Consider the following 72,089-nt stretch of genomic DNA (forward strand, 5'->3'; position numbering starts at 1 on the left):
GAGGCAGTAGTACATCTGGCTTCTCCAGGGGGGCTTTTGAGCAAGAATTTGAAAGTGAAGAAGTTGAATCGCCGAAAAATAGAAGAAAAAAAAAAGAATGCAGAAAGGTAGAAGCTACAGCTTGTTCTAACTGGTTTTTAGGTTCAGGTGAGAAATATCTAGACGGAAATTTCAGGATGCCGAGTTCCTGCTACTGGGTGAGTTGGAACAGTCCAGGTGGCAAACACATGGACTCCAATAGTGGGAATGGAAATCAGTAATACCTTCACAGTTTGTCCCTTCTGCGTCATCCAAAATCCTAAATTCCGCTGATGTGCTGCCATTAAATGATTGTGATCTGCACAGTATTACTCGAGGCCTCTCACTTCGGAAATGACTGTGCCACAATTGCAAATATTCTTTTCGGGGTCTCCAACCAACCCCACCATTACTAACAATGTATCAACAGCCAAACTGTTACTACTCTTCCTAGCTAACAAAGCTTCGGAATCACCCTTTATAGTAGCAATATTGATGATGCATCACCCCGAATCCTCTACTTAAAAAATCTGAGTGGCTTTACTATGACAAATAATAAAGAGTAGGCTCCGTATACTAGAATCTCGGGCAACACATGATAGAGCCTTAGCATACTGTCACGTTCCTCCTCCACAATTTTCTCGTTTTCACTTGAAACTTTCTCACTCTATTAGTCCTCCAGAGAAGCAGAGCAGATATAGAAATAGATGCAGTTAGGGGGTGGGGAGGCGGGAGAGAAGGAGATGGTGGAGAGCGGGGGAGAGAGAGGGAGAGAGGAGATTTTTAGGAATTGGCTCATGCAGTTGTGGAGGCTGGTAAATACAGAATCTGCATGGTAGGATTGGAAGTGGAGAGTCAGAGAAGAGCTGATCTCACAGCTGGACTCTGAGGGCAGTCTAAAGGCAGAATTCCCTCTTCCTTAGGGGATCTCTGTTCTTCTTCCCTTAAGACCTCCAACTGATGGAATGAGCCCCACCCATATGATGAAGGGTAATCTGCTGGAATCAAAGCCTACTGATAACTGTTAATCTCATCTGAAATATGCCTTTATCAACATGGAATTGGAACAAAATCTGGGCACGGTGGATTAGTCAGGTTGACACATAAAATTCACCAGCATACCAACAGACACACCTGTAATGTCCTAACACTCAAAGTGCTTTTGCACACCTGAAACGTGCTGTCACCAATCTCAAATCGGGAATGCCTTCTTTCCAATCTTTGAAATCACTTAAGTCTATGGGTATAATTGAAAAGGTTCAATACCTTTTGTGGTCCCCCCCAGTTTTACAACATCAAGTGCTTCTCCACACTCCCATAGTATTTGCTTATATCTTACCTGTAGTGATTCTCAGCTCACATCTTGGAGTCTTCATTGATGTACATGTGTTTCTCCCAGTATGGGTTATCCTGCTAGAGCAGGGGGCATTTTACTTTGTTTCTTAGTGAACAAGTGCAAGAGGTAGTGTAGTGTCAGAAGTCATTAAATGCCAGGTAAAGGCACGAGTCCGATGATAGTCTGATCATCGAAACAAGTCATTTCTTACAATGTTGCATTTGGAACTGCATGTAAAGATCGTGAGGATATGTAATATCCCTTGGTTGGGTTTTGGAATGGAACCCTTTCTCCCAAGTTGATAAACTTCAACTCCAAGGTTACTTAGGGGTTGGTAGATTCAGATCCTGAAGACTTTACGCTGGTGGTAAGAAGAAGGAGATGGATACTAGGCAATGTCAAGTCTCCTCTTCATGTGAGTACAGCTGGTGGTGACTGCGCTCTACTCTCTATGGGCGACGTGTGTCCAGCTATTGTACAAGTGCAGACATTAAAGTGAGTATTCTTAGGATCTGAAGGTGATCTGGCTACAACATCTGTCACCCCATTGATGACCAGGGTTGATTCGGCTGATCTGGCTGAATAGCCAAGTGTCCCCTTCCTCCCTTACTGCTCCTTGTGCGTCCCTCCCGAAGCTGCACACCTGGTCACACAGGACGACTTTCCCCTAGAGGAGGACCATTCATTGGTCAAGGGTATACCAGGAGCTGCGCACCCCTGCTAGAACCTCCAAACAAGGTCTCAGGGTCCATTTGTAGGAGAACATAGGGTAGCGAAGCTTTCAAGACTCCAGACACCTCCAAATGCAGCACTGCATACGAAGGTCTGCCTTTCTTAAGACAAAAGAAGTGGACATTCCTAGGTCTCACTTCTGTCTTTCTCAAGAAGAGTCGTGTAATTGTCTCTAGGGCTGAGGATGAGTATTGGGAGCTGAAAACTAAAATGCAATCATAGAAACCAACCGAACAACCCAGCCTTCTTTTGTGGCTCGTGTTCTGCTTGCGTCTTCTCTCCTCCCAAATAAGTAGTAAGTTCGCTTATAATTTCATCTCGGCAAAATCCCCAGAGAATAACCTCTGTCATGTCGACATGTATTAAAGAAGCACACTTACTTACCACTTCCGATTGCTTCTTTTTATTTACCTGTAAAAATTCTTCAGCACAAATGTTGACAGAAGCAAAAGAGAAAGTAAACAGTGAGGATCAGAAGTACGTGAAGGATTTGGGATTTTTTTTTTTTCTGACTCAATTTTATCTTTATGTGGGAGCACCAAGCTCTCCCTGCTCTCCCTGAGCTGGGATTACAGATCAATAGCGTATGGATGACTCTGGAACCTTTTTTTTTTTTTTTTAACGTTTTTATTTATTTTTGAGACAGAGAGAGACAGAGCATGAAGGGGGGAGGGACAAAGAGAGAGGGAGACACAGAATCAGAAGCAGGCTCCAGGCTCTGAGCCATCAGCCCAGAGCCCGACGCGGGGCTCGAACTCACGGACCGTGAGATCGTGACCTGAGCGAAGTCGGACGCTCAACCGACTGAGCCACCCAGGCGCCCCGACTCTGGAACTTTTATCATGAGGTGGGAGGGGGCAAGAACCCCACCTGCAATTACACAATCCATTGAATGCTTATGGCAAAGGCCAGCATATCTCTTTCCTGCCCATTAAAAAATAAATACATGTCTTTTAAAAATGAAAACACAATAAGCCAACATGTTCATTGTGTTTTTAACATCAGTAAGAGTTACAATTATTTATCTGTTTATCTGGCATTGTCTTGCCTCTTCTCAAACCTGACTGCTGCTGACACTTTTGGGGAGATTGTCTGGCTTCTACAGAAATAGGGAAGGACAGAGAGAGTATTGGTGTGGCCATCCAGACCTGGGCCAGCTGTCACTAGGTATTATTTCTGTTTTCAGTGCAGACTTCCCTCTGACCTCATGGAATGATCTGGGGCTTTAAGACAATGTCAAGATAGTACTTGAGATTTAGTAGAGACTGGATAAAAAGTTCACTCAAATGAGTTGACCGCTGTCCTGATCGGACCTTGGTACTTGTCTTCATTTCAAAAAGAGTTTGGAAAGACTGGGGTGAAGGGGAGTAAGAAAGTTCTCTGGGATTTCTAAATACCATGTTGGCAGCAGTTGATGGTTTCAAAAGGTGATTGCACAGTTGGAACTCACAGATCTGTGGGAATCTGCTCAGTCCTTATCTTTCAGCCATCAAAGCCATCACAGCCACTCACTGTTAAATCAGAAACCTAAACTCATTTTGCCTTTTCTCTACCTCCCTTACGTGTACCATTGACCTTTGCTATACCTTAAATATGGTTAGTATTTGTGACACTAAAAATAACAGCAATGAGACCAAAACTACTCAATTCACCTAAATCAGATTAATCAATCTGTTTTCAACGTTTATGAGGCTCCTTTCTTGGTAACTCCCATTTGTTGGGTGAGCGATTTCAAGGAAACATACATAACAGAAGATACTCTTTATTGTAAAATAAATGATGTTGGCAAATCAACATACTTCGGTTATAGGCAGAGTGGTGGGTGGTCTTTGTTCTTGACCAGTTTGCCCTTTGAGATAGTAGAATAGGTCAAAAAAAGACCCTTTAAAACTGAGGCACTGGATAGGCAGGACTCCAAAAACTTCCTCGTGAAATTTCGACTCTCTAGTTATTCACTTAGACATGAATCTAATCCTTTTGAAGGGATTTTGCAGATGGAATTAAGGTTATCACATAAAGCTTCTTAATAGAGAGAGTACTGGGGATTATCAAGGTGTACCCAACCTACTCACGTAAGATCTTAAAGCAGGGAACATTCTCTAGTTGGTTACCAAAGAGGGTATCGGAAGAGGTAAGCAGAGAAGAGATGAAGCCAAAGGAGATGTCAAAGAGATTGAAAGGATGAGAAGGACTCATGGCCGGCTTTTGACTACAGAGGACAGGCACACAAACTAAGCCACACGAGCTGTCTCTAGAAGTGGAGAGTGGCTTCGGGCTGTTTACCCAGCTAGGAAACAGAGTGCAAGCCTATGACCCCACAGACTGAGTTCTGCCAACAACCTGAATGGACATAATCCTTGGAAACATATTCATCCCCAGAAAGACTTCGACTCTGCCAAAACCTCGATTTAGCCTCATGATACCCAGCGAAGAGATCCAGCTGAGCCAGGACATGCCTGGTACAGGAACTTAACATGAAAAAAACATAGCCAAGAAGAAAAGGAGATCAGGCAAAACAAGCCCAATTCAGGCAGAAACGACAGTGAGCAGGAGGGGTGGAGTTGACTTTGGATTACTGGTTATAATTCAGGTTTGTCAGTACAAGAAAGCACATAAAACATCGATGTTGAACCTGATAAAGGGACAGTAACAGCAAAAATAGAGATTTGTCCACCACATATAGGCAACAGAATATTCTGTAACCTCGACACCTGGAGTGCATAGGTGCCCGGCAGGGTTAGCAGTAGCCACTGGGAATATTAAATCACAGCGAAGGTGGGGCAAGAAGTGCAAATGCACAATCCCCTCATAGCTCCAGATGCTCTGACCACTCAGTATTGCCGTTTGAATGCCTAATACGCGCACCATACTTCTCTCATTGGAGCTCACGCAAAGTGTGCGCCCTTTTAATAAATGGTGCCATTACCTACCGTGTTTCTCAGGCCAGAAGTCTTGAAATCATGCTTAATTCCATTATTTCCCTCATACCCTGCATGATGCAGGGCCCATCCAGTTCAGCCATGAGATCTCTGATTCTATTTATATTGCCAACCTATCACTATGCTGCGTGCCCCTACTGCCGTCGTGGTCCTCGCAAACTCTTTGCTTGTTTGGCATGCCACAAAAGCATCTTATCTGTTGGCTGCCCCCACTCTTTCTCAACATGTCTCTCCAATGACCATCACCGATTCCGAGCGTTCAATCTGCTACCCAGTAGCCAGGCATCTTTCCCAAGCAAAGTTGGATCCTGTAATTCTTCTACTTGAAAAACTCTCACACAACAAGAATAAAATCTCAGTGCCATTTGGAGTCCTATGAGGTCTTCAGGATCTTGCACAATCTTCCTCTCCTCCTTTGTTCCTCTCCTCTCCCTCATTTCATTCCACCCCACTCATCCTGACCCATTTATGTCCATCGAGCAACTCAATCTGGTTACTCTTCCAAGGTTAGACACTAGCTCTGCTTGGAATTTTCAGGTCTGTGGTCAAATATCACCTCCTCTGACAGTATGCCCTTGACACTTACCTAAAGTGCCCCCCCCCCGATGCATCAACTTAATTTTTTTAATAACACATTCTTTTGAAATTGTTCTTCTGTTTAAGTATGTTTATTCATTTTTTAATCTGATCATTGATGGCCTATCGCCCTTTACAGGGCAAATACAAATTAAACATAAGAAACTTACTTCTCTCTGTTGAAAATAAGGGAGGACCCTTCCTCTCTTCTTAAAGCACTTTAGAAAAGTTGTAAGCTCTTTCCCTGCCTCTTTGAAATGTATGTAAAATTTTTAAATGTTCTATTTTTTTTTATTTGTGGGGGGGGGGAGAGAGAGGGATGGTCAGAGAGAGAGATTGGACAGAGGATCTGAAGTGGGCTCTTCACTGACAGCAGCAAGCCTGATATGGGGCTCAAACTCACGAATGGCGAGATCATGATGTGAGCTGAAGTCAGGTGCTCAACTGACTGAGCCACCCAGGTACCCTATAAATCTTTTTAAAACCTAAATAAGTATCCTGCCAATTTAAGACTTAGGAAGGTTTTCTTAAGGACCTGGGAGTCATCTCTTTGAAATGCAATCGTCAAGGAAGACAGTGCCCTTTTCCCCTAGTTTTCTGGAAGGATAGGACCCTTACCTTCAGCTGGTGCCTGGAGTTGCAAACTACTTCAGGTCATAGAAATATGAGAATGCTATTTTTTTTAAACTATTTTTGAAAAATACTTATTTATTTCTTTTGAGAAAGAGAAAGAGAGCAAGCAGGGGAGGGACACAGAGAGAAGGAGAGAGAGAATCTCAAGCAGGCTCCATGTTGCCAGCACAGAGCCCAACACGGGGCTCAGTCTCATGAATCATGAGATCAAACCCTGAGTGGAGATGAAGACCTGAGCCTACATCAAGAGTTGGATGCGTAACTGACTGGGCCACCCAGGGGCCCCTAGAACGTTATTTTTTAAAAAGCATTAGCAAACACAGGTGACTATCCCAATTACCAAATAAATTTAGGGTAAACGATAAAACAAATGATGCTTTCATTGCGTCTTACTTGAGGACTGGTTATTATTTTTCTTGTGAACAGGTACGTCACGGGTTGTATCTGCTTTTGTGGCATAAGAGGATGGGATTTCTGTCATTGTCCTGACTTTGGTGGATTGACCGTGGTGGACATCACATTATAGTTTCTTGGTTATTCGGTAACAAAAGTGCTTTCTTTCTCTTTTACTTTTGTGGAGCGATCTTCTGGAGTGATAAAGAGGGTTTGCTTTAAATATTTTCCAGGACCCGTCACTGAAATGTAAGACCCAGAAGGGAGAGAGATTTTCTTTCTTTCATCTCTGACATGTACACGGGTGCTGGGCACTCAGTCGGCACTCCATTAATGTTTGCGATGCGACCGATCAGCAAAAAGAGTACTATTTCAAGGAGAGGTGGGGCTGCTCCACAACTGGCAAGCTCCTGGAGGCCACAGCACGACTCCACAGAAGATAATCCAACTGGAAATGTGGACAAAGGGAGGGGAGCAAGGGATGGGAAGGGGTAGTGAGGCAGATTGTCTACTGGTCTCTTTTCAGAGCACGCGGGAGACTTCTGGAAACGTCAGACAGCTCTTTGAAAAGTCCTGCAGGTACATTAGCAAGTGACTGCAAGAGGTACCTACACTTGTGGTGAAACATAGCACAATGCACGCGCTTAAAATCACTATGTCGTGCACCTGCAACTAATGTAACATTGTATGTCGACCAGAAGAAAATGACTTGGACCAAATGGTTCCTGCCCCAGTGAAAGGAAGCTCAATCCGCTTCCCAATCAGTGACTATAAGTATTACAGAAAATATAAAAGGAAACAAAACCAGAAGCAGTAGAAAGAATTGGAAGGCTCTCCTTAACAGAGAGTTAAGGAACAGAAAAGAAGGGCTACTGAAAATTGTCAAGATGATTGTCTTCGACACAAGGTCTGAAAGTTTCATTAAATGGAATTAAGTAAATTAGAAAAACAAATTGTTCTTTCTTTGTAACATACATTCATCAACATGCATTTGTTTATAATACTGGTTGATTTATAGGCAGGGGCAAAATTAACTGTCCTAAGTTAAAAATAAATAGATAATAAGATGGACAGTGACCAAGCAACCTTCAGCTGTGGATTCAACTCAGTATTGAGACACCCAGACTTCATTAAGTTTAGCAGTGAACGTGAGCTTTAAAATACCTCTGGCACTAAGCTTGTACAGTATAAAGGAAATCATTATAGAACTACCCGTGTCTGCTATACCAACTTGGCGTTGGGGTTGAATTCAGAGAGGTGGGTGAAAAGGGGACAGAAAGGTGGTCTAATCATTATCTAAAAGTTCATGGAAGATAAATAGCTCATTAAGATGAAAGCCACGGGCACCTGGGGGGCTCAGTCGGTTAAGCACCAACTTCAGCTCAGGTCATGATCTCATGGTTCCTGAGTTCAAGCCCCACATCGGGCTCTGTGCTGATGGCTCAGGGCCTGGAACCTGATGCAGATTCTATGTCTCCCTCTCCCTCTCTGGTCCTCCCCAACTCATGCTCTGTCCCCGTCTCTCTGTCAAAAATAAATAAATATTAACAAAAATTACAAAAAAGAAGATGAAATCCAGGAGTGGACTGTAATCAAAGTCAGACGTATTTTGAGCTCCACAAAGTTTAGTATTTGCTTTTATTAGTAGAAAAGAGCAATAGTTCTCTTTCTGTGAAATACCTTTCAGCATTGGTTTCCCCACTAATACTTACAATTGTCCTTCAAGCGTTCTGCCAGGATTTGGGGGAAGGTTTTGGCAGTGGAAGATGCCCCGGGGGTGTGAATTTAGCCAACTTTGAATGCCCCTACACAGGTGCTCATTTTCCAATCTTATCAGCAGAGCGCAGGGAGTTCTGGGTCTAATTAAAAAGTCTTTCTCTCCCCTCGGTTTCAGCAAAGAGGAGATTTTGAAGAGATGAGTCATGTAGCTCCAGGGAGAGAATTTAAAAGGACAATACCCAGAAGGTTCGGGAGTTACAGGATTGAAAAGATGTTAATTATTTTTGTCAACAAAAACTGTAAATGTTAGGGAGAGCACTGACTTGTTAGGAGGTCAAGAAACATCTGTATTATTTCTTGAGGATAATCAATTAGACCTCGGCTAGGTTTTGCACTGATGTCTAAGATGAGGGGTTTGAGAGTCACAAAAATCTGGTTATAATTACAACTTTACCACTTGCTGAATGTGTGACTTTGGGAAAATTACTTAATTTCCCTGGACCTTAGTGTGTTGCCGTGAAATGGAGTTAAGAGTACCCAAATTCCATAAAATTTATGAGGATTTGACGTGATTACATACGTAGAGGATTTAGCAAAGTATCTGTCAGATAGTAAGCATTCTGAAATAATTGCTATTAACAACGGTTGTATCAATAGCTATGGATTTCACAAGCCACATACTCAGAGGTATAAAAAAAAAAAAAATAAATAACTCTTGCCCCGTTGAATTGAACATCCTTCATGAGTTCTGATTGTCCAAGATGGTGGAAAGGTTAAACTGGTCATTTCCAAATAAAGTCAGGCGTTTCCGGATTTTCTAACGCATTGCCATGATATTTTACTCATTCTTCTCCTGAAATGGTACTCAAGGTTCTGTGTGTCAGGAGATTGAGCCAAGGCATCTGTCTGGGCTCTCATTCACCTCTTCTTGTATTTGAGTCGAACTTTAGTTTTGTAGATGATGCTAAGTTCAGAGTCACATTTCCTCAGGATTTTCAAACTGCCCTTCCATTTGGTGTTTTCTGATGAGAAGTGTGAACCGAGCCTGACTCCCGTTCTTTTGAAGGTGACAGCACCTTTTTCTCTCTGGACCCATTTTCGATTTTATTTTTATCCGTGAAGCTGTGAATATTCATGGCATAAGTAGCTGTGTGCATTCGGTATTCGTCCTGCTTGGCATGCCTTTCAGTTTGACCATTGGCGTTTACTTTCAGCCCTGGGAAATTCTCTTGCATTATTTCTTTGAAATTTCTCATCCGTTTTCTCAAGGCATAAACAATTCTGTACATAAATCTTGGTCTAAACATCTAATTGTTTTCTTAGGAGAAATTCCCAGAAGTTAAACTAGTGAGTTGAAGTTTGTACCTATTTTATACAAGATGTAAATATTGTCAAATTATTCTCTTGAATGACCGGACTAATTCCAGTTTCCATTTTAAGAATAAGTATGTGAATAACTTAGGTATTAAATAGGTCTTCCAACATGGATGGTTATTTTAAAGATGTATTTTAAAGAACATCCAATAGCTGTAAAATCAAACCACTCATTTTCTCTCCTTAGATCAACTGCACATTAAAATAAGTGTATAGATTTAATTTATAAATCTTGTGCAAGAATATTATTGATTTTAGGTCACCTTCTGTAAAAGTAAGCTGAAAGTCATGTTAAATGTTCACGTTTTTATGTTGTGTATGTTTTGGCTTAGATAATAAATACATTAGATATAATTTTCAGTCTCAGCAAGATCTGGTTACCACTATGCTTAATATTTGAATATGTCTCCAAGACCAAATAAGTCAGTAAAACCAATAATTGGTCTCAGATTGCCCAGATATTACGTTATAAAAAAGGAAATAAAAAGATCTAGTTTTCAGTAATAATGACCTTCAGGGAGTATGACCAGTTGGGTCTTGCTTCCCATTCTCTGACAGTGTGACTTCCTTCTGTCCCTTTGTGCACCATTCACCCAGTAAGTAAGATTTTTTTTAAAAAGTGGCTGGGGTTGAGTGTTTATTTAATCAGATAGTCTTAATGCTTTTCTAGATATCCAAGGACCGTTTGATACATATTCATACTTTTAAAATAACATTTCCGGAGACCTAGCAAATCCTCACTGTTGATCTATGCATCGGTGCAAAGTCATTGGCGAAGAAGGGTATCTGTGAGACTTTTTAAAAGGATAAAAATGCTTGCAATTACGTGAGAGATTTAGGCCCTGGATAGCTTTGATCTCCTAGCTACATACTCACGTAGTGTGCATCCTGCTGACTTTTATAGTTTTGTAGAAATGTCTTCTCTCTAGCTTCTCGTCAGGTTTGGCCGATCAAAGACACTAGCAGGTGTTTATAGCATGGTGAAGAGGGAGGTTGGGGGCACCCAGGTTCCAGGTTCTTCTCCTGTTGAAGGTTGGCTCTCTTTTTCCACAGAAGACACAGATCCTGGTCAGGTGGTCCTCTGGAACCCTGCAACGGGGAGCTGTTTCCCTCCTCCTGCCCATTCAGGTGTAGCTGTGATAACAGCTTCTCTCTGATTCATCATCCCATGCTTTGCCCTCCCTTATCAGTTCTCTTAACATGTCACTCTGTGCCCTTGACAGTGGCCTTTTATTGAAGGATAGAAATACAGGAAAAAAAATTACAGACCTATAAAATACGTCCGCTTGCTATTATCAATAAGACAGATGACCACTCCAGGGAGCGACTTGGTAAACTTTGGTACAACTGCACATACATATGCTCCACAAGCCAGCCATCCCGCTCCTCGGAATTTACTCATGAGAACATTCTTACGCATGTGCAGAAGATAACTTCTATGAGAGAGCATACGCATTGCAGTGCAGTTTGCAATAGCAAAATAAAAGCGGTCCCTCCGCAAGGTCAGAAATAAAGGTGGTATTAATACAATGGGGTTCTATTTGCAATTTAAAATAAAGGAACCAGGGGCGCCTGGGTGGCGCAGTCGGTTAGGCGTCCGACTTCAGCCAGGTCATGATCTTGCGGTCTGTGAGTTCGAGCCCCGCGTCGGGCTCTGGGCTGATGGCTCGGAGCCTGGAGCCTGTTTCTGATTCTGTGTCTCCCTCTCTCTCTGCCCTTCCCCCATTCATGCTCTGTCTCTCTCTGTCCCAAAAATAAAATAAACGTTGAAAAAAAATTTTTTTTAAATAAAGGAACCAGGCCTGAATATATCAAGTTGAATAAATCTCAAAAAAATCTCATCTTGACTGTAAACAATGTTTGCAAAAGGTTATCTATAGAGTGATATCTTTTATGCAAATGTTTAAAACACATGAAAAAAAAGCATATGGAACTTTTTTAAACACTTTGGGAAAAATAGAACTGAATGATAACATTATGACTTGGGAAATATTCTTTTTTCCTTCTTGAAGTTTCTGTGCTTTCCTTTTTTCTCTATAATTAACGTAAATTACTATTTCTACTCATTTCTACTGTTAACATTTTCTCCTGTCTTCACTATTATTTTTACATGCACATAATGCCCCAGGATCACATTTCACTTCTGCTGCACAATTGCGTCTGATTTTCAAGACAATCAGATGAATTGGCTCCATTTTCAGCCGAGGGGTTGGCCATCATCGCTGAGAGAGAGATTGACATGCCCAAGGTCACAGACCCAGTAAGTGATAATTGCAGAGTGAAACACAGGTCTCTAATGACAAAATAGTGAGTTTTTTTTTAAACTTGCTGTTTCTGCATGTCAGAGTGATATATGCATGAGAATCCAGTAAATATTTTAATTAGTAGACAGAATCATCATACCCATACCCGAACGATCATCGATCGTTCTAGCATGGTTCAAAGTATATCGCGCGTATTCACCGCTTGGTCTTCTCAACAACTCTGCAATGAATCTATTGTCATTATCCGAATTTGAGCCACGAGGAAACAGGTATGGATCATGGGAGAAATTGTTCCCAGTCCTACAGACAGAAGTGGCGGGGCTGGTGTCCCAGGCTGTCCTATCGCAGAGACCACCCTTCCAACCATTACTACAGCCTGCCTCATAAAAGTGTTGGCTTCACATTCCCCTAGTAGAACTGGCAAGTGCAGAGTTACTTGAGGAAGCTTGCAAATTCCGATGCGATTTTCATGCAAGCGCTCTCTGAGGGCATCTTGACACTTTTCATTTAGTTTCATTGTGCTGAGCTTCTCAGCGGGCTAAAGAATTTTGCTTGGCAGTCCCAGCAAATGGCCCCCAAATGGAGCCGCTCTGATAACGATTTCAAAATTTTCTTTCCAGTTTTGTTTTCCTCGTTGCCGGGCATTTTCTTGCCATTTTACCTAATTGCCTTCCTTCTGGAGATGTCAGGGTAACTATGCCACACACCGCGATTGAATTGCTGACCTAAACTGAGGGTGAAACTAGTTTTTAAAAAGAAGAAGAAGGGAAAGAATGTTTTAAGAGCAGCCAGAGCCCTATTGATGAATATCTTTTGATAGGCTCGTAAGAAAATATAACAATTCAGTGCCCAGATTACCTTTATAGAAAAGCCATGCTGCTGGCTTGGCCACGTTAGTTGATTATGAATTAGTAGTTATGGCTTCAATCATGACGGGCAATAGAAATTTCCTCAGCACGTGGGCCTCCTGCACAAAGTAAAAATCCAAAATCAACATAAGGATACACAATGTTCCTCAAATTCCACATATGAGCGAAATCATATGGTATTTGTCTTTCTCCGACTTATTTCACTTAGCCTTATACTATGTAGTTGCACCCACGTTGTTACACATGGCAAGATTTCATTCTTTTTGACAGATAAGTAATATTACTATATATATATATATCACATCTATATTACTATATATATATATATATATATATCTCACATTTTTTTTATGTATTCATCAGTCGAGGGACATTTGGGCTCTTTCCATAGTTTAGCTGTTGTTGATAGCGTTGTTATAAACATTAAGGTGCATGGCCCTCTTTGAATCAGTATTTTTGTATCCTTTGGGTAAATACCTAGTAGTGCAATTGCTGGGCCATAGGATAGTTCTATTTTTTAACTTTTTGAGGAACCCCCACTGTTTTCCAGAGTGGCTGCACAAGTTTGCATTCCCACCAACAGTATAAGAGGGTTCCCCTTTCTCCACACCCTCACCAACAGCTGTTGTTTCATGTGTTGTGAATTTTAGCTATTCGGACGGGTGTGAGGTGGTATCTCGTGGTTTTAATCTGTATTTCCCTGATTATGAATGATGTTGAAGAAACAAAACAGGCAAACATAAGGGGGGAAAGAGAGGAAAATCAAGAAACAGACTCTTAACTATAGAGAACAAACAGAGGTTTACTGGAGGGGAGGTGGCCAAGGGGATGAATTAAATGGGTGATGGGGATTAAGGAGGGCACTCCTTGTGATGAGCATCAGGTGTTGTATGTAAGTGTTGAATCACTAAATTCTACACCTAAAACTAATATACACTGTATGTTAACAAACTGGAATTTAAATAAAAACTTGCAAGAAAAAACAGAAGGATATACAATGAAATAAAGTACACTCTGGTCTTGATTCGTACACAGAGGAAAGTATTATTACTGATTTGTAGCGGTATATTTTTTTAGATAAAATAAATGCCTTTATTTAGCTAGTCTTATTTGTAATGTAATGTTCCACGTTTTTTCTTTAAAATTTTTTAAAAAGACATCTTGGTGTTTATATATATATATATATATATATATATATATATATATATATATTTCACTAGTATCCATTGGTGGACATGTAGCTCATTTAAAGTATTTTACTACTACCAACAAAGTGGCAATTAATTCCATACTTGCAAGCTTATCTGTGGGGTGAATTTACCGCGAAATTTCTGCATTAATTTCTGGGTAAATAAGGAAATGAATTTTACATTTATTTTTATAATTAATTTTTGCTCATGGCTTTCACTACATGTGACCATTCAATCATTCTCAATTACTCGTTCTTTTGCCTACCCTTCATTAAAAGATTCTTTGAAGGGTAATAAACTGATAAGTTAATAAATTAGTAATATAAGATATCTAGGAATAAACCTAACCAGAGAGGTGAAATATCTGTACTCTGAAGAACTATAGAATACTTTTGAAAGAAATCAAAGATGACACAAAGAAATGAAAAAAAAAAAAAAGAAAACCATTCCATGCTCGTGGACTGGAAGAACAAATATTGTTAAAATGTCTATACTACCCCGAGCAACTACACATTTAATGCAGTCCTTATCAAAATACCACCAGCATTTTTCACAGAGCTGGAACAAACAATTCTAAATTTTGGATGGAACCGCAGAAGACTACAAGTAGCCAAAGCAGTCTTGAAAAACAAAGCTGGAGGTATGACAATTGCAGACTTCAAGTTATATTACAAAGCTGTAGTCATCAAGACAGAGTGCTTCTGGCACAAATGCAGACACATAGATCATCTTGTGATCTATGGTCAACTCATCTTCAACAAAGCAGGAAAGAACATCCAGTGGAAAAAAGACAGTCTCTTCAACAAATGATGTTGGAAAACTGGGCAGCAATATGCAAAAGAATGAAATTGGACCGATTTCTTACTCCATACACAAAAATAAACTCAAAATGGATGAAAGACCTAAATGTGAAATGGGAAACCATCAAAATCTTAGAAGAGAATACAGGCAGCAACCTCTTTGACCTTGGCCACGGCAACTTCTTACTAGACATGCCATTCAAGGCAAGGGAAACAAAAAGCAAACGTGAGCTCCTGGGACATCTTCAAGGTAAAAAGCTTCTGCTCAGGGAAATAAATAATCAACAAAACTAAAAGTCACCCTATGGAATGGGAGAAGATATTTGGGACATGGTGAATGGGAGAAGATGGCATATCTGATAAAAGGTTAGTATCCAAAATCTATAAAGAACCTATCAAACTCAACACCCAAAACTCAAACAACCCAGTTAAGAAATGGGCAGAAGACATGAATGGGCATTTTTCCAAGGAAGACATTCAGATGGCCAACAGACACATGAAAAGATGCTCAACATCACTCGTCATCAGGGAAATACAAATCAAAACCACAATGAGACACCACCTCACACCTGTCAGAATGGCTAAAATTAATAGCAAAGGAAACAATAGCTGTTGGCAAGGATATGGAGAGTGGGGAATGCTTTTGCACTGCTTGTGGGAATGCACCTGGTGCAGCCATTCTGGAAAATAGTAGGATGGTTCCTCAATAAATTAAAAAATAGAATGACCCTAGAACCCAGCAATTGTATGTAATACTAGGTATTTACCCAAAGAATACAAAATGCTGATTCGAAGGGGCATGCACCTTCAAATGCACCTCAAAGTTTATAGCGCCACTATCAACAATAGTCAAATTATGGAAAGAGTCCAAATGTCCGTTGACAGATGAATGGATTAAGATATGGTAAATATATACAATGGAAGATTACTCAGCCATCAACAAGAATGAAGTCTTGCCATGTGCAAAGACATGGATGGAGCTAGAGTGTATTAAGATCAGAACAAGTCTGTCAGAGAAAGGCAAATACCGCATGATTTCACTCATATGTGGAATTTAAGAAACAAAAGAGATGAATATACAGGAAGGGGAAAAACAGAGAGAGAAGCAAACCATAAGAGATACTTAACTGTAGAGAACAAACTGAGGGTTGATGAAGGAAGGTGGGTGGGGGAAGAGCTAAATGGGTAATGGGTATTAAGAAGGGCACTTGTGTTGAGCATTGGGTGTTACACGTATGTGAAGAATCACCAAATTCTATGAATCACTAAATTCTGATGAATCACTAAATCCCGAAACCATTATTACATTATGTTAACTAAGTAGACTTGAAATAAAAATTAAAAAACACACACATTTGTAACATCAAAATAAATAATTATTCTGTCAGCATCTTCATCACTGCATTAAACCGGGTTTCTTCCATGGATGAAATTGGGACCAGCATGGATGAGACAAGCATCCGGGGATCCAAATGAGCCTTGCCTATCCCTCCTGTTCTTATCACCAAGCGGTGAAAATCTTGGCTTGGGTGATGCTACAGTTTCTTTTTCTGGTGGCTTCTGTAAATTGCTGTGGGCTATTAGGGGATTTGTGACAATCCTCTGCCTCCACTGACATCTCCCTAACTGGGTAGGATAGGGAGCTAATGGTTCCTTATCATCAGCTTTTCTCTTTAGACGCAACGTTGTTCTCCAGTAATCCAGATCATCACGAGTACAGATCACTATTCCTGATATTTATTTCACACGATAATACAATAATTGCCATTTCATATTTTTTTCTATGCCCTTAAAGACCATCTGTGTTAAGGTGCCTTGGCGGCTCAGTCGGTGGAGTGTTTAATTCTTGATTCCAGTTCAGGTCATGATCTCACAGTCGTGGGACTGAGCCCCGTGTCGGACTCCAGGTTGGCCACGGCGCCTGCTTGAGATTCTCTCTCTCTCTCCCTCTGCCCTTCTCTCTCTTTCTCTCTAAAAATAATACAATTAAATAAAATTTAAAAAAAAATTTGTGTTGTTCTTGAGACATCTGTGGCTAGGCTAGAGAAGTAGAAAGTGGCTTTAAAATGTTTTGCCAATCACATTTTGGTTACGTTTTTACCGGAGATCTGGGGGCAAAGGGTGCTTTGCCAAGGGTCGGTGGTGAGCCTTGAGAGACTGCAAAAGTACAATCCAAATACCAACTTCCTCCCACCCCCAGCTCTGTGTCATGATCTTTTTAAAGTTTTCTTCCACCTGTTAAGTGGTAAAAATATAAAAATTTGAAGTGTTTAATTACTCTCAGTGCAGGCATTTTCTATGGCAAATTACGAGGCAAAAATGCTTTACATGGTACAAAAGTATTTATGACAAGTGTAACCAATGCTCAAAAATAAACGTTAACATTAGTAACTCTATCTACCTTATTGGATACCATATTCTAAATAATTTATAAAATGTTAACTCTCATTTGAACAACAAATGTTAAATATAATGTTCCTTTTGTTGCCACATGTCTGTGGAGTGAACGGGATGAATATTGCCACGTAATATGATTACAGGGATCGACTTCTTACTTATGACACAAGTTAAATGTAAAAAACAGGGTGATTATCTATTTCAGAAAGGGAATCTCATGCCATGTTTGACCTTGAAATGTGTAAAAGAGCAGTTGAACATCAAGAAGGGGATATTTAAAATGTAAATATTTAATATATAAATATTACATCTTTTCGTAAAATATTTCCGTTGATAATTTCGTCACTTGGGGCCTTCTTTATAAATTAGGTTTTCCTACGGCAGTTTGTTGTTTAAGCGGGCATGATTATATGCAAATATGTGAACTTATACATATAATTACAAGTATAATTATAGTTGTATATCTTATATAAGAATGCCATCTATTCCAATGTTTTTCTTTATTAATTTCATAAGGTGTCAGTACATACACTGTTAAGCAATTCCGGGTGAATAAAGATAAAGAAAAGAAACATTTATCCATTTCTTCTGTTTGCCTCATTGCTGTGAGGTGGTTTCTACTTTTATTCTCTCTTAATCCCAACCCAGTACTGAAACAGAGTCATCAGCCTGTCATTTACTGATAAGGAAAGGGAGGCTTAGAAAAAATAACTAATTTTCACAAAACCATGAACTTCATGAGAGTTGGAGAAGAATTGGGACCCAGTATGTCTAATTCCATATTCCTTGGTTTTGTCCCTTTTCCATGTGTGTAAAAAAAAAAAATGTCATCAGTCGTGATCACCATTAATATTTGCATACCACTTATAAAGTACCGGGCTTTATATTCAGTGCTATATAGGCCCTGTCTCTAATAATCTTCACATTAAATACGACTGTTCTCCTTTTATAAAAGGAGGCGTGTGGCCAGGGAAATAAGGCTGATTTCGCAGATCCATGCAGGTAGAGAGGGGAAGATGAGGAGATCACGCTGTGTGTACCTGCAATTCTGTTGTGGTGGCTGAGGTTAAGCTTCACAGAAGACAGAAGCAAGATCGGAGGCAACTTCTCATTTTGAACATGATGGGTTATGTTTCCGCGACATTAATTTTACACTTACATCTTACTTTTGTTTACTATAGTATATAATATGTTTTAAAATACTATCTTTTTGTACCATTTATTTTTCGAATCCTTTTGATTCGATGTCTTGCTATTATGCAAATAGCCCCATGAAAGAAAGCATTAGGGCTGCACCCACAGCATCAGTGGTGTTACCACTGCCATCACTGCTCTGCTTTTAAACCATCTCTGCTGCCAAAGCATAAGAGACTCTTAAAAACTGAGAACAAACTGGGGTTGATGGGGGGTGGGACGGAGGGGACGGTGGGTGATGGGTATTGAGGAGGGCGCCTTTCGGGATGAGCACTGGGTGTTGAATGGAAACCAATTTGACAATAAACTTCATATATTGAAAAAAAATACACCATCTCTGCTATAATTTCAGGTTCTCTTTTCTCTTTAAGGTTGTAAGTGGCTGAAATAATCCATATAAACACTCTGCACAGTGTTGCCTTAGGAGAGTGATTGAATTTCTACATGAGAATTGGAAGCTGTGTATGTGAAACAGTTAAACCTTTTGGAGACATTTCACTGCCTTTTTTTAAACTGTTAATGCATTCAAACAAAATATGTATATTATAAATTCAGGGAGACTTTTTCCACCAATGCAATGAGATAGAACCTTAAGTGCTCTCAGGTAAGGAATTTGCAAGTTAGATCAGTATGTTATAATACTCTTTAATCACTGTTCTTGGCAAATGAATAATTCATTTGCTTGTGAAGTTGTGGGACAAATGCATAGACAGACCTCAGAAAGTTGTATAAATTAATATTTAAATACCACAGTTGATGAAAACAGTTTACCATTCTATCCCATACCAAGTTACTAGACAGATGATAGATAAAATTGATAAAAACCATCTTATTTTTTCTCTTTATCCTTAAGAGTTCAATAATCATACTAGCATATGATTTTCTTATACTATTTTCAGAAACTTCATGTAATTTTCCAGTTTGTAGAAGTCAATCTCTTATCTCAGAGAAACGTCCTCCAGTCATTAATAGTTAGGTACTGTGTATTTCCCATCAGTTTTGTTTCTTTTCCTTCTGAAATTCTGAAGATTTGCATACAAAGTTTGTGAAATCTATTCTCTAGATCTCATATCTTTGCCTTCAAAAATTTCTCCTTTTTCATATTTTTGGTCTATACTTTGAATAATATTCCTGCCCTCACTCTTACAGGCCCCTAATCTCAGTCTTAGCAAATCATTCCATATTTTAACTCATCTTCTGAATTTTCTATTTCCAACAGTGAGTTTTTATTCTAGAAAGTCTTGCTTTGTGCTGAACTGGAATCTTCAGAGTTGTTCCTTACATGTCATTATTATATGTGGTGTTGTCTGAGTGCTCAACTGTTTTTTCCAGAGGCTCCTTTTGACCTGGTGTCCACTCTGGTTGATCTTCCTTTGCTGGCTGTTTGGACCCTTCAGATGGGTGATTATTTCCCTTGGGTTCTCTCCAGGTGCCATCTTTGGTTGCAGAAGCGTCCCAAGGGCATGGACTCTCAGAAACAATGGAAGGTGAATCACCATCTACCTCTGTAGGCTGAAGGTATGCTAATAGGCAGGGAGCAGGAAAAATCCTACCTGGTTTCTCATACTTGGCCAATCTCAGAAGTAGGGAGGACTCAGTTCACCTTTTCAGCTCTGCCTTTTTTTTTTTTTTTTTTTTTGAAGGCTGAGGACCAGGTCCATCCAGGTGCACACACACACACACACACACACAAACGTCCAGTGCTCTGCCCATCATATCCCTAGAGCTCTACAGATATCTGTAGGGCAAGTCCTTTCTGATAGTCCTCATGATTTTTCTCAGGGCTTCTCTTACTGGGATCTCACAAAGCCCAAGGCAGGAGAGCCCTTTGCAAATCTCTTCCTAGGGATTGCTCAGTCCCCAGAGCTAAAGATCTGTCTCATACCCCGGAATCTCTTGCTTCCCACAGCCATTTCAACAGGTGAGCCAGAGGTATTCTTGTTGATAGTGGAGAGAAAAATGATACATCCTCTGAACCCTTCCAGAATACCTGTATTTTCTCCACGTTCTTTCCTTAATATGTATTAAGATTTGTCAGCAGAATAGCTGACAATGGTATCTAATTCCTATTATCAACTCTTCATTGCTGGGGTAATCATAAATTCAGCACATACATTTTTTTCCTCTGTGGCTTTTATAAATGACCTGCTCTTGCCTACGGTCCATTTCTCTGTTATCTATGAAGCCAAAAAACAATGCAGTAGAATACATAATTAAACTCTAAGTGCGTTTGGTGCTAAAAGAAATTGTCTTAATACTCTCAATCTTCCTTGGAAAAAAACAGACTAGTGCCTGCTCTAATCTTACTTGAGACCATGTGCAGCTTGAGAATTTTTTTCTAGAAATGAGAAAAAGTGAGAGGGTGCCCTAAAGCCTCATGGGTCACTGTCAACACTACTCCTTTTGTTTTTAAAAAGTGTCTTTAGGAATATGACCAGCACTGATACAAACAAGTAGAGAGAGGAATATTTTTGTCAGGGCTTTCATTAGTACGACTGGAAAAGAAATGACCATAAACAAAGAGCATTCCACTAAATAGAAGGAAAACAAGCAGGATGTGGAATAAATGGAAAAATCATGTTAATAATGTTGTGTTGCTGAGTTCTGTTCTTTAATGATACTAATCTGAGGGTTCATGTCTATCAAGCGTATTTATTAGCACTTTCCCGAGACAAGCATTGTGATTTAAATTAATGGGCACACATATTCTAGCCCTATAATTTCATTAATTTATAGTTTTCTGATTGGGAGGCACAGATATTTTATATTCTGTGCCAGGAAATACCTTGCATAGCCCCTTCCTTTTTACGGAAGTCAATCAATATTGTAAAATACCGTATTTCCTGATTAGTTTTTCCCCATCATGTAACAAGTTCACACAGTTAAAGCTGAAAATACCCCACAGGACATACGATTAGCCCTACGAAGAAAGAACTGGAGAAAAACAACATGCTAAAATGTAAAAAAGGAACAAGTGTTTCAAGCATCTCTTCTCATGCAACAGAGCATTTCTCCTTATCAAACCCAAAAAAAAAAAACACAACTATTTTATTGCTGGGGCACTTGGGAAATGACACCGCTATTGTTGCTTCTAATCTCAAAAAAGTAGAAAAAAGAAATATTAACAACAAATTAGTTGAAAATCCCTGCAGCTCACTGAGATGCACACCGTGAGTGAAAACATGGTGGACGAGAAGACTTGAGTCTCCCACTGCCTCTGTGTGACTCCATGTGGTGCATTCTGAGCTTGCGAGGCCCCAGGATTTACTTTTGTGACAGGTAGGGCAGTGATTCAAAGCAATTCACCATGAACACAAGGCACAGGGGCTGCCTGAGTCACACAGACTTATTGCAGTCACGTCTTTAGAGAGGTCGCTCAGCAGAGTTGTGTACCCATAAAGTGTGGATCTAAGGCCATAAGCTGACAAAATTTTATGGAAGCAGATATTTCACTTTTCCTAGGCATCTGGTAATCCTTCCTTTGCTATTTCCAGGAGCTCAAGGCCCAGACTTGAAGACAGCCCGAGTCTTAACCTTACAAACTTCTGAAGTAGGATTTTAATACCTGCAGTTTCCATTTGCCTACTCATTTACTTAACAAATATTTAGTAAATTCCCACTTTGTGTAGGATGCAAAGAAAGCTAAGTGGAGAATTCACAGAAATGGAAGAGACAGATATAATCCCTTCCCCGTGGAGTTTTTGGCTAAGAGCTGTAGTGGGCGTGAGATAGAAGTCATGCAAATAATTACAGTCACGGCCAGTACTCAAAGGACAAGTGTAAAGGACTGTAAAAATACAAAGCAGGGGGCCAGTATAAAAAAGGTTGGATGGATTGCCTGAGAATGTGATATTTAGGCGGCACACTCTACGATGAGTTGGAGGTAACCAGGTGAAGACCAGGAAGAGGAGCTTTTCAAAGAAATGAAACAGCATGGCCAAGGCTGTCGATGGGTGGAGCACGTCATTCGTGTTAATGGTTCCATTGGGATTGGAGCGTGGGGGATGGGAATGACACAGCATAAGGCAGGCACCGGGTCTGGATTAGGATCTCAGACCATTATCATCCGTAACAGGATGCTGCTAAATTGAGATGACTTCTAAACAGAAGGGTCAGCGATAAGCATTTGAAAAGCATCCTTCTGATTTCTTTTTTTTTTTTTTTTCAACGTTTATTTATTTTTGGGACAGAGAGAGACAGGGCATGAACGGGGAAGGGGCAGAGAGAGAGGGAGACACAGAATCGGAAACAGGCTCCAGGCTCCGAGCCATCAGCCCAGGGCCCGACGCGGGGCTCGAACTCACGGAGCGCGAGATCGTGACCTGGCTGAAGTCGGACGCTTAACCGACTGCGCCACCCAGGCGCCCCAACATCCTTCTGATTTCTAAGCAAAGAATAGGTTGGAGGGGTTGGGTTCTGTGTGGAAGAGAGGCCGGTGAGAGGCTATCGCGGGAGGTGAAGTGAGAATGTCCATGCTGTTGTCTCAGGTGGTGATGCTGAAGCAGAATGGAGAAGACACGAATCTCTCTGGGAGATATGTCGAAGTCAGAATCATCATGATTAGAAGCAAGGGCTGAGGGGCACCTTGTGGCTCAGTTGGTTAAGCATCTGACTCTTGATTTGGCTCGGGTCATGATCTCATAGTTTGTGGGTTCAAGCCCCACATCAGGCTCTGTTCTGGCAGTGCTGTACCTGCTTGGGATTCTCTGTCTTCCTCTCTCTTCCTCCTCTTCTCTCTCTCCCTCCCTCCCTCCCTCTCTCTGTCTCTCAAAAATAAATAATAAATAAACATTAAAAAGAAGACAAGGGCTAAAGTAGTACCAGGGAGTCAAGAATCACTTCCATATTTCTGGCTTCAGCATGAGAGTTGATGGTGGCATCATTTACTGAGAGAAGAAATTCTGGAGGGAAAGAAGCAAAGACACTTGGGGAAATACCGTGAGTTCATTTTTAGACACATTGAGTTTTTGAAAAGACTCCTCAGCGGGCAGGTCAAAAGTCAGGATTACATACGGGCTTAGGCTCTGGAGATAGGTTTGTTGTGAACTGAAACATTTGGTGGAAACATTACATTGGGCAGAAATATTATGCTGTGAGCATAAAGAGAGTGAATGAAGTCATAGGAGTGGATGCACTATGACAAACTGTGAAAAATAAAATGGAAAGAAGGCTTAGTGCTGAGTTCTCAAATATTCCAACAGCTTAAATTAGTGTCGAAGAGGTTGAACAAGAAAAAAAAAAACATTGAGATATTGGTCAGAGAAATGTAAGGAAATGTAAGAAAAAAAAATAGAGTATTTGTAGGAATAGTTGTCAGTGTCAAGTTCTTCCCAGAAATTAGATTGAATGAAAGCTGGAAAGCATCCACTGTATTGAATCACAAGGAGGTCACCTGAGCGGGCACTTATGGAAGAGGAGGACAGTCAGTTGGTGGGTGCTACGAATGGTCCAAAGTCTTTGGGGCACTTGACCGTGAAAGATAATAGAGTTAGGGCCATACACTATGGGGCAGAGGTATAGTTGCCACCATGGGTAAGACTGGCTTTTGTTTTCAAGACTGGAAAAGATTGAAATGTTTAAATATTTGGTACGAAGGCAACGGAGACGAAGCAGCTGACAATTCAGAAGCGACATTATCTCCATTAACACGGGGAGGGGTGGCTCCCGGCAGGTTTGTATGTCCCGTTACAGGAAGATCCACTCATTGCCTTGTCTTTTCCCTGGGGAGGAAGGGCCACCGTCTTCTGCTGCAAATGAGAGAAGAATAGGAAACCATGGCGGAAGGAGGCAGGACGGGGCAATTGTAGGAGATTTCCAATGGATATTCAGGGAGGGAGAGTGACCTGGGGAAAGCATGGCAATTGAATCGCGGGGGATGTGTTGAGAGCCCGATTCTTCCTCCCCTCCTCCCCCACTTCCCCTCTTTGTAGCACTGCCATCAGGGTAAAATCTAGATTTCAGAAAACAGGTGATAAACTTCCACCGAAGTATGAGCCCTGGGTATGATATATGAGTCCGCTTTCTCTTTGGCCCCGGTAACTTGTATTTCAGTAGGGGTTCATATCATAAGCTGACTCATAGCCCCCACGCTGTGAAAATCTCAGAACTGGTCAGCCCCTGGGAGGCCTCTGGGGTGGAGAGGGTCGGCTGGAGTGCGCGTAGCCCAACGACACGCAGATCGTGGGCAGACTGGAAGGCCGGTCCGGCTCCTTAATTGTGCCACTGTTCCAAAGCCGGGTCTGTCAACAGCTATTAACACGTCCGTCTTAATTTGTCTATGAGTTGGCCTTGTCCGGACCTCCCAGGAGACCGGGAGATGGGGCAGGGCCTGAGACGTGAACCCTGACGACATTGTGCCGAAGGAGGCCCTCGGAAACCAGGGAGCGTTTACATCCTGGAAGAGAGAAGGTCGGAAGCAGGAGAACCCGGCAGCTGTTGTTGGCGCTGGCTTTGAGTTTCCTGTGTGGCACGATGTTATTTATTATTTAAATGTTACAATTCCAGGTATGGCCTCAGGGGTCTGAAGAGAGTAGTTGGGCTGTCATTTCGTTGCGACAGTGGGGACAGGCAGATGTTAATTCTCTCTCAAGTACCATGAAGCTGTCATTTGGCCCTGCCGGCTCCGGAAAGAGGTATGTTCATGGCCCTGGGAATAGCTAGAGGGACGGAGACCTCTCCTGGCGCTGCTCTTACAGGAGTCTAGAGTCTTCCACGCTGTATGAATCTGCAGAAGGCTATTCTCAGTCCAGGATCCTCGACCTGGTTGGAAGGTTGTATTATGAGGCTGTCTGAAGGTCAAGATAGGCTGCACCTTTTTTAGGGAGCAGTGCAAAATGAAAATGTGGAGCCCCTCATTCAAGGATTATTAAGGATTTCAAAACAGCACAGCTGGCTCTAAACCAGGTGTCGGGCCCTTCTGAGTGGGGGCCATGTGCCCCTGGACCAGACACACAGCCATGAAGAAGCCATCACGGATAAGTCCTCAATGGGACTGTTGTAACTCACCCTGACCTCTAAATGTGTCTCTACTTATCACTAACCTGGTGACCTACCGCAAGTCTGTTAGCTTACCCACCCCTCTAATTCCTCAACCGTAAAATTTAAAGGTCAAACAAACATTGATTTAGCATCTATTTCGTTCAATTACTCTGCTAGTCGCTATTGTTATAATGCTACGAAAATTAAAAACTCAACCATGACCCTCACAGAGCTTATGTAGTTAGTATCTGAGGCAACCGAGAATAAATAATTTTAAAGTTAGTGATTTAATTAAAAATGTGCTGAGAGCTACCATGGAGAAGTACTATGGACTGTGATATATGTTTACAGATGGCTTAAAGGCTTAAGGCAGTTTTAACCCCATTTGAGCATTTGTCAATTTCAAATCTTTTATTCACAGCATCGTTTCAACTAATTGGACAATTATTTTGTGCTGGGCAAATAATACCTGTGCTGCACTAAGTCCGTTGATCCAATGACTAAATAAATAAAATAGGCACTAAAAATAGCCTTCTTTATGGGAACGAGTAAATGAGGCAGAGATAGTAAGTCACCTTTCAAAGATCTTCTAGTTAATGAATGGTGGAGCTCTTTCCATCCCACGCTGAGCGTCGGAGCCAGAAACTGGGGACTTTATGCCAGGTCCTACCTCTCACGACATAACAATGATCACTTGGTAAAATAAAGAAAACCAGGCAACCCTGGAGGAAGAATTTGGGGATGTGGATTTTCCTTCTGGTTCTCCGTGGACTGCCTTGTGATGAAGGCTCCTAGTACATCTGTCCTTGCAGTTTTTCCTTTTCAAGGCCAGGGATTGATATATACAAAACAATGTGGATCAGGAAGTTCTACATCTTACAGCATTTGCAAGGGGAGAAAAAGAAGTTATGGAAAACATGAACCCTCTTTTACTGTGATCAATCTGTTACCACGACCTATCTGCTAGCTGCCTCCTTCTCTACTATTCATAGTTACGTAAATGATATAGTCGTGTTACCTAAATCAATATTTTTTCCCCAAAATATAATTGCCGTTTACTTAAGAACACCCAATGGGGGCACCTGGGTGCCTCAACTTGGTTGGCAGATTTTGGCTCAGGTCATGATCTCAGAGTTCATGAGGTGAAGCCCCACAGCAGGCTCTGTGCTGACAGAGAGGAGACTGCTTGGGACTCTCTCTCTCCCTCTCTCTCTGCCTCTACCCCACTTTCGCTCTCCCTCTCTCTCAAAATAAATAAACTTAAAAAATTAAAGTTAAAAAAAGAGGACACCCAATAAACAGTTACATTCTACTGATGACTAATGTCTAAGTGGATTTGAATAATTTTTTTAACTTCTATTTTTCTCTTCTAACGAAATTTTATCTCCTAGTTTATTTATATGAAAACCATTTTTCGATCGTTTCAACCTTTAAAAATATTTACTTTCTGACTTTAATCGTATCTACTTGAGTTTTTTTAAGCTTTCAGTGTTATCTTAAAAATGCAATCCTTGATGGGGTACCTGGGGGGCTCAGTTGGTTAAGCGCCTGACTTCAGCTCAGGTCATGATCTCACAGTTTGTGGGTTCGAGCCCTGTGTTGGGCTCTGTGCTGACAGCTCAGAGCCTGGAGCCTGCTTTGGATTCTCTGTCTCCCTCTCTCTCTGCCTCTCCCCCACTCATGCTCTGTCTCTGTCTGTCTCTGTCTCTCTCTCAAAACTAAATAAACATTAAAAAGAAAAAAACTTAAAAACGCAATCCTTTAACTCTATGTCTTGTATATTTGAACATTTTATGCAATATTACATAATGAAATAGTTGTTCATTCTTTAAAAATAATATTCTTGGTCTGCCCTCCTTTAGGATTGTGCAATGCTAAACACAACACTATTTCCCACGGATGTCCACAGACAGGGCTGTGTGTCCACTAGAACTCAACAGTACTTTCAAATGTGCATGTTAATTTTTTCCCATATAATTGTTGTTGGCTTTTGACATTTGCTTGTGGCAGTAAAGGCTCATTTGACCTTTGTTTACCTTGTTCGTTTGGTTTCCTTTCTCATCTTTGTCCGATGGTGTCTGTTACACTTAGGCTGAAAAATATATCGCACACCTTTTACCAAGTGGTCATACTGTACTCCGATTGACAGATGTGTTGCTCAGTAGGAATTATAAGCATCACACACCAGGATAAATAATTTCCTTTGCACCCCCCTCTGGTGCTCAGCATCTTTTATGAGATAGTCAAGAGGACAGAAGCTCAAATTAGGAAATTCGAATCTCTCTTGTTAAAAAAGGCAAGACTGTCTTTGGGATCCAAAGATAGAGAAACCACGTGTTTCCTCCATTCCTGACCTGCTACCAATGTCTGTTATGAAGCAATTGTCAACGTGAAGTTGAAATGGGAGAAGAGTCAGAAACATGAGCTTCGCGTCTGTGTTTTTTCTGGGCCCTGTTGTTAGATTGGGTTTCGGATAGTTTTTATAGTCAATTTAGCAGTTTCTCATCTGGACAACATTTTTAAAAATTTTTAGTTTGTTTTATGATTAATCGATACTCAGGGTCCCTGGTGTTTACCTGTAAGAGAATAACAAACATGTTTATTCCAGAAGAGTGTGCTAATGGACAGTTGTAGGAAATATAAACAAACAAAAGAGGGACAGAATTAAACCAGGTACAAAATGGAGCTTTTTATATTTTTAGCATATATGACTGTCCTCTGTACTTTTCTTTCTGCAAATATAGCCTCAACTGATTTCCAGAGTGGCTATTTTCCCAAATGCAAATCAGTTTCATTTGCGATAACATAAAACATGCATTACTACATAATACATGCCAGAGAGGAAAAAATAAAAAATAAGAACTGTGTATACTGAAAAAAGCTAGTCGGAGTGTAAGCAATATGAAAACCCGTGAAAAGTATAAATAGGAATCCTTAGAACAGTAGTCACATGATTTCTAACCATTTCTATCTGCTTCAAAGAATTGAGGACTTTGAGAATCATTTAGATTAAGCACACGGTCTGCTCAGCCACAGGAAAACCCAGCAGGCTAACATCATGATTAAAATCACACATGATATTGAGTCACCGCCATATAACTTGTGTGGATTCTCTCTGTGTACGCGTATGCGTGTCTGTTCTAATGCCCACAAAACCTGTAAACACCACCTTACGTGACTCTTTATATTAAAAGAATAAGCAGAATGTAATCTGTACCAATCCAGCTGCTATCATTCAAACGGGGCGGCAAATTCAAATATAAACTGACAATTACTGGGGCTAGAAAGTGTCCCAGAAGGTAGATTGTTAGAAAGGGTCACCTGCTTGGAAAGCAGAAACATGTCATGTCAATACAGCGCCCAGAAGTGTGTGCGAACCAGATAATTTTTGAAGGGACAGAAATATAAACGGTGACAAAGGGCCACTTATTTCCTTAAGGCAATCTTCCAAACGTGCCCAGAGTATGATCCACAGACTTTCTGAGTGTGTGAAGGACGAGAGGTATCATTGGGAAGTTAAATGAGAAGAAGCCAGAGGGGAAACTTACCAGCTGGCAAGTGTGCTCTGAGGTCTGGCTGGTAGAGCCGAGAGGAGTGACTGAGAAGGGTCCCTGATCGGGTCACTGATCCTGTAGCAACACTACCAATGCGGCGTGGAGATTTCCCCGCGCAAAAGTTCACACACTCCACCTCACCAATTGCCCAGGTGGGAAGGTAGTCTGGGAACATCGTCGGTTTGTGGGATAGCAACAGACATGTCGCTCTCTGTCCTTTCCAGCTTGGTTCCTGCTCCTTTTAATAAATCTGAACAGCCCTGGTTTTTACAGTAGGTATCAATTTTTAGAAAGAAAGCGTATCTTCAAAATCATCTTCCTAATAGCCAGGCAGAATATACACAATGATGTATTTGTGAATTTCGCTTTTTCAAATTTAAGTGGAGCGGCGCATGAAATACGTTTCCTTTTTTAAAGGGCAATATTTAACACATAAAATAGCGTTTTTGCAACTCTGCACATTGGAAAGGGCTTTATAGAATAAGAAGAGAAACTGCCAATTTGGCAGGAACAAATCTGCTTCACGCTTTGGCTTCATGTCCGGAAAATGATCTGTTGCCCTCTCTTTCCTAGCCTCATTGAGTTTTGTTGTTGTTGTGTTTCCTTGTTTTTCCTCTCCCCTCTCTCGCTTCTCACTTTTTAAAAGAAACAAATGATTGTAGACATACTCACCTCGACACTTTGAGTATTTTTTAAACGCAAACATCCTGAGCTGAGAGAATATGACTCTGCTAAATCACTCCGGCCTAGAGGATTTGCATGCACTATCCCAAACAGAGAGCCCAAGGATAATCCAAAACGGGAATATTATCCACATTGTTCAGATGAGGGTATTTCTGGACAAGCGGATGATGCCGGAGACACACAGAGAAGGAACTAGATCCCAAGACTCTCTAACCCCACCACCTGTCAGTCACAACATCAGTCACGCAGCCACGTGATTACAGATCTATCTTTTCATGACAGAACCAGCTTTCCTTCTCATTTTCAATGTCGGTCCGAAAGGTTCCCTTATGCCTTCTCTGAGAAGCAGCTCAAAAATTCCAAGTCAGGCTACCAAGGCGAGACCTCGGGAAGAAACACATTTTATCTCCGTGACCCGTAGCCCCGTTTCTGTGGGTTTATTCTCTCCCCTGCTCACCACCCCCCCCCCCCCCCCGTGGACAGGCAGTAAAAGAGCCGCATAGTATTTAGGGTAGAACACAGCACCGCAGAAATGCTGGAGAAGATTTTAAAGGTTCTCACCGTTGGCGAGCACAACTGTGCACTCACTGACTTGGGGGAGAGAAGAAAGGCTGAAAGCTGTGATGGATTGTTTGAGAAACAAGCGAACGATTTCACCACCTCCTCCGGCTAAACTGTGAGCCACTGGGCCACCATCCCCTGCGGACAGGGAGGAACTGGTTCACAGAGCAATCAACAGCGACAACAAAAAGGCCAGGTTCATCATTTCTAGGTTCAAAAGGTCCCACTGCGTGTGCAGTGGAAGGGACCAGCGAGGGAATGCAGAGACAGAACCTGTTCTTTCTCTGCACCCCTACCTCACCTCCAGAAGGTTCTCTGAGTCTGGGAAGAGAGAGGTGGGGAGTTGAGGATAAAAAGCTTTAGAGGAGGAACAGAAGCTCTTCTTTGTGTTCTCCTCCACCTGGTATGAACCTGGGGAACAGGGAACAATAGTGAGGAGGGAAGTATAATATCGTTTCCCCTGATGGTTTTAATCGTAAAACTAAAAGAAACCAGGGGACTCAAACCCCATCACCCCTTTATAACCTTGCTCTTGAGGAGAGAAGTCCAGCAAATCTCCCCAGGCCACCCGGCCATGGAGGGGCACACGTGGGGCTGGCATGTCCCATGAGCCTGAGAACGAGGCATTGGTGATCTTGCCTTCGAGGCTGGCTTTCCAAGCCGGGAGAGGCACACGGACGCTTCCCAAAGGGGGCAGGTTGTGTCTAGGAGAGCAAGCCACTGTGCCCACCTGGCCTTCACAGGGGAGTGGAGCAAGGGACTTTCCATAGGACTGCAAGTGACACAGAGAATCAGAATAGGGTGTCGCATAGACTTTGCCTGCGTTCCCAGCAAGGACAACCTGAGTTTGAATTGTACAAGGTGCTCTTGCATACCCAGGTTTGTGACTATGACAATGTATCCCATGAAAAGCCACTGACACGAACCCAGCTTAATCTACCCAGTGTCACGAATGTGGTGTCAGAAATGAAATCCTGGGCTGGCAGTATCTGAGAATGCCTAGCTTGCTGCTGAATTACCGACTGCCTCCTGTGTGCCTCTGTCCTCATGTGTAGAAGGACTTCTATAAATTGTCCTACTTTCCCAGGGACAAGACGACAGTCACGTTTTTCTGAATGAACCATAATTATTCAATCTTCTCTTCCCCTCAGCGAGTTTTCTTCTATTTGCTTGGAACCCTGGAGCTGAGGGTCAGAACAAAACAAAGAGGGGAACGTGGACCATGTAGCTCTATTTTGTCTTAAAAATAGACCTACAACTTGTTCTCTTAAAAATGTACTGCTAATAACTCAGAAATAGATTGTCTCTGGAACTTGGTATCGAGGGAAGAGAAGAAATGCAACCAAGCGACCAGCCTGATTAAAATGATTATTAAGTCTACCCAGGGCAAATTACGAATCTTTGGGTGCAGACTAGAGAACGTATCATTAGTGGTCATGATATAATTTTTCTTACAAAGCCTATGGAAATAGACACTTTTTTTTCCTCTAAGAAAATAAAGTTGTCCAAGAATCATTTGCACGACTTCACTGTTCATGAAGCTGGCAGTTGTGTACCCAGCACCGGCCATCGCAGACGAAGTGGGAATTGACACAGACTAAAATGCCTGCCATCAGGATAGAAAATAAATGAGTAAAATACAGAGTGTTTTAAATATAAGGGATACAGAGAAAAATAAAGTACCAAAAACCGTGCGGGCAGATTGGGTTATTTTCCATGGATGGCCCAAGAACTTTACATCTATATAAAATGGGAAAGATGTGATGGAACAGGGCATGTGGATGCCTAGAGAGAAGGCTGTTCCAGGCAGGGGAACAGCGAGCGTGAAGACCTGAGGTCATGATCTTCCATGAACTTCTTCACCAGCTCAGCACGCTGGTTCCCCAGAACGCCTTGCGAGCTTCACCCCATCCACCCACGCATGCTTTTTCCTGATCCACCAGTCCCTCTGTTCAGACCCTTATTTCTCCGAATATTTGCACAATTGTGGACATTCTTATTCTCTTATCCCATAACAACGGTGGTGGTTCTGCTTCCCTGATTGAACCCTGACTTGCACACGGGCCTAATTCTTCAAAATTCAAGAGTCACCAGAGTGCATTGTGAGATGAGGGTTAATTTTATTGGGTCTGAAATTGAGCTGAGCTGTTTGGCTGGAACCCTGCATGATGCGGGTCCCTGGCAGAGAAGCGAAATGTACTGATCCAAAGTGTTGCCTTGTAAGCACAGGTCAGGGGAGTTTGGGGTGGTTTGTCCAGCTTGTCAGCATGATTTATGGATAACAGAGGATCGGTGATTTGTGCCTGGTCTCAGTGAGACCTCCAGTGAGCTCTGGTTATTGGGCCCATGTACTTAGTAAGAAATACAGCTACCTGACCAGCAAGGTATACGAACCGAGACTCGTGGAGTTATCTTGAGTTGTTCTCTGCACATCTCAGTGGTCCCTGATTCAAGAGAGAAGAGTGTGTCTGATGCGATCTTACAGAGGGAGGACAATCGGAACTTGCACCTGCCTCTCCAGACTCCTTCCTGGGTGGCTTCCTTTAGCCATGATGTCCTTTCTTTAGTTCTGTAACTGTATTGACTTCTTTTCCTGCAGTAAACTCTAAATGAGCAAGCATTGCCATTTGCAGTCCGGTGAGTTTTCTTTGGCAACTGAACCAGTCTGATGGTCCCTACTGCCCACATGCAGTGAAAGTTCTTGTACCCCAACCTCCCTGGAGGAAACCAGTGTTACGAGTGCCGTATGAGTCCTTCCAGCACATATTTTATGCATTTTAAGCAAATTCATATAAACAGTCCCTCCTGTTTTATACAAATGGAAGAATTTTGTATACATTGTTCTATTCCTTGATTCTTCCAAGAAGTTATATTTTAGAGAGTTTTAATTTTCCAGAGAGAGGAGAGAGAGAATCTCACATAGGATCCGTGCTGCCAGCACAGAACTCTACACGGGGCTCAAACCCACAAAACTGTGAGATCATGACCTGAGCTGAAACCAAGAGTTGGGTGTTTAACTAAATGAGCCACTGAGACCCCCCAAGAGGCTAAGTTTTTTATTTTTATTTTTTATATATAATTTATTGTCAAATTAGTTTCCACACAACACCCAGTGCTCATCCCAACAGGTGCCCTCCTCCATGCCCATCACCCATTTTCCCTCCCTCCCACCCCCATCAACCCTCAGTTTGTTCTCAGTATTTAAGAGTCTCTTATGGTTTGCCTCCATCCCTCTCTGTAACTTTTTTCCCCCTTCCCCTCCCCCGTGGTCTTCTGTTAAGTTTCTCAGGATCCACATAGGAGTGAAAACATATGGTATCTGTCTTTCTTTGCCTGACTTATTTCACTTAGCATAACACTCTCCAGTTCCATCCACCTTGCTACAAATGGCCAGATTTCATTGTTTCTCATTGCCAAGTAGTATTCCATTGTATATATAAAACACATCTTCTTTATCCATTCGTCGATGGACATTTAGGCTCTTTCCGTAATTTGGCTATTGTTGAAAGTGCTCTGTAAACATTGGGGTACAAGTGCCCCTATGCATCAGCACTCCTGTATCCCTTGGGCAAATTCCTAGCAGTGCTATTCCTGGGTCATAGTGTAGATCTATTTTTAATTTTTTGAGGAGCCTCCACACTGTTTTCCAGAGCGGCTGCACCACTTTGCATTCCCACCAACAGCGCAAGAGGCTAAGTTTTTTAAATGCAATCACTCTTGGTCCCAGCTTTGTAACTTTTGTCATTTGCCTGTATGGGAAGTATGAGGTTAAAACACAACCCTGAGCCTCAAAGACAGTCCCGTCACATCATTTTTATTTGCTTTATTTTCTTAATGAATTAAGAACTTTGTCTAAACTCCCTTACCAAGATTAAGAAATTATTCAGTCCCAATCACATTTGGCATGGGAAGGTGCCTTCCGTTCCCTAACACCATATGAGAATTTCAAGACTTGAAAAGTGGTGGGTGGGTTTTCCCTGGGTCCATGGTGGTGGTCACATGTACCACACATAGTTGTCCCATGTCCCTTGGTCCCCAGACACTCAGCATTCCCTCAAAGAAGTTTTCTTCACCTGTGAGAAGAGGTCAAGCCCGTCCCTTGCTGCTGTCCCTAATTCACCCAACCTGGTTATCAAGACTGTTGTGTGCAACAAGGCAAGGCTGAGGTCCGATTATCATTACTACTATTATTTTTCACTCTCTTGGGAAAAATATAAAAATCTGTCTTCTCTCTCTACCTCTCCCTTTCAAGTGTCTGGTTGCTTCCCCTCCTATGACTCTGGAGCCTTTGCCTCTGTTGGGTAACCCGTGCCAGTGTGCCCCGAGGGGGCATGAAATAAGAGAGATGTTGGGTAGCTCGCCTCCCCCACTCTCTCAGGTGCAAGTCTCTAGGGGTGATGGAATAGTGTTCTAGCTTAGGCTGTTCTTCTATTTTCATCATCACAAAGGAAACCGGTAAGAAGCCTTGTTTTCTGTGCCTCCTATTAGCTTTGCTGTTCAGGTGGCAGCATAATCATAAATCTGGGACCGAGCCTTGGCCATCGGCCACCCTTCCCACTGCGTCTCCCTTCTGCTGACTTTATTATGTTGTGTTTCAGAGGTTCTGAATAGATTGTCCCAGAGGCTCTGGAATTGAACAAAATTTGAAAACGCTGACCCCTGTGGTATGGGGTTTTGATTTTTCTTTGAGCACGGCCCCCCTCTGCCCTGGCACTTTCAAGACTCCCGATCCATCCCTCGCCTTCGAGAAATAACCAGAACAACAAAGTTGTGCAGCAGTTTCTTCAAGCTTTAGAAGGGTTTATTTGAAATCATGAAAACATGGAACCTGTGAAATAAACTCCTCTTTTTGGCAAGAGCTTTTCCAATTTCGATTTAAATGCATCACAGTATTTCTGTATTGCTTTAAATCAACTTTAGCAGAACCGGATTGCAATAGGTTGGATAATGGCCCCCCAAATAGATAGTCCGAATCCCCGGAATATTAACTCGGTAGAGCAAAGACTACAGATGTGATTAAGGATCTTGACATTAGGAGATTATCCTGGATTGCCCTGTGGGCCCTTAATGCAATCACAAGTATTCTTATACGTAGAGGCCAGGGGGAGACTGATCGCCCGTACACAGAGAAGGAAATGTGAAGATGGGCCAGCGGGAGGTTGGAAGACGCCAGCTGTGATGGAGAGAGTAATACGGCTACAAACTAAGGAAAGCCAGTAGCCACCCGAGGCTGGAAGAGGCAAGGGACAAATTCTGCCCTATAGCCTCTTGCGGAGCATAGCTCAGCTACACCTTAACTTGGCCCAGTGATGCTGATTTTAATTCTGTTGTTTTAAGCCACCAAGTTTGTAGTAATTTGTTATAGCAGCCCCAGGGCACTAACATGACAATAAAACATCATTTAAAAAAAAATTTTTTTTTTCAACGTTTATTTATTTTTGGGACAGAGAGAGACAGAGCATGAATGGGGGAGGGGCAGAGAGAGAGGGAGACACAGAATCAGAAACAGGCTCCAGGCTCCGAGCCATCAGCCCAGAGCCTGACGCGGGGCTCGAACTCACGGACCGCGAGATCCGTGACCTGGCTGAAGTCGGACGCTTAACCGACTGCGCCACCCAGGCGCCCCTAAAACATCATTTTAAAACAAGGCGTGCTTGGGGGGCCTGGGTGGCTCACTCATTTAAGCGTCCAACTCTTATTTTGGCTCAGGTCATGATCTCCTGGTTCGGGAGATCGAGCCCGATGTTGCATTCTGCACTGATAGTGGAGATTCTCTCTCTCTCTCTCTCTCTGCCCCTCCCCTGCCCACATGCATGCTCTCCCTCTCTCTTTCGAAATAAATAAATAAACATTTTTAAAAAACAAGGCAGGGGGGCCTGAGTGGCTCAGTTGGTTAAGCGTCCAACTTCGACTCAGGTCATAGTCTCACAGTTTATGAGTTTGAGCCCCATGTCCGGCTTTGTGCTGACAGCTCACAGCCTGTGGCCTGCTTCCAATTCTATGTCTCCCTCTCTCTCTGGCTCTCCCCTGTTTGCACTCTGTCTCTCTCTTTCTTAAAACTAAATAAACATCAAAAATTAAAACAAAACAAAACAAAACAAAACAAAACAAAACAAAACAAAAACGAGGCATGCTTTTAGTGATGCCTGAGTGACTCAGTCAATTAAGCATCCAACTCTTGATTTTGGCTCAGGTCACGATCTCACAATTTGTGGGTTCGAGCCCTACGTTGGGCTCTGCAGGGACAGTGTGGAGCCTGCTTGGGATTCCCTCTCTCTCCCTCTCTGTGTGTCCCTCCCCCATTCGATCTTGCTCTCTTTCTCTAAAATAAATAAATAAATACCTTTTTAAATGTAGTCATTTTAAGCGGTGAAGTTGTAGAGGAGAAAAAATCACTCCTAAAGAAAAATTATTTTCCACCATCCTAATTCTTCTGTCTTTTTTCTTTAATTTTTATTTTTTTAATGAAGTATTACTCAGCAATCTCCTGTACCTTAATTATGCACCAGAGAAGCTTCTTTAATTTAAGAACCAACATTTGTTAAGTTCTCACTGCTTGCTAGATCCCATGCAACTTGCTTAGCCGGTGTTATGCTTCTTAATCCACAGTAACACCGTAGGCACAGAGGTACGCCCATTAGGCCTCGAAGGAGATCAGCTTTGAATCGGGGGAAATGCATTGCCCTGGTCACTCACTGTGGGTGTCATTTCCAGAAGGGCATTTCAGGGAATCTGTGCAAAAGCTTGTGTGGTACAAGCTATTATATACAGGTTAGTCTTCTTCCATGGTAATGTTTTATAATTGTACAAACTTACTTTGCCTTGAAGATGCCTCACATTCTAAGGTTTTACAAAATGTCCCAATAATGAGACCTCTTTAGCTTTTTTTTTTTTTTACTATTCCCGAGTCATTTTATGTAAAGCTGTACTTATTTATTTATTTATTTATTTGGGAGAGAGAGAACAGGGGAGGAGCAGAGAGAGAATTTTAAGCAGGCTCCATACTCATCGTGGAGCCAGACGGGGGGGGCTCGACCCCATGACCCCGGGACCATGACCTGAGCCGAAATCAAGTCAAATGTTCCATTGATTGAGTCACCCAGGTGCCCCTAAAGCTTTTTTTTTTACTCCGTCTTGAATAAATAATTGAATAAAAATTAAATGTGGAGGTCCTACATGAGTCAGATGAAACAACATTTTGGAGGGTCAACTAAGAAAGATTTGAGTGAATGAAGAGGTCCATCAGATTTCTTATGGGAAGAAAAGTGTTGGAAATATACGACTTTTTGAAAATCATTGTGTACCTGTTAAATGAATAAACCAACACTATAAAGAAAAGGTGGAATTTTTTAAATCCATAAAAATCACAAAATTCTGTGTCAAACGTCATTATAGAATTAGGACAAGTATGTATGGAAACCATTCTGACAATAAATTTCATATTAAAAAAAAGACAAGTATGATAGCTTAGTAAAGAAATATTTACAAATATTGGAAATAATTTATAGGCTTAGCATATAAATATCTTACAACTTAAAAACGATGGGCATCATGGTACAACAATTATCAGAGGGAAAAATAGGTAATTCACAAAAAAGTACATAGAAATAACAAAGCACAGGGAAACTTAGGCTGTTAATAAAAGAAATGCATATTAAAACAAGGAAATACTCCTCCTTGTCAAGGTGACAACAACTCTACAAATTATTTTATTAATTATAGTCAATCAAATGTTCCACTTGCACATTAGTTGTGGTTGGTTAATTTCACATTGCTTATCTGGAGGGGAATTTCATTCATCCATATACTTAAGGACATGTTAATTAAATACTTAGCTAGAGAGAGACACATTCTTTTGTGATGGGATTGAATAATGAAAACGGAACGTGTCCCCGCACTTTGGTATGGCACACGTTATGATTAAGTGGGACAGACTAAACATGTGAGCAAGAAAATATGTCCAGAGAATTAAATGCTGGGATGAGATGCAAAGTATGTGAGTGGTTACCTTAGATGGAAGCGTCCAGAGAAGCCTTTCTGAAGAAGGGATATACTGGCCGAGAGCTGAATGAACAGCCCTATGTAGAAACCTAGCTGGATGTGCAGCTTTGCAAAGATTGGAGGGAGTCTTCCTCAAAGAAGGAATGCTCACCCAGGGCTCTTAAGTTATGGGAACGCTTAGCGTATTGAGAAAAATGAATAGGTATTTCTCCAAAGAGGACGTACAAATGGCCAATAGGTGTATGAAAGGGGGCTGGGCATCACAAGTCAGCAGGGAAATTCACCAGTGCAAATGGGCTGGAGTCTTCCCTAACGCTGCTACGTCTGTAGCATAGAATTATCTCTCCAGGGAGAAGAAGGAGGGGAAATCCACTGAGCTCAGAATGGATGAGTTTACACTGAGCTAACGAAACTTATATTTGCTGCCATCAGGCAAATGGAGCCTTAAAACAGAGTCGGAGTTGTAGAAATCTCAGCTGACATTTTTTTTTCATTGCCGTTCTGAGCCTGTGCTTTGAGGAATGTGTTCCCGCTGAGCGCCGTTCTCGAATGTTCCCCCAGTGTCCCGCACTTTGGTAACATATTTACAGAGGTTATCTTGTTTAGTCCTTACCAAAAACTGTGTGGGATTATTCCCATTTCTTAGATGGAAATCTTGTATCTCAGAGAGGGATATGACTTGCTTAAATCCATGCAGTTTGAAGTGAGGGGGCACAGTAGCACCCCAGGCAGGACCGAATCAAAAGTCCCTGTGCCACAAACACCAACCGCCACGCGTGCTCCCTCATCACAGCCTCTCCTGTTGGAGAGTTGACTCATCTGGAATTAGTGGAAGGTGTTTATTTCCTCCACTACAATCCCTGGGGGCTAAAGAACATTCTGTTACTGATGGCTGGGTGCTTTCTGGTAAGCAATCGTGCTCTTTTCCTGTAGAAGAGAGGAAAACACACACTGCCTGTGCGTGTTTTGACAGGAATTTAAAAGTTATAGCAATGGAGGGGAGCCTGGGTGGCTCTGTCGGTCGTGTCCAACTTCAGCTCAGGTCCTGATCTCACGGTTCGTTGGTTCAAGCCCCGCATCGGGCTCTGTGCTGACAGCTCGGAGCCTGGAGCCTGCTTCGGATTCTGTGTCTCCCTCCCTCTCTGCCCCTCCCCTGCTCATGCTGTGTCTCCCTGTCTCTCTCTCTCAAAAATAAATAAACATAAAAAAAAATGAAAACTGATAGCAACGTAGCTTCTGGGGTTGGTCACCTCCACCCCTCTTCTCCTCTCCCATATTTGTTCTCAGATGACAACCTTGCTTTTTAGCTGATGGACAAGAGTGCAGAAATCAGAAGAAAATTCCACAGGCGCCTACCACCACAGCTACTTGCTCTTGCTCCCGTGCACGTGGACTCAGGATTCTCTTGCTACCCCCCCAAGAGGAAGGGTTTGGTTTAAGGCGACAAAAGGGATTGAATGTCCTCTGAGTAGGGCAGCGTAAACGAGCTAAGGAAATTAAGTGTCTGTGTGTGTGTGTGTGTGTGTGTGTGTGTTTGGGTGGTGAGACATGTGGTATGTGTGGACGTGGGGCGTATGTGCGGAGGGGAGGCAGGTGTTGGCAGCATTAAGAACTCACTTGAGGTGAGTTACCACGACCTTAAGGTGAGCCAGTCACTATGGAGGAACGCATCAGTGCGGTGGAGCTCAGGGGCTCGACTGCAAGGGGTGTAGACAAGCTGTGTTTGACCAAAGCTGTGGCAGAGTCAAGTGAGTAGGAGAATGAGAAGGGGTGGGGGGGGCTGAGCGTGAACTCAAGGTGGCGATATAAAAATGGACTCTGCCATCACTTCCGCCCCCACCCCCGTAAACCGAAACGTCCTCCCTCACTACTGCCCTCCCTCCTGCTCTGTCTGCTGCAGACACTGTGGCCTCCACGATATGCCTTAAATACTAGGCCTGCTCCTTACCCGGGGCCTCTGCAGTGGGTGTTCCCTGGGCCTGATACCCTTGGGGACTCCCTCCTCCCTCCCCCCCTCCTCCAACTATTCTTCACTCAAATGCTATGCGCATTTCCTGGCTTCTCCGTCCAACGTCCACCCCTCCTGACACATTTCTGTATCTCTGTCTCATTTTCCCCATCGGACTCCACCCCCCTGAGTGTACATTTTTGGTCTTGCCGCCTCATTTATCCTGTTGATTTATCTTTTTGAATGCAAGCTTGGAACAGGGATATTTGTATTTCACCGATCTGTCTTCAGCCCCTAGACTCGTTCTTTCTGCTACCTTCCCCCTCCGGTCTGTCTCTGCTCTACAGGGCCATTTAATAAATGGGTAAACATTTGCCGAAGGAAGGAAGCCATAAATGAGCAGACGGGTAGACGGTTGGAACGTAGGCCGAATGAAGGAGTATGACATGATAGGAGGGGCGGATGGTGAAAAGGTGAGGGAGCCAATGGCTGCTGGGGCCCCGTGGTGAGCAAAGACTTGTTGACATTGAGGTACCAGAAGAATTGAATAGGGAAATAGGGGCGCGATCGCAGAGCAGAGGCAGTACAGGGAGGTGGCGGTAAGGTTTCTGGGGTGTGACTGTGGGAGTGCCAGGCTGGGAAGCAAAAGATCCGAGGTCCTTAGGGGCGCCTGGGTGGCGCAGTCGGTTAAGCGTCCGACTTCAGCCAGGTCACGATCTCGCGGTCCGGGAGTTCGAGCCCCGCGTCGGGCTCTGGGCTGATGGCTCGGAGCCTGGAGCCTGTTTCCCATTCTGTGTCTCCCTCTCTCTCTGCCCCTCCCCCGTTCATGCTCTGTCTCTCTCTGTCCCAAAAATAAATAAACGTTGAAAAAAAAAAAAAAAAAAGATCCGAGGTCCTTAGAAGAGAGAAGACGGAAGGGCCCGAGAGAAGGGCCTATTATGTGACAGAAGCTAATGCCGGCCAACAAGGAGGCAAGGCCACCGCAGGTCAGTAGGATAGTTGTAAGGGGGGGCACGTGCCGGGTAAGGCGGACGGCATGAGGTTAGGAGCTTCTGAGAAGGATGCAGAGCATGGTCTGCGAGGGGCCACGTGGAGCAGAGAGGGAATGGAGGACAGAGGCCCTCCACAGCCAGGTCTTCAGGGAAACTTCCTCCCATTTGGGGGAATGAGACCTCAGTTTGGTTACAAAATAAAAATAAGGAAATCAGGTGCTATTTGGATCCCTGCTGTAAAGAGAAGCTCATATCAGAGCTAAGAAAAAAAAAGGGAGATTAACAATTCCCAAATCCTTACAGCATTTCAGGACTTAGTGAGGTTTTAATTATGATATTTAACAACATATATATATATATACATATATATACATATATATACATATATATATATATATATATAATGGAATCTTTTCCAAATTCCCAATAATGTACATGTATTACTTTTCAATCAGAAGACAACCCACAGGACTTGTTGCTTAATCAATCAATGAAGCTTTATATCAAAGAATTCCTGTTTATCTTCTTCAGCAAATGAGAACCATCCCGGGACGCGGGACTCATGTAGTGCTTCCAGACACCCGCTGTCCCGCCATGTTTTTTCTCCCTTGTTTTCCTGTGAAGCTACCTCAGTGCGGTTAAATATTGGAAATCCCATTGGACTTTCTGGAGAGCTGCCAGAGGGCCACAGTGCTGTCTTGGGTCACCATGCTGTCTTGTCCTGTGGCATTGGTGCTTAAATGCTCTCAGCTTGAAAAAAGTTCCAAGGCCATTGTCAAGTTCGACCCAGAACTGCTAAGTCTAGTAACACTCTCTAAGTCACTTTGATTGCAGGCATTTTGGTCTATCGCCCTCCTTCACCTTGGCTCACAATTACCACCAACCGAGATAGGTAAAAACTGTAACTGACATCTAGTATTAATCAACAAGCACCAACAAGATCTGGTCCCTGCATTTTAAGCTGAGGTCCATACTCATTCAGCAGCTAAGCCTACAATTAAGTAAAGACATTAAGTTAATACGTACCCTGAATACACAAGGTTTTATAATTAAAATAATTTTAAACACACCTTCTCTCATTCTGCCATCCAACGAATTGAAAACTATTCGTCTGAATTAGGACACAGACTTAAAATTGAATACTCACTCTTAACTTAAACAATAATAAAAATATTTAGTATGCACTTCACACAATTTGAGAGATCAGAGCAATCAAAAATGCCATCTGCCAGTGGGAGAAACTTGTCTTTCTCCCTTTAGCCTTCACCTGCTCTAAAAATACTGTGCGGTTTGAAGCCTGTGAAAGGTACAAACATGTTGACTAGCTCGTGGCTGCTGGAAGAAATTGAACCTTTAAATGGTGCACTCATTTCTCCACTTGAGTTCTATAAAAACTTCTTTTACGATTTTCAAATTTTATTTCAAAAATGGCGTGCTTTGAAACCCTTGTATACTTTCTGACTACAAAAATGTACTTTTCTGACTCAAAATGCAGGGTTGTTTTTATGAAAGAAAGAGGGTGTTGTGGTACAGTCAGAAAGGGACCTAATCTGTAAAAACCTGTCTTCGGAAAACAGTGACTGCTTCCCTCTGGATGGTCTGTAGTTTGCTAGTTTGCTAGTTGACCGAGTGAATCCAAGTTCCTCCTCTTTGATCTGACCGTGATTCTTCGTGGCGCTCCCTGACAACCAGCCTGGGCGTTCTTTCCCTGCTTGATAAAAGGAAAGAATTAGACCACAATGACACTGCAAATTGACGCTTACTACTGAATTCAGATTGTAGAGTCTACCGAAGTCTGAGACCAGGAAGGGCACTGTCCACCCAGGGAATCAAAAAATAGTCCAGCAAAGGCTATGAAAAATAGTAACTCCCAGAGAAGGGGCTAATTTTATCCCCCAAACACTGGAGAGAATTCATGGATATTTCTCTTCAAGACTGTTCTCGAGAGCAACAGACAACAGCAGTCACCCCGAAGATGGCTTCCCAGGATTGTGGAAGTGAAATGACCATAATGGACCATACCAAGAAAGCAGGGGGCTTACTGCCCTTAGGGAGGATGACGGAAGTGCTGACTAGCTGGGAGGAGTGTGGGGGAGGAAAAGTAATTTTCCCTCTACTCTTCTAGGCTCTTGGCTGAGACACTCTCGTAATAAAAGACAGATCGACCAGACAAAAACAAACAGACATTTAATAACATATATACCTCCTTCATGCATAGGCGATATTTACAAAAACTGAGTGGCTCCCTGAGATGATCCAGCCACCACTTTAAATATCATCTTCACCTAATAACAAAATGCTGGGGGTGGGGAAATGGGTACGGGAGATCTTCAGGAAAAGCGCCGTGAAGGAGGGTAAGGTTGTGCAGGTTTAAGTCTCTGCCTTCTTCACTGATAAGACTTTCTAGAGATTTAGTCATTCTCCTTTTCCTTGATATCAAGGGAGACACCCTTACAAATGGAGAGTTCCCTCATAAATGGAAATGTCTCTTACAGAAAGGTAACTTCTACCTGGTTTTTAGAGCCTTCCCTGTGTCTACTGTGTCTTAAAAACAATCATCCTAGGGGCACCTCGGTGGCTCATTCAGTTGAGCTTCTGACTCTTGATCTCGAGTCACGATATCAGAGTGAGTGAGATTGGGCCCCACATCCCAGCAGAACCTGCTTGGGATTCTCTCTCCCTCTCTCTCTGCCCCTCCCCTGCTCTCACTCTCCCTCTCTCTCCAAATAAATAAATAAACTTTTTAAAAAATCAGCCTAAACTAATCCTATGCCTATTAAAGAATAAATATTCGGGGCGCCTGGGTGGCTCAGTCCGTTAAGCGGCCGACTTCGGCTCGGGTCATGATCTTGCGGTTTGTGAGTTTGAGCCCTGCGTGGGGCTCTGTGCTGACAGCTCAGAGCCTGGAGCCTGTTTCGGATTCTGTGTCTCCCTCTCGCTGACCCTCCTCTGTTCATGCTCTCTCTCTGTCTCAAAAATAAATAAAACGTTAAAAATTTTTTTTTTAAAAAAAGAATAAATATTCAACCAACATGGATATCTAATTGGTTTTATTAAGTAACTGATGAGTCTGGCAGAATCCCATGTAGCAAGCGCTGAGGAGTTGTACAAAATGGAAAGTTTTTATAGGAAGGAGAGTGGGGCAAGGAAGTTATCAGCAAAAGAGAAGAAAGGATTATTCCAGGAAAGGTCACTCTCCCTTAGGAAAAGTCCAGGGGGGTCTTATGAGGGGAATTATCCCATGTTCCTTTGGGGAGGATGGAATGAATAGAACCCCTAAGACTAATAACCTGTCTAATGCTGACCAGAAAACTACATTTCTAGGGAAAGTTGAAACTATAATTAGATTGGGTATTAAGCCCTAGCAGAAGGGGCACTGTTTTAGGCCTGTTGCTTTCTTTTTGACATGCCAAAGAGGCATATTTTGGGGGGATGTGTTCTGCCCCCTTCAGGAAGCCATGGCAAGTGAAGAAAGAATTCCTGCTTCTCCTCAGGAATTTCATAGAGATTTTGGCTCTATGAAGACTGTAAGTATGAGCATTTGTCTTCCAAGCTTTCATACTTACGCTGACAACACGAAGGGATCAGGCAGTGATGAGTGAGGTGAACAGATCTGTCGCCTAAGGTCTTCCAGGATCTCTTCGTGCCTGTTTGCAATTCAACTGTTCAGTATTTGTGTATATGCTGTGTTCTATAACACAGGAACCTTTGAGAAATTAATTGGTGATATCTCTTTTTTTGCTACTGTACCCCTGCCAGCCGAAAAAGGAAGGATTGAGTCCCTTCCCTCTCACAAGAAGGGCAGAGAAGCCACACAGTCCTGGGCTGCTCTGAAGTCTGGTAGGATCCGGAATGAACCCTGAGCACAGCAGTGCTCCATTGACCCCCACCTCTATGCTCAGCCCTTACAGAATCTGGGGGTCCCTTCTTCTCTTTTCTTACAGCATTTACCTTAGAGAACTTACAATCGTTAAACTCTTTGTCCCTTTGAGATGTACATTATTTTTAATTTGAAAAAAAAATTAAAAGCCTTTTGCCAGTTTTACATTCCAGAACTGTCTTTCTCAAGGATCTAAGAGCCATCACTTCGAAATGTAATCATCTGGGAAAATAGAGCCCTTACCTCTCAGTCTCTGTGATAGGATGGGAGCCTCGTTCAGTGGGAGCCTTGCTCCAAGTTGTAAATCTACCTCCTGTCTTGGGAATAAGGGAAGAATTTGCTTTTCCTTTGGGTAAAGCCAATTAGCAAACACAGATGGCTTTAGGGCCCTCCCTCCCCCGTCCCACCCCAGCTCTGAAAAACTTTCCTGTTCTTTGTTCTAATAGAGATAGGTATCCAGACTGTGCTTTCCTCACTATTACTGGCGATAGTATAGGAATAAAATCAGTTTCTGTTTTCTCCTCTTCTCCAGTGCCACTTTTCTTAACCAATATACACATAGGCCATAAGTCCTTTTGGGTGATTAATGGAAGGAGGGAGGGGAATCCCCAAAGAACATGTAACAATAGCATTATCATCAACCTTGCCAAATAAGGACCTCTTTTTTTAATTTAGAAAAATAAGGGAACATGGCCATTCTTGCAATTATCGGAGAGCAATTTACAATCTTTATGCAAATGCCTTGACGTATACTGAAGACATCAAAAGATGGAAACTAAGACAGAGTTCAACAAAGCAGATGTGTAGGTTTTTAAAAATATTGTTTTATATTCTTAAACATCACTTATAGTGATTAATACTGTTTTGAAATTAGCACCATCAGTATTAAAAGTGTGAATGGATGGGCACAGCACTTAACACAAATCAAAGTGAACTGAACATATAATTGAGATTTTCCACCATATTCTGTCAGTCTCTGCTTGTTCTGTGGTCTATACATTTATGGGGAATATATTTCATGAACTGATACAGCAGAGTCTGTACTGGAGAAGCATTCTGGTGAGTCACTGTGCGAGATTCATGTTCAGAAACTGAGTCCAAAAGGAGCTTAAAATGGCACCTACCCCGGGGCGTTTGGGTGGCTCAGCAGGTTAAGCACCTGACTCTTGATTGGGCTCAAGTCATGACCTCACAGTTTGTGCATTCAAGCTCTGGGTTATCCATGATGACTGTACAGAGCCTGCTTGGGATTCTCCCTCTCTGTCCCTCCCCAGTTCGTGCTCACTCTCTCTCTCAAATTAAATAAATAAACTTAAAAAAAAAAATGACCCCTATCCCACCAATAGGCACAACCAGCCTCTCGGAAAGCAAACACAGAGGACAAACAGAGAAGGTGAGAAAGAACACTGACAAAGGAGAAAACACTCAGGTTAGAAGGGATTTCCATTCTTCTCCCTTGGTTCTTGGCTATAGGTGCTCTCTTATTTGACACACAGATATTTCAAGACGTCTGGCCATCATTTCAAACTACATGCTTTACGTAAATCTTCTCTGCGTGGTTTGATGATTTTTTCCTTGCATTCTGCTTTGTCAGATACCGTAACCATAACCACAGGCTTTTACGTTGTATACCTTTGTTCATCTTTTTATTTTCCATCATCATGAATTGATTTATATTATCTATGCCTCTTGCATTCAGTTTTCATTAGATTTTGACTTTTGTTCTAATTTGAAATTCTTTCTATAAGTGAAGTTAGCATGTTTCCGTTCATTGCCATAGAGATGTGTCTGGTGCTGTTTCTACTATATTTTTATGGTATTGCATTTTAAGGGCTTTTAAAAATCTTTACTATACAATATGATTCAGTTCTGATGTGTTCTTCTGTGGTTTTTTTCTAGTAATTTGTATTCTTTCCTTCCCTTTTACATTTGATTTTGGAAAATTATTGTAGAACAACATCATAAGCACAAAGGAGTATTTGCATCCTTCAAATTACTTAGGTAGGAAAGCATGTGTTGAGTTAACTTAAAAAGAGAAATCAGGTATTTAGACATAATTAAAGGGAAACAGGAATCTTCAAGGCTGAAAGTCATACAGTTTAACTTCGTAAGTAAAACTTACCTAAGATGATTCTTGCCCAAGAAATCAATAGCATATTAGAGAAAAATGCATATAATAATAATTTTTGTTTGCTCCCAGGCAGTTTCTTAGTAACATAAAAGAGTATATGACCACCTGAAAAAAAAAATGTTTCCTAAAATAGTCTTATCTTGAGATAGATCTTGAAATATATCTCTAAATCTAAACATATCTGATTATGATATCTTGATAAAGAAATTGACCACGAATTTTAAAAACTACGTGACAAATGCTGAGCTGCTAATTTGGGGATAGCTAGCGGTTGCTCACTAGGCAGAATGATGGCCCTTAAATATTCTTGGTCCTAATGCCAGGATCCTATGACTATGTTATGACATATATGGCAATTGGAATTAAGGTTACAGGTGGAATTAAGTTGACTTATCCCTGATTTTAAGATTAAAGAGAATATCCTGGATTTTCCCTTGAGCTTAATGTAATCACAACTGCCCTTGAAAAGTGGAAGAGAGGGGAAGAGGCATTGGGGTTGGAGTGATGCAGTGTGAGAAAGACTGAATGGCCATTGCAGGCTCTGAAGATGAAAGGAGGCCAGGAGCCAAGGGATGCTGGTAGGTTCTAGGGTCCCTAGAAGCAAAACAAAACAAAACAAAACAAAACACTTTTCTACCCTAGAACGTCCAGAAAAAAACACAGCCCTGCCAGCACCTTGCCCAGTGCAACCAATCGCAGCTTCTGACTGCCAGGACTCCCATATAATAAATTTGTGCTGTTTAAAGCACTACAATTGGTTACAACAGTGAAAGGAAACGGATACATTCATTTCCATAAGTGTGTGTCCACTTTGAGAACACTGACAAGTTCAATGTGATTTTTGGAGTTTCTCTTAAGAGGGGAATACACACATTCCCAAACTGGGCATTATAATTTTATGACTGTCAATCCTCAGTAAACTCAACAACACTTTGAGGTTCAGTACATCCAAAATGATATGAAAGTGTTTACTTGTAGGGGCACCTGGGTGGCTTGGTCGGTTAAGCGTCTGGCTCTTGATTCTGGCTCAGGTCATGATCTCACAGTTCGCGGGACTGAACCCACATTGGACTCCAAGCTGACAGCACCGGAGTCTGCTTGGGATTCCCTCTCCCTCCTGCCCCTTTCCTGCTTACACTCACATGTGCCCCTCTCTGTCTCTCTCTCTTTCTCTCAAAATAAATAAGCAGACACTAAAAGAAGGAAAATATTTAACTGTAAAGGCAACTCTATAAGTAATAATTTGAAAGAGACTTACCATATTCTATACCACATACTCTTTGTAAATAGATGTGAACTTCCATAAAAACGTGCTAGGTATCCAAACCACAATTTCCAAACTAGACAATTTAGACGGATAGAATTTATTAAGGAAAAATTAACGCAAGCTGAATAGAAAGGTGTTTGACATTTTACGACTTTGAACATGCCTTTTGTTAGTCTAGCATAGATCCTGCTAAACCATAGGATCAAATAGAGGGTAACACATTGATTTTTCAAGTGCCACTTTTTTTTTTTTTCTGTACGATACTCTGAAAAAAGCTCATCAACAGCTGCCTGGATTTTTTCCTGTGTAAAACAGACTGACTGAATAGAAGTGACTTTAAATGACAGTCTGGTTATTTATAGAGAAGCAAATGAAAGATTTATGCCCTGTTGGTATGCATCAGGTCAAGGTATGAACATTTGAAATGGTAATAGACTTAAAAGTCAAGCGTGCTGGCTTTTCATATCTTTTCACACCAAACTTATTGAGAGCCCATTAGCCACACATTAACTATCTAAAACTAGGCATCAAAATTATTCTGAGCAGCAGGATGTGTCTGATTGTTCTTTATTAATAAAGGTAGCACAGTTTAGATAATTCTGGAGTGGCAATGGGCATCAATGACAAATTTTAACTTGAAGTGTAAGCCTTGGTCTACATTGAATGAATTGAATATAATGAATATTTTAGCACCTTGGCTTCAAGTTTCTTTCATTGTCCTAAGTATGAAAAAGAAGAAGAAAGGAAGATGAAGCTGGGCAGAGCCAGGGGCCAGGACCACTGGGAGCAAGTCTATCTGATGATAGAAAGTATCCAGGGCTGCAAAGGATAAGCCAAAGAAAGCAAAGGGAGGCTTCTCCTCTTCTTCCACCTTTTTTTTTTTTTTAATTTTTTTTTTAACGTTCATTTATTTTTGAGACAGAGAGAGACAGAGCATGAACGGGGGAGGGGCAGAGAGAGAGGGAGACGCAGAATCGGAAACAGGCTCCAGGCTCTGAGCCATCAGCCCAGAGCCCGACGCGGGGCTCGAACTTACGGACCGCGAGATCGTGACCTGGCTGAAGTCGGACGCTTAACCGACTGCGCCACCCAGGCGTCCCACTTCCACCTTTATATCCCCCTCCGATGACTGTCACTGGCTAAATGTATCTAGGAACCACAGAACAAAAGATCCTGGGAAATATATTTCCTTAAGATGGAAATAAGAGCCGGGGAAGAGCAGAGCATTTATTTGAAGAGAAGTAAATGTGATTGACATGCCAAGCATTGTCGCAAAACCCATGAAGAGAAGGGATTCCGCCATTTCTCCTTCCACGTAGGGAAGCTGGCATCCTTGGTGTGATGCTTACACCCTACTTTATTTTCATCAGCCATGACCACATCAGAAGAGATTTCTTGGTGTGTAGGTGGGGGGATAATTGTATAACCACTCGCTTGAATTTGCTTGTGTAGATATTTTATTTGGACTAAACATTGCCACTAGATTTTGGCCACGTCATTTAGTCACTTATCAGATGCAACGGTTCAAACCCCTGTTACACGCTAACGCGTCTTGCGTATTGGATGAAGAACACTGCTATTTATTTCCAGGATTTCGCCTTGTTTTGGCCAGTAATTCATTACTTAGAGGCATAGCTTTGTCATTAATTTTGAAGGCCAAAGAGGGTGGTAGAGAGTTGAGCTTATCAATTATTAGCCAGTTATAGTTTTCCATATACTAATGTAAGGAATTAAACACTGAATAATTCAAAATTCCTCTTTAAAAGGTAGGCACTCTCTAATAACAAAATAACAGAACCATTGAAGCAGGGAAGTTATATTTTACAGGTAAGTTGGTTTTGATGTCTGTTATTAAGCTAACAGTGATGGATTTCAGACATATAAAATAGCTTAGATAAGTAATATTTGGCGAAAAAAAATGAGATCAGAACATCTTCCTTTTGTTGCAAAGCTAAAATGGAACATAACTAGTAATGTTGAGTGACTGTGCCCAGGGCACTTGTTAATGTCCTCCCAGTGCTTCTCAATGTCTCAACGCCATGCGAGCTATCACAGACCCTAGCAACATCTCACACTTTTGGTCATGTGTGTGGTAGGCACACTGATGGCCCCACAAAAATGTCCATTCGCTAATTTCCAGAACGTGGGCTATGCTATGTTACATGGCTAACAGGACGTTGCAGGTTTAATTAAGGTTATAGACCCTAATAGGGAGATCATTCTGCCTTACCTACTCACATGTGCCCTTCAAAGCAGAGAACTTTCTTTAGCTAGAGTCAGAGAGAGACAGCAGAAGGGAAACGCAGAGAGATGGAAGCATAAGCAAAATCTGACATGATGCCCTGTTACTGGCTCTGAGATTTAGGAACCCGCATGCCAGGACCATAGAGAGATCCCGTGGTCTAGATGCCTGTGGTATGCTTTAATCACCAACTGCTTTCATCACACCCCTCTTTAGCTATTCAATCACCATTTAAAAAAATTTTTTTAATGTTTATTTTTGAGAGAGAGAGAGAGAGAGAGACAGAGTGCAAGCAGGAGACAGGCAGAGAGAGACAGAGACAGAATCCGAAGCAGGCTCCAGGCTCTGAGCTGTCAACAAAGAGCCGGATACGGGGCTTGAACTCACGAACCACGAGACTATGACCTGAGCTGAAGTCAGATGCTCAACCAACTGAGCCACCCAGGCGCCCCTGGCTATTTAGTCACTATTAATTGAGGACCTAGCGTGTGCCTGGCAATTTGATGGGGGTATGTTGATGATGGGGGTATATTGGTGATGGGGGTGTATTGATGAAGGACACAGGTACAGTGTATGCCCTTCTTAGGAAGAAGATATATAGGAAGACAGAAAATGAGATGAAGAGATTGAGCTGCTCCTACAAGTTTGCGACGGCATTTGTCGACTTGTGTATAATTTATTTCTTCACACCCCCCATCTCCCAAACCAGCCACCCTGCTCTGCAAAGCACAGAAAGCTGTTACGCAGCATCTGATGAAAGGATTTCTTCTCAACACAGGGCTGGGGCTGACACAGAAATTACCTGACTGGTGGACAGTATTATGGACCAGATTTATTGAGGCAAGAATTAGAAAAGCAGGAAATTGGGAAGACAGAAAAGAAAGGATTCGGCTTTCCTGAGAAACACATAGTGTGGTTAAGTACTCAATGGCACACCAGGTGTACCGACTGAGGCGCTCTGCCCTTTAACAGGAAAGTTGCATCTGAAAAGGATCCCCGCTCTGTGTACTGGAGGGCTGACAGCATCAGAGGCATTAGGGCGCCCCGGGGGGCTCAGTTGGTTAAAAGCCCGATTTGGGCTCTGGTCATGATCCCACAGTTCATGAGTTTGAGTCCCGCATCAGGCTTTGGGCTGGTGGCGAGGAGCCTGCCGGAGGTCTTTCTCTCCCCCTCTCTCTGTTCCTCCCCACTTGGACACTCGCACTCTCTCTCTCTAAGTAAATAAGCTTAAAAATTTGTAATAAAAAATAGCAAGCAAGCAACATGGGAAAAACAGAAAGGATCAAAGGAAAATCATAAACTTTGAAAGGTGAGAATGTATATATACATATTTAATACACACTGTTATTTTTAAAAATTTTTAATATTTATTTATTCTTGAGAGAGAGAGAGAGAGAGAGAGAGCACAAGTAGGGGAGGGGCAAAGAGAGAGGGAGACACAGAACCCGAGGGAGGCTCCAGGCTCTGAGCTGTCAGCACAGAGCCCGATGTGGAGTTCGAACCCACGAACCATGAGATCATGACCTGGGCTGAAGTCGGAGGCTTAGCCAACTGAGCCACCCAGACACCCCTATACTCACTGTTGTTTTTATCGAGGTTTGCCTCAGAATACATTAGCATCACTGACGTGCAGAAGCCTGACTAAGGTGGGTGCCTTCAGCAGAACCCCCTCTGAGAACCTGTTCCTCTGGTGAATCTGCTTCTGTGAATATTTTCTCCTGGACAAAAGGTATCTAGTGTATTGCTTTATGCTAGTTTTCCTTTATTTTTTTTCCCTAGCATCTCCTTCTTATTGTGGGAGAAAATAGCAATGGTTACTGTCATTGTGTATCTTTTTATATTTGCTGTTTTTAGTTTCCATCGAATATTATTTACATCAGTTCCATTTAATTGATTCAATTGTTCAAAACTGGGGAGAGGTAGGGGCGCCTGGGTGGCGCAGTCGGTTAAGCGTCCGACTTCAGCCAGGTCACGATCTCGCGGTCTGCGAGTTCGAGCCCCGCGTCGGGCTCTGGGCTGACAGCTCAGAGCCTGTTTCCGATTCTGTGTCTCCCTCTCTCTCTGCCCCTCCCCCGTTCATGCTCTGTCTCTCTCTGTCCCAAAAATAAATAAACTTTGAAAAAAAAAATTTTTTTCAAAACTGGGGAGAGGTAAAACTTCTGGAAAAATTACTTCGAAACGGTTAGATTCCCACCGGAGTTCAAACAGTGGCTTCACTTCTTCAGTGATCCATTCCTCACTTTCATTTAATCTGCCTTCCTTTTAAAGGTTCTCCCTCAGATTGCCAAGGATTTCCACGGTTTAACTCCGATGGGAATTTTTCATTTTCCTCCTCACACTGTTCAACAACTCCTTCCATCGGCTTCTGAGATATTAAACCCTCCTGACTTCTTTCCTGCCTCTTTGTTAGTTTTCTTGCTGAAGCTTCTTCTCATATCTTCCGTGTTTCCATGGGCTCAGTTCCAGCTACACTTTTTTTCTCATCCTTCCACAGATTCGCTTGAGAACTGAGACCTTATATTGCTTGGAAAAAACTTAGATAAAACTAGCCAAGTCATCAAGATAGTTGTTTGCCCAGGAAAAAAAAAAAAAAATGCTGTTTGCTTTGGAAAATCCCCACTAATCAATTTATGGGGGATAATGTACTGTTCACTTACACAAACAACTCGCTTATCAATCACAGTATACTTATCGAGAATCTCTTCAAGACCCTCACTCTCTGTGTCCTAAACTGTTATATCACAAACGCTACTCACGCCTGATCAGATTCCCAAGCTTGGCCGCTGTGCCTTAAACCATCGGAGCTCAGCATCTAAACCCCTATAAATACTCCAGTTCTGTCTTCCCCTTCTGATACACTGCTCAGACTTTATCAAAGGCGCGTTCTCTCTTTCTGCAGTATGTTCTAGATTTATCGCTGGCAGATTGTCTGTTGACCGTTTAAGAAGCTGACTACTCCCTAGGTGACTTTCTCCAGACTCCTCCTTTAGACTGCTACTGGCTTACTGGTTTCTGTACATTACAGGGGTTTATCTGTCTGCAAGATACATCTAATGTGTGCCTTTCTTTCCATTACTACCAACATCACCTTTGAACAAACCATCGCTCTCACCTAAATCACTGCACAATCTATTGTCCCCATTTGATCTATTCAGTTTTTTAACTATGAAACATCTTAACCTTGATCAATGATTAAGGGAGCAATGACCCCTAGCAGTAACAGATATTTATCTCCAGTTCAGCAACTTGGTTACTACCACAGTAGTTGTCTTTATACATTAAAAGTAATTAAAAACAAATATATAAATTTAAAATTTAGTATATACGACCCCATTTTTAATAAGAGCATTTTATCTACACATCTAAGTCTATCTATGCTAACTAGCGTCTGTCATCTATCTCCACCAATAGAGATTGAATGATGTTTACTTAGTGTGAATGATGTTTATTTTTAGAGTGGTAGAATTTTTAAGCTCACTGTACAGTTTTTTTATATGCCTTATTCTTTATCATGGAGCTGTAGAATCTTTTTTTTTTAAAGTAAAGTTCATTGCTCTAAAAAATTTAGCAGACAATGGCATCAAAACTGTTTTGGATTACGGTTCAGTATTACTGAATTCCAATTGTAAAGAGCACAGATTAATCATGTTTAAGTTAATCAAATAAAAAGACTCTAGGAACATCATCGTTACTTTTGATGCCTCTGATGATAATAAACATTATACTATTATAGACATATATATTACAAACCCTAAAATAGATATCCCTTCATATTCAATTTATACTCATAGATACTTTTTGTTACTGATACTCAGCATTCCACAAATTGTCTTTATTGTATTTTTTAATTACTTCCTCTTTATTCCTGGAGAACTCCTTCTCATAGACTTTTCTCCTCTGTTCCAATTTGGATTGATACTCTCTGCCATCTGGACACTAACCATCATCACACCATTTCAGAGTCTCCCCCATTGGATATCCCGGGTTGGATGCTTTCTGTTGCTTGGATCACATTTATTCCTTTTTCCTGGTATATTATCTATTATTATTAGCAAGTAACTTCCTTGTGAAATAGAAAAAATATTTCTATGCCCTCAAAGAGCAGATGATGTGTTTTTGATTTCTAAATCTTGAAAATTAATGTTAGAGACACACTTTTCTCTAGAAATTATTTTCTTTAAGTATTTTAGAAGGGGGGTGGGCACCTTAGTGTCTCAGTCGGTTAAGTGTCCAGCTCTTGATTTTGGCTCAGGTCATGATTTCACGGTTTGTGGGTTCGAGCCCCGAGTTGGGATCTGCACTGACAGCACATAGAGGATACTTGGGATTCTCTCTCTGCCTCTCTCCTGCTCGCTCTCTCTCTCTCTCTCAAAATAAATAATAAATAAACAGTAAGAAAGAATTTTAAAAAGAATTGTCCAATTGTTTCTAGCATCCAAAGTTGTAGGCAAAAAGTCAGATGACAGTGTTTCTCACTTATGACATGTCTTCTTACCCCAAATCCCAGAAATTTTTAGTATAATCACTGTCCCCTTTGTTATAATAAAATTTTAACACTGTGTACTGAGGTCTTATGATTTTAAAACATTAGGGAAAAAAGTCAAGAGCAGGATAACTTTATGTGAGACTTATTTTCTTGAGTAGTTTTCTTGAATAAATAAGCTACTAAATAATGAATCAAACAAGAAACTTTGTCTCTCCTTCCCCTGGCAGATGAAAGTGCATTGAGGGTACAGAGCTGTCTGTTAAGCACTGGATACTGATATACTTGAGCCAGCGTCGGCCTTGACCCAGCCAACATCATCCATGTGTGCCATCGAAGATGCCCTTGGCATTTGTCACAATGAGTTTTGGATTGCGACGGGTTAAAATGAGCTAACAATCAGAACTAGAGCTGTCCCACAGAAATATCACATGAGCCATACAAGGGATTTTCAGTGTTCTAGTTACAACATTCAAAAAAGAAAAACAGGTGAAATTAACTTTAAAATTCTTTTTTTAACGTTTATTTATTTTTGAGACAGAGAGAGACAGAGCATGAACGGGGGGGGGGGGGGTCAGAGAGAGAGGGAGACACAGAATCTGAAACAGGCTCCAGGCTCTGAGCCGTCAGCACAGAGCCCGACGCGGGGCTCGAACTCACAGGCCGTGAGATCGTGACCTGAGCTGAAGTCGGATGCTCAATCGACTGCGCCACCCAGGCACCCCTTTTTTTTTTAAATTTTTTTAACGTTTATTTATTTTTGAGACAGAGAGAGACAGAGCATGAACGGGGGAGGGGAAATTAATTTTAGAAATACATTTTATTTAAACAAACATGTCCAGGGGCGCCTGGGTGGCGCAGTCGGTTAAGCGTCCGACTTCAGCCAGGTCATGATCTCACCGTCCGTGAGTTCGAGCCCCGCGTCAGGCTCTGGGCTGACGGCTCAGAGCCTGGAGCCTGTTTCCGATTCTGTGTCTCCCTCTCTCTCTGCCCCTGCCCCGTTCATGCTCTGTCTCTCTCTGTCCCAAAAGTAAATAAACGTTGAAAAAAAAAAATTAAAAAAAAAAAAAACAAACATGTCCAAAATATTGTCACTTCAATGTGAAATAGAAATAAAGGAAAATTATTAATTAGATACTGCATTCTTTCCATCTTTATACAAAGTATTCAAAATCTAGGATGTAGATCGAATGTATTTGCGGAATGACTTGGTTAAGTATCTTTATTTTTTTTAATTTGAGACATTTTTGTATTTTTCTAATATCAAAAGTCTGTTTAAAATTAAGATGCCAGAAAACACAAAATGTGTTTAACATTTACAATACATGATATTTTAGTAGATGAAAAGAATTAGCTTTGTGTTTTATTCCATGATGGTAATTGCTACTTTCATGTTACCACAAAGCTACCTAGCAACAAAATCTTCTGCCTTTCATCACATGTATGTATGTATGTATGTATGTACATTTCATGTTTTACATATTCTTATTTTAATTTTTAAATATAGTTGATACGCATCTTATATTTGTTTCAGGTGTACAACACAGTGATTCAAAATCTCCATACACAATGCTCGGTCACTCTTAGGATGTCCCTGGAAGCGGACGGCCATCTCGCCAGCTCGCCGGAAGAAACTGAAGGGCAACCAATCATGGAGCAACAGCACAACCTGGCACGAAAGAAAGACCCACCCGAACCTAAACCCGGAACTGCTGCAGCTTAAAAACCCTACCCCACCATACCTGGCACGACTTCCCTGACTCCTCTCACTCCCTGAGTCACGGAACCTCGCCCGCAACCTTAGTTCCCAGTAAAGCCTTAAACTGCAAAAAATTCTTTTTGACTCTGACTCCTATCTTTACCCCGCCCAACGCCTGACACTAACAGTCACCACAAGTGTGACTACCGTCTGTTACCGTTACAATATCATTGATTATATTCCCTATGCTGTACCTTTTATTCCCATGACATATTCACTGGATAAAGATGTGACATACGCACACACACACACACACACACACACACGATGGAATATTATGCAGCCATAAAAGGGAGGAGATCTTGCCCTTTTGCAGCACTGTGGATGGATCTAGAGGGTATTATGCTAAGTGAAATGTCAGAGAGGGAAAGACAGTTACTATTTTATTTCATTCATACGTGGAATCTAAAAAACCAAACCAACAAACAAACAAGAAGCAGAATCAGACCTACCAAAACAGAGAACAAACTGATGGTTGCCAGAGGAAATAGAGGTAAGGGATGGGCAAAGTGGTTGAGGAGGAGTGGGAGCTACAGGAATGCAGGTGTATCTTATCCTTACAGCACACTCAGAATTAGTGAACGTTTTGCCCTTGACATTAACTAGTATATTTCTTTTTCATGATAAGAAGTTTTCACATTGACTTGTATTTTAAATTTGGCTGCTGCTGATCTCAGAACTACATGTGAAACATAGTAACTACAGCCCCAATGAGAATATGAGGGGAAATAAATGAACCTCCACCCTTAGGTAAGTATCACCTCTTCCTGGATAATAAAAGTTGAAGAAAGGTTGTAACACATTCACAAGTTTCCCATTATGCCCAAACTCATCAGACGATGAGTTCACTCCCTTTACTGAAGTTTACTGGCCTGATGAAAAGGACAGAACAATGATTTTTTTTTAAATATGAAATTTATTGTCAAATTGGTTTCCATACAACACCCAGTGCTCATCCCAACAGGTGCTCTCTTCAATACCCCTCACCCACCCTCCCCTCCCTCCCACTCTCCATCAACCCTCAGTTTGTTCTCAGTTTTTTAAGAGTCTCTTATGTTTTGGCTCCTTCCCTCTCTAACCTTTTTTTTTTTTCTTCCTTCCCCTCCCCCATGGTCTTCTGTTAAGTTTCTCAGGATCCACATAGAAGTGAAAACATATGGTATCTGTCTTTCTCTGTATGGCTTATTTCACTTAGCATAACACTCTCCAGTTCCATCCACGTTGCTACAAAAGGCCAGATTTCATTCTTTCTCATTGCCAAGTAGTATTCCATTGTAACAATGATCTTTTTAATGAACCTGTTTTAGAACATTAGGAACCAAGAGATGCCCTGTGATTATTTCTCATTCCACTGGCCTGGTTCTTTCAAACAGCAAAGTAGGTTATAATCTACAGGTTTCTTATAAAAATGCACAATTTTAATGGCTGAAATGGAATCTATATCTGTTATTTTAAAAAGTGGTTACACGGGGCACCTGAGTGTCTCCGTTTTTAAGTGCCCAACTTTGGCTAAAGTCATGATCTTGTGATTAATGAGTTCAAGCCCCGTGTCAGGCTTTCTGTTGTCAGTGGGGAACCCACTTTAGATCCTCTGCGCCCCTCTCTCTCTGCCCTTCCCCTGCTCCTGCTTTCTCAAAAATAAATAAACATTTTTTAAAAAGTGGTTACAAAGAAGCCAAGCATGCCTGCAAACATGTTAAACCAAACCTCTACAAACCTCATACAGCGTGTCCAAGGCTGTCAGAAAGCCTTGATGATGATTAAAATACAGAAACCAGGCAAAGATAAAAGGACTGTTCCCTTGAATTCCGTGTTTACCAAGATTTTATAAGCCACAACTCAACATTGATATTTGGCAGCCAGAGTAAATGAATTAAACCCCAGGGAAAAAGGGAGTAATTGAAAGAGTCTTTCTTATTGTAATCACCACTATCATCTGGGAAAGTCGTTTTGAAACAGTGGCGTACACAAAATGATTGGATTTCACAGCAAATGTTGTTCAGAAAATCTCTTAGCTGTGCCAACGAGGAAAAGACCGGAGGGGGGATGTTTTTAGCAACACAGTGGTTTCTGTGTGGCTGTTAACCTTGGGTTCCCTCCCCTACACCAGCAGAACTAAGAGTGCAGGAATTCGATGAAAAACATACGGGGAAGAGAATGGGGAACAGGAGCCAATCTACAAAATCCGATAAATGTTTTACATTCTCTCAAGTAAAACAATAAAGAGTAGCATGAATAAATAACGTCACTGGTAAATGACAAGAGCATCAATGACATTTTGCACATTTTCTGTTGATATCATAATATAATGCTATGTGCCATCACTTGTTCCCTAAAAACATTTCAAACTGTTCCTTCTGGGCAGTCTCTACAAGGTGCTTATGCATGTGTTTCCTTTGCAATTGATCAAAGCCCTGCCAAGAAAGTTTTGTTCTATGCCTGGCCCTCCTCCGGAGTGCTCGTTTTCTAATTCTGTGGATGGGAGGTTATATTCCTGTATCCAGGGCTATACTGTGGTCCCATGGGATGTGGCTACCCAATGCTTCATTGAAAAAATGTTTGGGGATATTCTTTTTAACCGATTTGGTATACCCAAGAAGGCTGCCTTCATCATGCGTATAATTAAACAGCAGTTGATTTAATTACGGGTGGTGTCAGGAGATGAATTAGTACCAAGTAGCTTTTTCATCTCATCACTGGGGAGTAGAAACAAAAATTTTAAGAGCTGTTCCCAGAATCTCTGAGTTTTTTCCTGGAAGTTTGGGGGTGCCAAGCACTGCTTCTGGTGAACAGTTGATACATTAGCATTAAATAGGGATGTTTTTTCCTGGAAAAAGTCACTTCCCAGAGTAAAATGTGTCACTCTGTTTGAGAACGATGAATTCTTTTCTTTCTTTTTTTTTTTTTAATTTATTTTTGAGACAGAGAGAGACAGAGCATGAGCAGGGGAGAGGCAGAGAGAGAGGGAGACACAGAATCCAAAGCAGGCTCCCAGGCTCTGAGCTGTAAGCACAGAGCCCGACGCGGGGCTCGAACTCACGGACCGTGAGATCATGACCCGAGCTGAGGTCAGACATTCAACTGACTGAGCCACCCAGGAGCCCCAAGAACGATGAATTCTTGAAGGGGTATTTGTATGGAGAATACACCGGAGAAGGAACTCCTGTGATTTCAGAGAACATGGATATAGTTGGAGGACTTTATGCTAAGTGAAATAAATGAGACACAGAAGGACAAATATTGCATGATATCCCTTATATGAGATCTAAAATAGGCAAACTCGCAGAAGCAGAGAGCAGAATAGTGGTTACCAGGGGCTGAGGGAGACGAACATGGAGAGGGGTTGGTCAAAGAGGACAAAATTTCGGTTATGAAGATGAATGAGTTCTGGAAATCATCTGTATAACACAGGACCTGTAATTAATGATACTGCACTTGAAAACTTAAAGTTTTGCTAAGAGGATAGATCTTCTGTTAAGAAAAAAAAATTACCACAGAAGAAATTTTTTTCATTAAAATATAAAATTTACAAAAAGGAATGGGGGGCCAACTTTGGAGGTGATATGTCTATGGCATAAGTGGTGATGGTTTCAGGTAATTATGTTTATCTCTAAACTCAGCAAGTTGAATACATTAAATGTGTACAACTTTTGGATGTCAATCATACCTCAATAAAATGTCTTTTTTTTTTTAAAGCATCTGACATAGAGTTCCCAAACTAGGTCTTCTTGGAGAAAGTGATTCTGCTTATATTTCCTCACGCTCCCATCCTCTTCCATTTCTGCCATTTTCTTGTCTCTTACTCTTCTCCATCACCCCACATGCTTGCAGATGTTCACACACATGTATGAAGACGGTGCTGTCTGCTTTTTGCAATTAGAGTTTCTAGCTTTCAAATCTTCACGTCTTTCTTTATTTTTGGTCTGCTCTATTTATCCTTTCTTAAAAACAAATTCCAGCTTAAGTTGATAAGCCACGAAGGTCCAACATTTGGATATCACCCACATGCCATGAAATTAATTGTAAGGACCCATTATGCCTTGACAAGTCTATCTGTTGCATTCCAAACAACCAGAGTCTGCTGTGTCTGACCTCTTACCCCAGCCCTTCTCGTCGCCTGGTTCACTCTTGGGGATAGCTTCTCACCGGAAATTCCTTCTCATCTCTGATTTTCCTGATTTTCAGTATATGCTGGGAACTGAAACACCTGTCATTTTAAGGAAATCAGTCAACTTACAATACAATAGCGTGTATGTAAAAATAGACTAACTTGATTCCATCAATAGAAAGTGAAAGAAAAACAAATTTCTTCATTGATATTACCTATGAATTCATAGCTGGCTAAAAATGTGCACTAAATAGTCCCCAGTAGATATCTCAGAACTTTGTCAGACATTGTTAAAGTCTCAAGACCTCTAAGAGTGGAGATACGAGATTTTCATAAATAATACCAGTTTTTAAAATTGCTGCCATGCTTTTGGCTCTTGTAGTATCTCTATATGTATTATGCTAAGCGATTCCCACAACAAACCTGTTACTTCAACCTTACAAAAAAAGGAATCTGAGACATCCAGAAGCCAGTTGGCTTGCCTAGGGTTCACAACTAGCCATAAACCCAACTTAATGGTAAAAAAACAGGATGGTGGACAAGCACTTCTTCCTGGGGCTCCCAATGGATGTACATCCGAAAGCTATACTGTTGGTAAACACTTTAATCTCTGGGATGACAACTTGTTCACCTTCTTGCACATAACGGTACCTGAGCGCTCAATAAATTCTTGCTTAATTTGATAAGACATTAGAATCTCAAAAATGAGTCAAAACATACATTAAAATGAGAAAGGCTGTTTCAAGAAGTCATTTCTGGGCTGCAAATTGTTTTTAACAACACAACAATTGTTCCCCAGGTTTAAGAAACATACATTGGTAATCTGTAATATTCTTTGTAAAATAATCCCTCTGTTGTCGTTACCTTCACTCTTTGCTAAAAGGTTTCAATCTTGCAAAAAAGCAAAATGTTACTTGTAACCAAGTCTCATGAACAAGATAGGTAATGCCATTTAAGGTTGAAAACTAAAAATGTTTAGACATTAATGAATGAGTTTCTTGCATGATTTATTAATGCGTTCTGAGGCAATTTTCCAAGAAAGTTATTGCAATGTTCTGAACCATGGCTGGATGGTCAGTTTTTTAAGTGCCTATTTAAATCTTATAATCTTTATGACTTTCTGTTTCTCTTCCTGCTGTTGAGACCCTCTCCGAGACTGCATTATTTTTGTGTTCCGATTTATTTTGCCTAAGTGCTGATGTTCACTTTAATCTAAATATTTCTATTCAGAGAGGAAGACCTCCCTGATGCGATTGGATGGAATTCTTTCTAGAGTTCTAAGAGCAGTACCTCCATTTGTGTAGGACGCGTTACCCTGGCTGTTTATTATATAACAGCTCGGCAAAAGTCATGGGCATATTATACAGATTATTGTATTACTCTGGGACAAAATAAAGCTTTTATTTATTTTTTTTAATTTTTTAACGTTTATTTTTGAGACAGAGAGAGACAGAGCATGAACGGGGGAGGGTCAGAGAGAGAGGGAGACACAGAATCTGAAACAGGCTCCAGGCTCTGAGCTGTCAGCACAGAGCCTGACGTGGGGCTCGAACTCACAGACTGAGATCATGACCTGAGTTGCTGAGCTGTGGCTCGAACTCACAGACTGAGATCATGACCTGAGTTGAAATCAGACGCTTAACCAACAGCCACCCAGGCGCCCCAAGATAAAGCTTTTAGACTCACACACACACACACACACACACACACACACAAACACACACTCAGCCCTTTCGTTAAACAGTTGAGTATATAAACTGAAGCCATGTGCATGTGTATGAATATACACAAATCCCAGTGGCATTGATAACGTGTAGACTAGACCTAATTATTCAGCCAGGAAAAACGAATGTCACATTTTTAACCTAAGTCACATTTATCTATCTTTCTAGTTGAAATGTGTATATATATAATATATATATATATTATATATATATATAATTTATATATATATATTTTCTCCAATGAGAAATAATATATATATTATTATTTCTAGTTGAAATATATATATATACATTAAAAGAATGCATTCACCAGGTTAAATTTAACTAGCTACCAAGAGGTCTTTGATAACAGCAAAGTGGGAGTTTGAAAGCTAGCCCCTTTTTCTGGATACCATATTTTCCATTAAATGTATAAATATGGAAAACTGCCTTGGTTTCTTGAAGCTCATGAGTTGGAAAGGGGGTCTTTTTAGCAGCAATAGAACACGTTTTTAAATTGTTTTTAATGTTTATTCATTCTTGAGAGAGAGAGAGAGAGACAGAGCTTGAGTGGGGGAGGGGCAGAGAGCGGGAGACACAGAATCCCAAGCAGGCTCCAGGCTCTGAGCTGTCGGCACAGAGCCCCTTGTGGGGCTCAAACTCTTGGACCACGAAATCATGACCTGAGCCGGACCAGATGCTTAACCAACTGAGCCACCAAGGTACCCCAGGGATAGAACGATTTTTATAAAACTTCTGGAAAGAGCTTCTGCAAAAGATATGGTGAATGAAAGGTGTCAGCCTGTGATATTTACACATTACTCAGTGCCAATTAGCAACAGCTGAACCACTATATCTCTAGCTATGAATATAAAGTCTTTATTAACCTCATTTCTTTCTCGAAGTCTTAGCGTGAAATCTCCTTAGTTGAGTGAGGTTGAACTGTGCTGTAGAGCAAATATTGACGGTTAATTAACATCTTCTCTGAGAGTTTCTCTGGAGACCTTTTTGAAATAGCAGTTATTCATATAAATTACCATCATCTATACCTGAAGCCTGACCAAAAACAGTCTGACCCTAGGAGTCCACTCTGGAAAATTTAGCACATTTCCAATTCCAACTACGAAAGATTCACAATGATGAATAGAAATTGGGATTTGGCCATATAGCTACTATTAATGTGGGCCACATGAATATCCTTTCTTATTCACGTCCCACCTGCTAGCCAAGAATACCTATGGATATGGCCATGGCAGTGGTGCAGTGGTACAGAAAAACACTTACATGTTTATCTTCAGAAATGTCATCCAAAAGTCCACTAGAAGCATGCATGTAATAGAGATGTTTACATTCGAAATTTTAACAAAATTCTTTTATATCAAAATGGCGTTTATTTTCTGAACTCTTTGATGTATATGATAAATTCCCTGTGAGAGATCTATTTTTAAAACTCAGATTTTATTTTATTTATTTATTTTTTTTCAACGTTTATTTATTTTTGGGACAGGGAGAGACAGAGCATGAACGGGGGAGGGGCAGAGAGAGAGGGAGACACAGAATCGGAAACAGGCTCCAGGCTCTGAGCCATCAGCCCAGAGCCTGACACGGGGCTCGAACTCACGGACCGCGAGATTGTGACCTGGATGAAGTCAGACGCTTAACCGACTGTGCCACCCAGGCGCCCCAAAAAACTCAGATTTTAAAAGCCACTTTCTGCCGTACGGAATGCCTTCTGTTGAACTTGAAGTATGTGTGATAAACACAGGACTCTTTCATAGGCAGTTGTTATTGCAAAATGATGGAGCACAAGGGGGTCTGAAGGCAATAACGTCCACCGGACGATAAAAGCAGAAGATGGGACACATCAGATGGATGGTATGGAAGCTGAGGTTGCTGTCGGTGTTTTCAGTGGCAAGGTGGTTGGATGGGGTACATTTTCCTTATCCAACTCTTTCAAAACCTGTTATTTTTCTGATCAGTGTGGCTCTTTTCAAAAAAGTACAAAGAACAGTATTGCCTTCTCAGCGAACGTTTATCAAAATGGTCATAAGATTCTTGAACTACTGCTCTGATCTTAAGCCATTAAGTACTTCTTTCCCTGAGACTGGCCATGTATTCTGAACCTTAGTTACTAATATGTGTAGCAGCAGAAATGTCCTAGGAAGAATCCAAATGTATGCTGTTAAAAGATTTGTGGCACCGAGCAAGTAACTTATAAAAACACCAAAACTGGGGCGCCTGGGTGGCTTGGTCGGTTGTCCGACTTCGGCTCAGGTCATGACATCACGGTCCGTGGGTTCGAGCCCCGCGTCGGGCTCTGTGCTGACAGCTCAGAGCTTGGAGCCTGTTTCGGATTCTGTGTCTCCCTCTCTCTCTGCCCCTCCCCTGTTCATGCTCTGTCTCTCTCTGTCTCAAAAATAAATAAACGTTAAAAAAAATAAAAACACCAAAACCCCATAAGAACTTAAGTGAGGCAAGCATTCACACATTTTTCTATCCAGATGCAATGGGTTGTCACAGGTATATGGTCTTTGGGGAAAGACCATGCAAACAAACAAACAGAGTAATCTATCTCATAAAAGTATATGTCTACACTCACGTCTCCAAATTTCAGAAATAGAAGATGAAGGTAAAGAGAGATATTCAATGGCATTCAGCTGTGAGGTCCATCAAAATCAATCATATTGATTAAGTGTGGGGTTGAAATATTTTTTTATTATCGGGACTTCATCAAGTTCAAAAGTTTGTACTTGTGATGTAGATAGACAGCTGCAGTCTATTTGCTTGAAGAGAAAAAAAAAGAAAAATTCCATCTATATGGTGGAGGATGTAGTGACTTTTAAATCCTCTTTTGTTGTTTACCTTGTAGTTTTTACCTTTCTCTCTCTTCAAGCAAACTCTCTTTGAATCAAATAAATGTGCTCCTTTGTTAAATTTTACTTGGTAACGTATATGGTAGAGTCCAAAATACCTTGGGCAGATGTCTTCTTCTTTATGAAGAAATTTTTATTTAATTTCTGCTACAACTCCCGGGAGTTTCAGCAACAAGGTTGAATGAGTAAATGGCATCAGTTGGGGGAAATCAGCAGCAAAGGCGAAAGTCAAAATGTGAAAATACATACCTTGGTTCGTTTTGCTCTTATATACTTCGTGCACAGATGGCTACCCAAATCGGTTGGTGAGCGGTCAGCCAAGGACTTGCAGACGCTCAAGGTGGAAGCCACATAGTCAAGGCCATTCAGGTCTCAGGACCTCTCACCCCCAGGGGTTTGGCGGGGCCCCCAGGCTGTCAGCAGCTGAAGAGCCATCCAGACATGACCAGCGAGCTAAGTCTAATGACTTGCCTTAGAAACAGTTGGTGACATTTCCTCTCCTCAGTCTTCTGCTGTCCGCCACCAATTACTGCGGAATCCAACGAGAACACTGAGGTTGCACTGACTTAATGAGGTGCCACTGTGTGATTTTTACTCAGCTGCAGTGACACTTCTGGAGATTTCTTGTTTCTCCCTCGGTCTTTCGACGGAACAGCTTTTGTCAGGAGGTGGCCATTGTGATCTTGGTGTGAAGTGACAGGGGATGCTGTCAAGAAGCGACATCCTGGCCGTCACATGGTTTGGGGGTGAGGACAGCAGCCCTGTTTTATGTACACTGTGGACTACCGTTTCCTTCAAAATGGTAGAACGGTGAGGGGGTGGGTGAATGGCAACCCAGTCGAACAAAAATCAGCCGCTCCTTCAGTGTTGACCCTAACGGGGCAAGTTTAAGACAACGAACTAGATCCACACACTAAGCAATTAAATAAAAATCTAAGACCAAATTCACACAGTTGATTGTAAAAGCCAACTTCTGGCAGGATCCGCATTTAAGTTAATACGGATTTAATTTGCGCTCAATATTCACCTTAGACCATCCTTGTCAAGAACATCTGGTGCCAACAAACAGTGCATTTTGTGCATCCGTTCTAGTAAACCTTTCTTTTTCTTTTCCCCGAAAGTTGAATGAACCAGTCAAATTCTCAATCTGATGCCAAAGGAACACTCATAAAATTCCCACATTGTGCCTTTCTCCACACCGTAAACTTGAGACTGCTTTTCGTTATGATGTTAAACCCATCAGAATGAGTGGGTTTATAATTATTTTTTATTTGTTACTGTTAGTGAAATACGAAATACACACTGTCCGTAATTATTAGGAAACGCGCCTTTTGCCTAGGCAGAAACCCATCCACGCTGACAGTCCTCATAGAATTTAGAGGAACCCAGATTTCTGTTTGCCAGAGGAAAGCATGAACTTCATTATTCCAACTCACCAGAGTCTAAATGGAAGCATCTATTGGGAAAGACCCATTTTTTTCTGGACAGCTTTTCTTTTAAGCCCCAGAATTTCTAGAAACGGAATATTTTCTCCACAGCTGAAGTGGAAAATGGACAGTGCCTGTCTCACAAATTTCTTGTGAGGATTGGAGGAGAACGTGACTATAAAATACCTCCTATCATGGAGAGCACATGATAGACAATCAATAAACATCAGCTATTATTATTTATGAGATGTTTAAATTAGGCCTTTCCTTCAAAGAAACTATGTTTCATAAAATATTTGTCAGGGGAAGGTTAATATACATGAAGGCTTTCTTTTTTTTTTTTTTTTAATTGTTGAAAATCCATGCAAAGTCATAAAGCAAATCAAGATAAGCCATAGGACATCTCTAAAATACCTGATTTAATAAAAATCACGACCAGTGATTAAAACTCTGCAGAAACAGCAGGCTGGATCCCCGTGATTCTCATCACGTGGTGTGGAGAGCCCTGTGGTGACTCCCAACAATGAAGGCACGTATGTTTTATGAAATATTTTGTTAACGAATTTTTTCACTTGCTCTCTCCTGCCGTATCTATTCGACTGTGAACTCACAACGGAAGTAGTTACTGTTCACTTTTCCCTATTCAACGACAGGGCTTGATCCCAGCTGACCCGTGAGGCAGGCCCTATTAAAGACACCAGCTGAGAATGAAGACTTTTCCATCACAACAAACGTGCGGCTGACGTCTGTTTCTGTGAGCTTTTCATTTCCAAACCTCCAGAGAGTCCAAATCTTTGCTTCCTAAATAAGCATTTCCCTTTGAAAACAGGTATTTATTTGAGGATGAAAATAGTGGAAAGTGTTACCCAAAACAGCATACATATTTTTATTTTTTGTGAAGATGTGCTCTCGTTTCATGTGGACTCCCTGCGTCCGCGTGCCTTTAATCGGCTCACCTGAAATAAGGGTTGATGCGTCCTAAACATACAAAATATCTTGAAACCAATTTTTCTAATAGGGCCACAAAGGCACAAAGTATTTTGTCAACAGTTTTGCAGAATGAAGTGTAGCTTCACTGTCATTATTCTAGATCATCACCTAGATGTGATTACAGGTGTGGCCACACGTTCTGTATTTCAGTTTTCTTGGTAAAAGAAAAAGTACATTTAGCTCTCGTCACTATCAAATATAGTGTCAAATTTATATTTGTTATTTTAATTCTCTATCCAATTAGTTCATATACACATTTTAAAACCCAAATAGTTATAGGATGTATGACTGCAAACAACGATGCCCATCCCAACACTTCCCACCTTTGATTTCTGCTACCCAAAAACAATCTTTTTTTTTAATTTTTTTAATGTTTATTTTTGAGAGAGACAGAGCATAAGCAGGGGAGGGGCAGAGAGAAAGGGAAACACAGAATATGAAGCAGGCTCAAGGCTCTGAACTGTCAGCACAGAGCCTGATGCTGGGCTTGAACTCACAAACCATGTCATGGATCATGACCTGAGCTGAAGTCAGATGCTTAACTGAGCCATCCAGGTGCCCCAAGAACAATCATTTTTTAAATGAAAATTTTTAATGTTTATTTATTTATTTTGAGAGAGAGAGAGTGTGTGTGTGTGTGTGCACAAACAGGGGAGGAGCAGAGAAAGAGAGAGAGAGAGAGAGAGAGAGAGAGAGAGAGAATCCCAAGCAGGCTCCACACTATCAATGCAGAGCCCAACACAGGGCTTGATCTCACAAACCACGAGATCATGACCTGAGCCGAAATTAAGAGTTGGACACTTAACTGACTGAACCACCCTTCCTTCCTCCTCCCTCCTTCCCTTCTTCCTTCTTCTGTCCCTCCTCCTTTCCTTCCTTCCTTCTTTCCCTCCTTCCTTCCTTTTTTCCCTCATTTTATTTCCCTCTCTTTCTCTCTCATTACTAGAAGGTCATATTTCTTGAAAACTTATCTACAGGAATTCTTTGAACCCTACACTGAAGGTTAATTTTCAATATTTGAGACACCCGAGGATGTCTGCTAGCTCAGGACTACTTGCTTTTTTCACCTGTTATTTTATTTTTTATTTTATTTTACTTTTTCATGGTAAAAACACTTAACATGAGATCTACCCTCCCAACAGATGGGCACATGTACACTATAATACTTTTATCTATATGCACAATGTTGCATAGCAGATCTCTAGAACTCATTTATCTGGCATAACTGAAACTTTGTATAGAAACCTTATTGTAAGTAGAATCAGGCAGTAGGACTACTATAAATTAGATTCTTGGCTTGAGTCATTCAGAAACACCCAGAAGCTGCAAATTCGAGCTGCAAAACCGTGTGAGAAAAACCCATGGTTACAAATTATAATGGGAAAATATAACCTTCCCAGTCACTCATTGGTTGGCAAAGCTCTTAACAAGTAAGTCAGATTTTGTGCTTTTGTTTGTTTGCTTGATTTGTGTCTTAAAGTTTTTCGGTAGGTGTGTGCCTGACAAAAGGATGGATGGGTGTGTGGGGAGGGAAAGGGTTATTTCTAGCTCACCGTTACACTGAGGATGTAGCCAGTTACATCCACCATCTGGACTTCTCTCCCATCCCCATATCTCATGAGGCCATAATAACTGCCATTCAAGTTCATCCAGTGGGGCAGATACCCCCAAGGAGAAAGCCGAGGTCAGCCTTCTGTCTCCTCTCTGGGTTACTGCCTACATCCAGCTTTTGGCTTTGCTGCCTTGCCAGCTCATCAATGCTTTCAAAATATATATATTTGAAAATGTTTTATTGAGCATTTTTAGTTGTTTCACTTGGGAGTTTCCCCCATACTGCTAGGAATAAAAGTTGCCCCCTTTTTAATGCACAAACTTGGTATTATGCCTTTATATAGCATCACATATTATATTTTGTTGATGTCCTTAATCACTTTATTTATTTATTTATTTATAGTTGTTTTAAAGTTTATTTATTTTGAGGGAGACAGAGAGAGAAAACAAGTGGGGTAGGGGCAGAGAGAGAGGGAGAGAGAGAATTCTAAGCAGGCACCACACTGTCAGCGCAGAGCCCAACGTGGGGCTCGAACCCACAAACCACGAGATCATGACCTGAGCCAATATCAAAAGTCACATGCTTAACCAACTGAGCCACCCAGGAGCCCCCTTAATCACCTTTTCATATATGTATATCACCTTTTCTCAATTGAAAATGTCTTTGTTTGGTCCTTACTCTTAGATCAGAGTCAACTGGGTATAATAAATTTGTTTGCCTGTTTATATTCTCTGAGGTTATTCATTTTTCCTCCTGTGGCATCTGTTATTACTGTCGAGAAGTCTGAGAGCAGCTTCACAGACAATGCCTTGTAAGTAAAATTTCTCCCTTCTCCAACGCTTTTTAAGATCGTTTCTTCGTGCTTCACATTTTGACATCTGTTCACAACATGTCTGATTGTGGATTAGAGTTTCTTTCTAACCCAAGGGTTCACATCTTCCTATAATTCTGGAAAATTCTCTACAATCACCTCTCCATTGCCTTTGCACCTTCTTTCTCATTCTTTTCTTCTAAATATTCTATTACATAAATGTTGTAGCATCTCCATCTAACCTCCAAGCTCTTACCTGGGTTTTCAAAAAAAAAAAAAAATCTCATGTCTCTTCTCTGTGTTACACGTGAGTGTGCTAGTATTCATTTTGAATTCATTAAATTAACTTATTCTTTGGCTGGGTCTGGCATCAAACTTTCCTTGTCTACTTTTTTTTTTCCTTCACAATAATTGCATTCTCTTTGTTATTTTCTTTTTTTTTAAATTTTTTTTTAACGTTTATTGATTTTTGAGACAGAGAGAGACAGAGCATGAACGGGGGAGGGTCAGAGAGACAGGGAGACATAGAATCCGAAACAGGCTCCAGGCTCTGAGCCATCAGCACAGAGCCCGATGCGGGGCTCAAACTCACGGATCATTAGATCATGACCTGAGCCGAAGTCGGACGCTCAACCGACTGAGCCACCCAGGCGCCCCCTCTTTGTTATTTTCAAGATGTCTTTGAAGTCGTACCTCTTCCTGTTTGTGGTAAGGGTCGTTTTGCCCTCCTCCCCTCTCCATACCACTAACTCTTATTAACTCCAGCTGAAGGCTTCCTTTGGCCAGAGAAATGTGTTCAGCCCCTATTCAGGACAAGAAAAAACTGCAAGGTGTCAACACCCCTGTGAGCAATGCTTCACCAATAACAAATGGAACTTGATAAGTATATACCTCGAATTCCTTGCCTCTCAGGAAAGAGACCTGGAGCAGTTTCAAACCGTCTCCCAGAAGCCCTCGGTGATAACTGAATGTCAAGGCTTGAAATGGTACCTACCTGATCGCCGACTCTCCATCTTTTTGGCTTCCAGGCCCCTGTCTCACTTCCTCACTCTTGAATGACTGGTGCTTTCAAGAATCGTCCTCTAGGGGCGCCTGGGTGGCTCAGTCGGTTAAGCGTTCGACTTCAGCCAGGTCACGATCTCGCGGTCCGTGAGTTCGAGACCGCGTCAGGCTCTGGGCTGATGGCTTGGAGCCTGGAGCCGGTTTCCGATTCTGTGTCTCCCTCTCTCTCTGCCCCTCCCCCGTTCATGCTCTGTCTCTCTCTGTCCGAAAAATAAATAAACGTTGAAAAAAATTAAAAAAAAAAATTGTCCTCCAAATAAACTGCCTTCAGGCAGATTCTAATCTCGGGATTGGTGTTTGGGAAAACCAAGCCTGGGCATTCCTTCCAATGCGTTTGTGTTAACTGTTTGCTTGGGCAGCCTCAAAAATGCTCAATTTAAAGACTCTGCTTAGTTCATAAATTTGCAAGACTTATGAATCTTGGTATACGAAATGGCTGTTCCAATTGTAGCTGGTAGTCTTACTTTAGTAGAAGAGATTTTGGTTTTTTGTTTGTTTGTTTTCCCTTCTTTTTATTCTTTTTTTTTTTTTCCCACTCAGGTGTCTACTCCTTTCTCTTTGATAGTTTGGAGCCACTGCAGTTGGGAGTCATTAGAAAAATGTCTCATGTTTCTATTTCTTACCCAGTATGTTTTACATCTTGCTTTAT

Source organism: Prionailurus bengalensis, chromosome C1 (genome assembly GCF_016509475.1).
Source record: "Prionailurus bengalensis isolate Pbe53 chromosome C1, Fcat_Pben_1.1_paternal_pri, whole genome shotgun sequence".
Taxonomy (NCBI): Eukaryota; Metazoa; Chordata; class Mammalia; order Carnivora; family Felidae; genus Prionailurus; species Prionailurus bengalensis.